General features: G+C 43.9%; 1 protein-coding gene and 1 long non-coding RNA gene across 5 annotated transcripts; both read left to right on the plus strand.

Moving 5' to 3' along the window:
* Positions 1 to 9,583: 9,583 nt before the first annotated feature.
* PPP1R3C (protein phosphatase 1 regulatory subunit 3C) lies at positions 9,584 to 14,464 on the plus strand. The gene is made up of 2 exons (XM_043476377.1): positions 9,584 to 9,741; positions 11,994 to 14,464. The coding sequence occupies exons 1-2, from the start codon at positions 9,728 to 9,730 to the stop codon at positions 12,934 to 12,936; spliced, it is 957 nt and encodes a 318-aa protein (XP_043332312.1). The 5' UTR covers positions 9,584 to 9,727; the 3' UTR covers positions 12,937 to 14,464.
* Positions 14,465 to 26,463: 11,999 nt separating this feature from the next.
* On the plus strand, positions 26,464 to 59,641 carry LOC122446593. Of its 4 annotated transcripts, XR_006270930.1 has the most exons (5): positions 26,464 to 27,118; positions 52,260 to 52,375; positions 52,635 to 52,827; positions 56,298 to 56,551; positions 59,336 to 59,641. It is a non-coding gene; the product is annotated as an uncharacterized LOC122446593 (long non-coding RNA). The 4 variants fall into 4 exon arrangements; XR_006270931.1 differs by lacking the exon at positions 52,635 to 52,827 and having other exon boundaries at positions 26,464 to 27,140; XR_006270929.1 differs by lacking the exon at positions 52,635 to 52,827.
* The last annotated feature ends 6,781 nt before the right edge of the window (positions 59,642 to 66,422 follow it).

Raw genomic sequence — 66,422 nt, forward strand, 5'->3', positions numbered from 1 at the left:
CTGCGCTGGGAGCACGGAGTCTTAGCCACTGGACCACCAGAGAAGTTCCGGAGACTGTGGCTTTTTGAAGAAGGTGAAAGCAGGCAGGACTTAGTGACTGATTAAATATGAAAGTGAGGAAGAGAGAGCAGAGTGCCCAAGTTCGGACCCTAGTTAACACCTGTGAATGAAGCAGCCATTGGCTATGATAAAGTGCTTGCACATGAAGTTAGATCTTGGCAGTGAAGCCTGATTCCATCACGTGACGGCTGTGAACACTACTGTAGTCGTTCAGCCTCCCTGAGTCTGTCTCCCCACCTGTTAGGTGGAATAATAATAGGATTGGCTTCAAAGGGTTTTAATGAGGATTCAATGAAATAAAGGGTGTGAAAGCATTTTAAAAAGTTGAGAGGACTATCACAGGCAAAATGTTATTGCTCAAATGCTGCCCCTGTATTCTTTAGAATCAAGTCTTGCATTTCTGTTTATACCTTGCAAAATAAGAACCTCTTCCAAAATCAACCATCAGTTCAGTTCAGTTCAGTTCAGTCACTCAGTCGTGTCCGACTCTTTGCGACCCCATGAATCGCAGCACGCCAGGCCTCCCTGTCCATCACCAACTCCCAGAGTTTACTCAAACTCATGCCCATCGAGTTGGTGATTCCATCCAGCCATCTCATCCTCTGTCATCCCCTTCTCCTCCTGCCCCCAATCCCTCCCAGCATCAGGGTCTTTTCCAATGAGTTAACTCTTCGCATGAGGTGGCCCAAGTATTGGAATTTCAGCTTCAGCATCAGTCCTTCCAATGAACACCCAGGACTGATCTCCTTTAGGATGGACTGGTTGGATCTCCCTGCAGTCCAACGGACTCTCCAGAGTCTTCTCCAACACCACAATTCAAAAGCATCAATTTTTCGGCGCTCAGCTTTCTTCACAGTCCAACTCTCACATCCATACACGACCACAGAAAAACCATAGCCTTGACTAGATGGACCTTTGTTGGCAAAGTAATGTCTCTGTTTTTTAATATGCTATCTAGGTTGGTCATAACTTTCCTTCCAAGGAGTAAGCATCTTTTAATTTCATGGCTGCAGTCACCATCCGCAGTGAATCAACCATAGAGAAGACTAATTCCATAAGTAGTGTCAAAACTTTGGATTTGGGGGTGGGGCAGGAGGGAAGCAATCATCTTTTGTTCTCTTTTAAGCAGTAATCATCTGTTTTTCTTTTTAATAATACTTAATTTAAAAGAGGCATTATAGAGACTTCCCTGGCTGTCCAGTGGTTAGGACCACTGCTCCCATTGCAGGGGGCATGGGTTTGATCCCTGTTAGGGAAAATAAGATCCTACAAGCTGCATGGCATGGCCAAAATAGGGTACTTATTCTTTTTTTTTTTTTTTTAAAAGATGCCTTGTATTGTAACAATATTGTAACCAGTGATTATATCATAAAATACATGGAAGGACTTAAAAGAAAGCTGAATATGCAGTTTGTTATTAATAATCTTAATTTTCTTTTTTCTGTCACTTCTTCTGAAAGAAAAAAAAATACTTCCCTTTTAATCACTAATTATTTGGGCTCCAAAGCTCTGTGACAAGAAGAGTTCAATTTTGTATATAGGAAGGCAAGACCTTTTTTGCCCAATCAGGAGGTGGTTTTTTGATAGGAGAAGTGAGGGAATTTTGAAGTGTTTTGTCCGCCTATTGGTGATCTTAAATAATTGCCAGTTTTACTAAGTGACAAAAGTTTCACAGTTGTTCCTTTAAAGAAATGTTAATACCTATTAATAGGGAGTAAACAAGGATCAGAGAAAGTTGGCTTTGAAATGTGTTTTTAAAGTGTGGTTGGCACTTGAGAGGATTTACTATTTTTCAGACAAAATATTAAAGCCCTAGTGAAATTAGTTGTCTCAGTAGGATGTTGGCAATTATTCACCTTCTCTAACTTCTCCCAGCTGGAACTTTCCACAAGTCTGAGGGGCCACTAAACAAAGAGTTCTGATAGACACTAAGCCCTGCCTTAGACTGTATCTGCTTTTTCTCTCTGTGATTCAGGGAGATAATACAGCATGGGGTCTAAAGAGTTTTGAACATCTATTGGAAAAAGTAGTTATGAATAGTTATGTCCAGAGTTGGGGGTGGGGGTGATGTGATGTGCTTGTGTCTATGCCTGGCGAGTGGACGGATAGAGAAATTTAATTTTGTCACACAAGAAAGGAAGTATTGTGGCACCTTATAAAGGAGGGATCTGTTTTCAGTTTGGATTCCTTCTGCCAAAACTCCTCTAACAGCCAGAGATGATAGTGGAGTCCAAAAACCAGTTTACAGAGTAGAAAAATACCTGTCTTTAGACAAATTGGCCTGGTGAGTAGAGTGGTTAGAGAGTAGCTGCATCTCATTGGCTTTGTGTGCTAAGTCACTTCAGTCGTGGCCGACTCTTTGTGACTCTCTGGACTGTAGCCCGCCCGCCTCCTCTGTCCATGGGATTCTCCAGGCAAGAATACTGGAGTGGGTTGCCATGTCCTCCTCCAGGGGATCTTCCCGACCCAGGGATCCAGTTTGCGTCTCTGATGTCTCCTGCACTGGCAGATGGGTTCTTTTTACCAAAGGGCCACCTGGGAAGCCCCTATAGGCTTCAAGTTTGCAACAAAGAATCAGAAGGCAAATTCGCAATGATTCTGAATGCTAAGATTTAGTAAAAATATTGGACTGAAACTGAAGGAGGGTATCTTGGCCCAGACAGAGCCACGAGAACAAGCGCAGAGCATCAGACCCACCCAGCATGACAGACCCAGTTGGCCATACCCAGGAAGGGCCTTCTCCAGAGAAGAGGGACTGGAGGTGGAGAAGGACAGAATTGTAGAGTGTTTATTATGTTATTTCTCTCCTATTCACTGATTGTCCCAATACTTTTTTTCTTTCCCATAAGTCCCAGGTTAACTCTCCAAGTAACAAAAATTACAGTGTCCAGAGCACGTTGAACCAGCAGTCCCCTTGGAGAATTCCCTATGGAGGCACCATATCATCAAGCACTTTCACCCTTCTCCACAGAGGCATGAATTGAATTCCTGTACACATCTTTCCATTGCACCTCCCACCCCTCCAGTGGACAGCCAGTTGCCTACTTATTAAATAATCCATTTTTCTTCTTCCCTTATTAGACATGCTCACTGGATCATATATTAAATTCTCATATGTAATTAGGTCTATGTTTGGACTCTGATCTCACTGATCTGCTTTCTTTATTCACACATCAATACTAACTTTTTTTAATACTCTAAATTTATAACAAATTTTAAGCTGATAGGGCTACTTACATCTTCATTATTCTTTTTCAAAATATTCCTTCTTCCCAATTTAATTTTTCCTATGTTGATATTTCCTATGAACTTTAGTACATTTGGGGTTCCAGTTTGTTCTCATTGCTCTGTCTGGGCCAAGATATCCTCCTTCAGTTTCAGTCCAATATTTTTACTAAATCTTAGCATTCTGAATCATTGTGAATTTGCATTCTGATTCTTTGTTGCAAACTCAAAGCCTATGGGGGCTTCCCAGGTGGTGTTGGTAGAAAGAACCCATCTTGTTGATCTTCCTTAATATTCATAAGGGCTTTAAGAAGGCCCTTCTGTGGTGGTTTAAAGTTTTCTTCATAGGTCCTTTCTAACTTCCTAATCCTTCAATAAATATGGAGAAACTGCAGAAACTTGAAGATGTAACTGGCAAGGGGAGAGGATGATCTCACCTCTACAGTAAGATTATTATTTCTTTGCTAATTTCATTTTGTATCACTCACATCTCTAATTTTGTTCAAGATATTCCAGGGGATTAAAAAAAAAGGTAACCTTAGGATTTTCCTGGTGGTCCAGTCCACCTGCCAATGCAGGGGACAAGGGCTCAATCTCTGGGAAGATTCCATATGTCGCTGGACAGCTAAGCCTGTGTGCCTCAACTATTGAGACTGCTCTCTGGAGCCCTTGAGCCACAACTACTGAAGCCTGTAAGGCTCAGAGCCCAAGCTCCTCAATGAAGAGTAGCCCCTGTTTGCTGCAACTACAGAAAACCTGCATGAAGCAGCAAAGACCCAAAAATAAGTAAATAAATAAGTAAAAAAATTTTTAAAAGTAACTTTAAAGGGTCTCTCTCCTTTGATTCTTCCCTGTAATCCCCCCAGCTAGAATCCTCACCTCTTACAAACTGCTCTCCTTGTTGTTACCCGGCATGTCCTGGTCGTCATTGGCCATCCTGGCCCCTGAAGGCCTCTCCTTTCTCTAAAGTCCTGAAGCACACATTGCAAAGGTTCATTACATTCACATTATCCATTTACCACTCAGACAACTTGGTATGGTTACCGGTCTTTTTACCTCTCTGTCCTTCTTCTGAAAAGATTACTGGAAAGGTCAAGTGTATCATCCTTTTCTGTTCCCCCTCCCCCCTCCTTCTTCTTCATCTCACCTGCGATACCCCACAGGTCTCAGGTAATGTCTTGCACTTTCTTTAACCACTTCCTTTTGGTCGCAGCAATTGTGCATTCACCGCAGCACCCAGATTGTTCTCCTACTGGGATGTTCTAAAAGTAGAGACTTTTTTAAACTTAAAAAAAAATCCAGGAAGTGAAAATGATGCTTGAATATCCTTTCAGTGAAAACAGAATGGCCAATAGTATAGTTTACTCACCATTTGGAGAAGAGAATGGCAACCCACTCCAGTATTCTTGCCTGGAGAATTTCATGGACAGAAGAGCCTGGTGGGTTACAGTCTATGGGGTCCCAAAGAGTTGGATATGACTGAGTGATTAACACAACTACTGCTACTATAGTCTCCTCAGCAATACTTTAGTTCTTTCTTTTATCCTCTGGGAATATGTACTTTGAGTAGAATGGTGAGCTGCTGGTACCATTTCAACTGTGATGGCATTTACTCTCTCATTGATTGAGCCACTCAGCCGGATTCTCATCTAAATGCCCTAAAGATGATACTGCAGTCTAGTTAACTTCTTCCCATTTCCCAAGCCTCACTTCCTCCTTAAAACTTCCACAGATATTCCCTAGGGAGCCGTCTTTTTTCTGAATCTCTCTGGCCTTCTACAGACCATCTTTTTGGTGTTGGTGGTTACCAGTGTGGTGCTTGTCTTTTTTCAGAGCAACTCATACTTGGAGTGCGGACTCTAGAGGGTTTTGAAACTTGGTCTTGCCATCTACTAGCTACACAATCTTGGACAAGTTACTTAAGCTCCCCAGGTCCCCTCAGTTTCCTTATCTTGAAATATGGATAATCATCATGGTTTCAACCTCATAGGATTCTTATAAATATTACATGAGTTAATATTTATTTGTAAAGTGCTTAAAACAGTCCCTGACCCAAAGTAAACTTTACATAAGTGTCTTTTTCTTTTTTAAAATTATACTCCTTCATCTAATATTGGTGTGCCCATCCAATGTGGCTAAAGAAGACAGGAGTCAGTGTAAGAGAGAGCTTACTATTTACAGAGTCATGTAAACTGGCTTCTCTCTTCTCTTCAAAATGAAAATCTCAGTTCTTTTCATGAAAATGAGCAGTTCTCAACCTCACTACCTCTACAGGGCAGGGCCTGAAGATCAGTTACGAAGTTCATCCTGTTACTACTGAGTACTAGCATCTTATTTTCCAGTGGTCATGTATGGATGTGAGAGTTGGACTGTGAAGAAAGCTGAGTGCCGAAGAATTGATGCTTTTGAACTGTGGTGTTGGAAAAGACTCTTGAGAGTCCCCTGGACTGCAAGGAGATCCAACCAGTCCATCCTAAAGGAGATCAGTCCTGGGTGTTCATTGGAAGGAGTGATGCTGAGGCTGAAACTCCAGTATTTTGGCCACCTCATGCGAAGAGTTAACTCATTGGAAAAGACCCTGATGCTGGGAGGGATTGGGGGCAGGAGGAGAAGGGGACGACAGAGAATGAGATGGCTGGATGGCATCACCGACTCGATGGACATGAGTTTGAGTAAACTCCGGGAGTTTGTGATGGACAGGGAGGCCTGGCGTGCTGCGATTCATGGGATCGCAAAGAGTTGGACATGACTGAGCGACTGAACTGAACTGAACTGAACTATCATCTTAATATTAATAACTGTAAAGTATATTCAAGAACTTTCTTCACTGGGCACTGAAAAAAAGGGCAAGTTTGGAGAAAATGAGTTGACTGGCTAGGACTCCCTGTCACTGTTTCCCATATCTGGTAATGTATTGGACAGATGGTGGAAGAGACCCAGTTGTGTATGTCACACATCATCAGCCCCTTGCCTTGGAGGACCTTAAAAGGTTCCCTGGGTATTTCATGAGTTTAAATTTGGTTTTCTATAATAAAGATTGTACCATTCTCAAGGTCAAGGGGCGGTGACTTATGAGTCCTTGTAACCCCTGGCATGGCCAGAAACACTGCACAGATCAAGAAGCCCTCATCAATAGATTCATTGTTTAGACTGGTAGGACAAAGCAATGTTTGGATGCTGTTAAACTGCAGTTGGAGAAAAATTACAAGTAACTATAAAACTTCCCACAATTCCTAATCTACTGTGTCTTTACTTGTGCAACTCATGACTAGGAATGCTGATTCCATTCCAGTCCCTCTCATCACAATGAAGTGCAATAAAACCCTGGAAGGAGGTAGAAATGAGGGACCTGATTCTGCTAGTTGAGATAAGTCAGACACAGAAAGACAAATATTCACATATGATCTCACATATATATGGACTATAAAAAAGCTAACCTTATAGAAACAGAGTCAAATGGTGGTTACCAGGGGTTGAGGGTATAAGCGAAAATGGGGAGATGGTCAAAGAGTATAAACTTCTAGGAATCTAATGTACCACGTGGTTAATAATACTGTATTATTATATACTTGAAAGTTGCTGAGAGAATGTATCTCAACTGTTCTTACCATAAAGAATAAATGGTAATTATGTGACTTGATGGAGGCTTTAGCTAGTGCTATGGTGGTAATCATTTTGCAATACATCAAATTAATACTTTGTATACTCTAAACCTACATAATGTTGTATATCAATTACATCTCAGTAAATCTGAGGTGAGGGGAGGGAATATAAGTGGGAGGCCTGGATCATCCAGTTTAGAAGTTAATTGCGTGTTGACTCTTCTTTGGAGACAGCCCGTTTTAAAAAATATAAATTTATTTATTTTAATTGGAGGCTAATTACTTTACAGTATTGTATTGGTTTTGCCATACATTGACATGGCTCAGGGCTGGTGCACTGGGATGACCCAGAGGGATGGGATGGGGAGGGAGTTGGAAGGGGGTTCAGGATGGGGAACACATGTACACCCGTGGTAGATTCATGTCAATGGAGACAGCCCTGTATCCTTGATTTTTAAGTTCAGAATAGTGGCTTTTATGGCATCAGTCAGCACCAGGGGGCAGAAGAGAAAGCAGTTTGAACAGAAAGAAGCCCAAACTCAAAAGGACTGTGAGTAAATGGTGTAAGCATGTCAAAGCCTCCAACACAGTTCTTAGCACCTAGTAGGTAAGCTATATATATTAGCTGAATCTGAAAGTCTTAAGTCATTTAATGATGATTTCTCAGTTACAGAGAAAGTCCAGGTTCACTGTAGAAAAAAATAAAAAAATACAGAGAAGCAAAATGACAAAAAAGTGAAAAGTGAAAGTTGCTCAGTTCGTTAGTATTAGTGGCTTCAGTCATGTCCAGCTCTTTGCGACCCCATGGACTGTATAGTGCATGGAATTCTCCAGGCCAGAATACTGAAGTGGGTAGCCATTCCTTTCTCCAGGGTATCTTCCCAATACAGGGATTGAACCCAGGTCTCCTGCACTGCAGGCGGCTTCTTAATCATCTGAGCCACCAGGGAAGCCCACAACATGAGAAATAAAATTTTAATTATTCATAATATCACTATTGCCCAAAATTAAGCACTGTTAACATTTTGGTCGAGTATATTCTCTTTTCCATATATGCATGTCTTACCCCTAAAATGGGATCACAATTTATTTTTCTTATTTCATGTTTCTCTGTAACTGTAATTGGTAATAGCCACTCTTTAGCTCAACATAGTGTTGTTGAACACATACCGAGCACTTTGCTGAGTTTTCTCATCTGCACAGTTTCATTTAATCCTCAGAACAATTTCACTATCTCCATTTTACTGATGAGGGAGTTGAAGCTCGAACTTGTCTAGATTTGAAAGTGTCAAACCCAAACCGTGCCTCTTCAGCTAGTTTTGGTTGTGCTGAGAAACTAGAAGATCTGCTCTTAGTTGGATGTTTCCTTTAAAAAATCAAGCCCAAGTGATAAACAACTGCCCCAGTGACACTCAGTTTCTTTTTCTTTAGCCACACCATTTTAACAGTGATTTTAAAGACACAGGGATTTGTGTACATTTTACACTGCATATTCTGTACATTTTAATGGACTACTGGATAACTAAATTGAGAACAGAGCAAGGACATGGATTTTATACAAACAATTCCTACTCGACTTAGAAATTTAATTTTATGGTTGTAACTGATGGTCTAAAAACTCCCCAAACTAAACAAAATTATGAAACCTCGCTGAGAGTAACTGGCCTGGGAGAGTCATGAAACTTACAGTGCGATAGTTTAACATTTTGGTTTTCACATCGGTGCCAGAGGACGTCAGAACCGAGTCGAGGGATTTGGGTTGACCACTGGCTCTGCGGGCTGACCCACCACATGAGCAAAAGAGGCCTTTTCATTTCTGGCTTTAGTTTTCTCTTCCAGGGAGAAAAACTGAAGAATAGTTCGAAATACAAAGTGCCTTTTAATGAAATGCTGCCTCATTGTCTTATAACAGAGCTAACACGTACTGCCGGTGGCTCAAGATGGTAAAGAATCTGCCTGCAAAGCAGGAGACCCAGGTTCAATCCCTGGATCAGGAAGATCCCCTGGAGAAGGGCATGGCAACCCACTCCAGTATCCTTGCCTGGGAAATTCCAAGGACAGAGGAGCCTGGCGGGCTAGTCCCTGGGGTCTTAAAGAGTCGGACAGGGCTGAAGCGATCTATACTGACTAACACGGTTTATTAACAATATTAGTTAGAGAAGGAATGTACTGTGTGGTGCATTTGTGGGTTCACCCTAACCCCAAAATATGCGGTCAACTTCTGATTGCTCAGGGCAAGGAAAGGGAGATGAGCCAATGCACCAAGCAATGAACAAGATAAACATTTCAAAAATGTAAATATAAGCACACACACACATCCCATTCCCCACCCCCACCCCTCCACGCCTCCGCGGAACGAGCCACAGTGTCCTGCGCTCAGATAACGTATACAGAAGCCTAGCGAGTGAAAGACACCTCCCTCCCGGCAGCCCCGCTGTGTCGGCGCCCCGCGCGGGAGGAAGATTGCTGCTTTCCCTCTTGGCCTGCAGCCGCTACTTGCTTTACGCGGTTGCCTCCGCGCCTCCTCGCCCGGGGTTCGTGTTACGCTACCCTGGCCAGCTGGCCCCGGGTCCCAGAGCGCCCCCAGCGCCCAGCGAACCCTGCACCACGGCCGTCACGTCCCGGGCAAGGGCTCGCGCCCCAGCCGAGCGCTGGTTGGTCGCGCCGTCGAGCCCGCGGCCCGGCGATTGGCCCTGGCAGTCGGCTCACGTGGTCCCGAGCAGTTAAGCGGCCTCCCGGGCCCCGCACCCGCGATCTGCCGGAGCTGCGGCCACACGGGGACTCCCGGGAGACGGGTGCGAGCTCTCGCAAACCGCGGAGAGCCGCCGCTCCTCTGCCTGATGAGCTGCACCAGGTAGGTTCCCGGCAGATTCTCCCGCCCGGAGCTCAGGGAGAGCGCAGCTGTCGGGAGGCTGGGATGCGTTTTCCTGCTGTCATCCCCGCCCTGGAGACCCCAGGGGAGGGCGGGTTGACAGGCTGCTGACTTGAATCTGGCGCCCGGGAGGCCTTGGAGGTGTGAAGATTTGCTCTGAGCATCTTAGGCAGAGCTGATTTCGGTAAACGGTATCTTAAACCAGAAACTGTTTTGACGTGAGTCAGCTTTAGTTCTGATTCCCTCGTGGATTCTAACCGTATCTCTTGGTCCTGCCCAGATGTCTCAAGGACTCGTGGGAAGAGCACTCAGATTTCTGGTTGGGTAGTTTAGCTTTGGGAAGAACTAACGATGGACGATGTTCACTTTCCTTGGTCCTCTTTCCTTCTTCTGACGGTTTGCCATAGCAAACTCAGTCTCAGAGTTTGAGCAAATGATTATTTTTAAACTCTTGGGCCAGACTTAACATTCCAGGGAAATCGCCATATCCTAAAACTGTCTTTCTATAAGTGCAAAATATGAAAATACAGAACAAAACCCCAAACAAATAAAAAAAAAACACCCACAAAACTACTTAAATAGCTTCTTTAGGCATAACTTAGCAGAAGACTTCTCTGAAATTCCTGCCTGTTAACTATTATTAGACCAATAAATATAGCTTTCTCTCTCATTTGTTTGTTCTAAGTTTGTAGGTCTCCCAGAAAAATCCTAGGGCTAATAAAATGAATTCTCAGAATGTTTTTTTATTATCCATCTTATGATTATGACCATTTGCCTATGTGCTTAGAGATGCTGGGAAGACAGTTACTAAAGCCAGAATGAGAAATGTCACATACAGTATACACACACTTCTTATCTGAAGGCTAGGATAGGGAAAAAATGTCCTTGAGTTTGGCAATGTATACACAGGGCTAAAGGCCAGAAAAAATATCCTTCTTGATGGATACTTCATGGTTTAATATTTCTGAGCATAGTTATGTTTAAATTTTAAATAGCTTTATTATCTTTCTGGTTATAAATATCCATTGCCAGAACATTAGAAAATACCAAAAAAGTACAAAGGCAAAAATAGATCACCTATCACCCAGAGATAATTGTTAACTTTTTGTTGTGCTTCCTATTACACTTTTCAACATTTATAAGTTCATATGTGTGTGTGTGTGTGTGTGTGTGTGTGTATAAAACACATATTGAAAATACCCTATTTTCAGGTTTGGCTTTCCCAATGACTCAGCGGTAAAGAATCTACCTGCAATGCAGGAGACACGGGTTCGATCCCAGGGTCGTGAAGATTCCCTGGAGAAGGAAATGGCAACCCACTCCAGTATTCTTGCCTGGAAAATCCCATGGACAGACGAGCCTGGTGGGCTATAGTCCATGGGGTCACAAAAGAGTCTGATGCAACTGAGTGACTAAATAATGACAATAATTTGCAGATCATCAGCTTTTCCCACTTAAATGTGGACTTGACATGAATGTCTTTTTGTGTAAAATACAGATTATGTAAAGTTTTTTTTTTTAATTCATAAATGGCTGCCTTGCACTTCAGTGGGTTATTTGTATAAAATGAGGAAGAACATGGTAATGAAAGTACAGAGATAATCCTCTGATTCACTCTTTCTAGTCTTTTGTTCTCAAAATCCTTTGCTGTTTTTATTCTTTCTTTTTAAATGGACTATGGTTCCAGAGAAGTGTAATTGATTCAGTAGCAAAATCATCAAAGCAGTCGAGGGAGTGCAGTCTGGAACTTTGATTCTAGAACCTGTCTGGTCATTAGCTTACCTGGGAAGCTTTAAGAACATATATAAATTCTTGATGCAATGGATTCTGCATTGAAGAGAAAGGTAGAAAATCCAACTCTCTAGGCCATGGTGGGGGCTTCCGTGGTGGCTCTGATAGTAAGGAACCTGCCTGAAAACAGACAGGTTTGAGAACTGGTGCTCCAGAATAGAGCAAATGCTTTTAGAGCTGTATTAGAGATGATCCCATCCAAATCTTTTATTTCTCAAATGGAGAAGCTGGGTCACCAAGTGTTTTAACCCAGGGCCTATAGCCGGTCAAGGGTAGAGCCAAACATAAGATGCAGCTCTTATCACTTAACCCTGCATTCCTATACCACATGTGAGAGCACTGTGCTGGCTATCATAGCCAACAAAATTAGTACAGACATACTTGGGACCAGGGGAAGTGCATTCCAGGTGCAGATGATAACCCCTCTTCTTTCTATATTCCAGAATGATCCAGGTCTTAGATCCACGGCCTCTGACAAGTTCCGTCATGCCCGTGGATGTCGCTGTGAGGCTCTGCTTGGCTCATTCCCCACCTCTGAAGAGCTTCCTGAGCCCTTATGATGACTTCCAACGAAGAAATTTTGTGAACAAATTAAAGCCCCTGAAGCCGTGTCTCAACATAAAGCAGGAAGCCAGAGCACAGGATGACTGGAAGCCTTCACACAACCAAGCCAAGAAGCGGGTGGTGTTTGCGGACTCTAAGGGCCTCTCCCTCACCGCCATCCACGTCTTCTCAGACCTTCCAGAGGAGCCCGTGTGGGATCTCCAGTTTGACCTGTTGGACCTGAATGATATCTCCTCAGGCTTAAAGCTCCATGAGGAGAAGAACCTGATTCTGGATTTCCCTCAGCCTTCAGCTGACTACTTAAGTTTTCGGAACCACTTCCAGAAGAACTCTGTCTGCCTGGAGAACTGCTCTTTGCAGGAGCGAACAGTGACGGGGACTGTGAAGGTGAAGAACATGAGCTTTGAGAAGAAGGTTCAGATCCGGATCACTTTTGACTCCTGGCAGAGCTACAACGATGTGGACTGTGCCTACATGAAAAATGTGTACGGTGGCTCGGAGAGTGACACCTTCTCGTTTGCCATTGACCTGCCCTCCGTCATCCCCACGAAGGAGAAAATTGAGTTCTGTATCGCCTACCATGCTAATGGGCAGGTCTTCTGGGACAACAACGAGGGTCAGAATTACAGAATCATCCATGCACAGTGGAAGCCTGACGGGGTGCAGACGCAGATGGCATCCCAGGACTGTGCCTTCCACCAGGCGCCACCCCCCAAGGCCGAGCTGGAGTCGACCGTCTTTGGCAGCCCAAGGCTGGCCAGTGGGCTCTTCCCAGAATGGCAGAGCTGGGGGAGGATGGAGAACTTGGCCTCTTACCGATGAATGAAGCAACCTGGTGACCGGTCTTGACCTTATTCCCCCATGTGATTCTAGGTCTGTGTTGCTCAATCTTAGGAAGGCGTTGCTACTTTCCTTCAGTAGGCTTAGGTTGGAGCTTTTGAGACCTGGCTACAAAAAATGATAGCCCCTTGAGAATTTAGTGTGGGGGTTTGTATGGATGACATTGCCCAGTGTTGCTATAGAGGATCAAGTTACAGCCTGGAACCCTGTTTTTATAAAAGTCATATTCTGTCAACACCCTTTTCTCCTTCCCTCTCAATTCACTGGCTTTCATCTTGGGCAAGGAAAGGTTGAGGATGGACAGTGGATGGTGATGGAAAGCTGTGTTAATGGTATGAGGAATGTCTGAGAAGTATACACAAAGGGCTCTGCAGCTCAGGTCAGAGTGGAAGCAGGAGGTCTGATACTTAATTGTTGGTGAGAAAATGAAGGTTATTTTGTTTTTTTAAGTTGGTTTTACAGTTTTCTCCTGGGGAAGTAATTTGTAGGGGGGAGAAAATGATCCATTGTAGGTATTCTCGTGGAGAAGAACCCAAACAAACTTTAGGGGTACTGAGTGGTTATTGGGGAAAGGTGAATTATAACTCTGGAGAATCAGATTTTACACGAAGCCTTTCTGTTCAAGCGTGACTCATCAAAAATCATGATTTGGGGAAAGCTTAAGCAAATCTGGCTTTGCAGTCCCGGTGGGATAAGTGACCTTACCTGTGGCCCAGGTATTATGCTTGGGTTCTCAGTGTAAATGCTGCTTAATCAAAAAACCCATGCCATTATCATTGGCCAGCAACTTGTAGGGACTCTATGTCATGTCAAGGATCACTCTCTGCAAGTGCCTTGATTAAACCAGAATGTTGTAGTTGCTTAACCCAAGTACCTGAAGGGTCATCTGATAACTCATGAGTGTTTGACCTCATCGGAAGGTCCCCTCTGTTTGCTGGCATTCCGCCTGCGACACTATTGTATCTTCAAGAGTGTTATAAGTGTACACAACTCGCATCCTTCATATTGAAGGTGACTCGTTTTCCTGCCATACTTTATCGATGTGATATTGGAAGTGAAGACTGACACTGATTCTCAATGCAAGAATCCAGTACCTTGCACATAAAAGTAGCCATTTCTGTTTCTTGCCTATGTTCTTCTTGTTATTTTAAGTCTTCCTACCAATTTCTTGAAAGTCAACATTTTTTTTAATGGAGGTGAATTGTTTTGGATGTGTTGTAATATACTTTGTTTTGGACTGTGCATAAATCAATTCTGTAAGATCTTAAGAACAGGAGCCTCTGAATGTTCACTTCTATCATCATGGACATCCGTTGAAAGGTGTTCTGAGAATGCAGTTAATTTTAACACATGTGATATGCCATGCTGGAAAAGTACTATTGGAATAATTCTGCTGTGACAGTATTTGAGGTTTGGCTAGCACCCACAATTTTGCTATTCTAAATATTTCACTCTCCTGTAGCTATCCTCTGTGAACTTCTCACTTTAAAAATAAAAGTGTTTGATATAAGATCTGAGAATGTTTTCTTTCTCAAAGTCCCAGTTAGTTAAATAAGAAACCATCAACTGAGATTCTCCTGTTTTGTTTAACTGAGCAAGGTTAGTTTGGACCAGGAATTGGATCTGCCTGAAGGTATTCACATGGTCCCAGTCTCATTAGTGAGAATTTCTACCTCCTGACGATTGGGGCTGGGGTCTAGGGGCAGTGACTTGGGCTGCTGGGACTGTCCCTCTGACTGTCCCCATCTGTGCTGACTGCTCCTCACACACTGTCAGTTTTATCTTGGGGGCCACTTCTCAGCTTGAAGTAGGGGAGGGGGTGGTGTGGGAAGGGCTGGAGCAGCTACTGTCTCCTGAGTTCCAGCTCCTTCCTGAAAGGGCAAAGCTTGGAGCTGCAGGGAGGTGTGTGTCGCAGGCAGCGGGCATCAGTCCCAGACTGAGGGGAGGTTCAGCTCCTGGGGGTGGGAAGCAGCGGGTACAGGAAACAAAGTCTTAGTTCTAGTTCTTGCCTAAAACTCCAGAAAGGAGTTTCTGCACAGTGTCTCTTAAGGGGGACTAACCAACCTTCTAGAAAGGCCCAATGATAAAAAACAAATTTTATCATAACATCTTCTTCATCAGAAGTTGTGAACTGTAGGCTTACAGGCTGTATCTGGCTACAGATATTTTTTCCTCTTTTAAAGAATGTTTTAAATTATGAAAGTATGATAACACATTTACAGGAGACTCGGAAACTATAGAACAAATTTACATATAGTTCCACTATATAATTATTTTTGAAGTTGATTAAGATTTTTAGTTGGAGTTTCAATATCAAACTCTCAAAAATTAATAGAATGAATATACAGAAAAGTAGAAGGATATAGTATCTCTGAAAATGGCTGCAGATTTTTTTTTTGGACACAGGTTGATTTTTTGTTTCTCTTTTTTTTTTAAAAGAGAATTTATTGCTAAGAGCAGGCCATCAGCAGGCTACATTAAAAAAAAAATCTGAATTTCCTTTTAGCTCAAAATATTGCAAGGTCTTTCCTAATGGTGACCATCACCTGGAGTTAAGTGCAGCTGCCTCCTTTAGATGGGCTTTACCTGCTTTTTTTTGTCATCCCTGCTTCATTCTCTCATGCTGTCCCCCTACCTCTGTAAGCACTGGAGTTCATCACCCATATTTTGTTTCCTCTGGCTCTCTACTGGGTTAGGTGAAGCCCACCCTCTTCCCATAGGATGGAGAAAAGTTAAATATCAGTCTGACAAGGACCTTGAAAACCGTAGGATGCAAATGTCCACCTTTATAAGAGAAACTCAGATTCAGAGAGGGGAAGTGACTTGTTTGAGGTCCTGTGGCAGGTTGAGTCGGCCTGGAACAGTGATTTCTAGGTTGGACAGTGATTTTTTTGTTTTGTTTTTTAGTATTTTTATTACTTCTCTTTTTTAAAATCAAAGTTTTTGTTATTGAGGGCAGTGACTTTTTGCCTAGTGTTTTCCTTCCCGTTTCTTTCTTGAAGTCTTCCCTGAAGACCCTCCTTTCCTCGCGACCCCCTTTCTTTTTGTGATTAAATTCTTTTTATTGGAGTGTAGTTTATTTACACTGCTGTGTTAGTTTCTGTTGTACAGCAAAGTGAATCAGTTATACATATGCATATATCCACTCTTTTTTGGGTTCTTTTTCAATACAGTTCATTATAGTGGATCAAGTAGAGTTTCCTGTGCTATACGGTAGTCCTTATTGTGTGTGTACTCAGTCACATCTGATTATTTGCGACCCTTTGGATTGTAGCCCACCAGGCTCCACTGTTCATGGAATTTTTTCAGGCAAGAATAGTGGAGTCAGTTGAGATTTCCTCTTCCAGGGGACCTTCCTGACCCAGGGATCAAACCTGAATCTCCTGCATTTGCAGGCGGATTCTTTGCCGCTAAACCACTGGGGAAGCCCCTAGGTCCTTATTAGTTATCTATAATATTTTATATACTATTGTGTGCATATGTCAATCCCAAGCTCCCAATTTATCCCTCCCCAACCCTTACCCCACTGGTAACCATGAGTTTGTTTATTACATCTGTGACTCTATTTCTGTTTTGTAAATAAGTTCATTTGAACAATTAGATGCCTCAGCACCCCTATATTGTCAAAATCCCAACTGTGTTTTTCTTGTAAGCCTTTTAGCCTCCTGCCCTTGGCAGCTTTGAAATTTGACAAATATCTTGAGTGGAAAAGGAGCTGAGGGTCAGGTTCAGTCTTCGACACACCCTCTCACCAGAATATTGACGTAGTCTGAACTCTTAAATTTTCTTTTTTTTTTTTTCCAGCTTCTTGAAGCCATCTGTCAATGTCATTGGTATTCTTCCAAGGCAAAGTTCAGATTTTCATTTTCTTGTCCAGAATCAGCAAATACATCCAGGTACAAACAGCTGCAGTGTGTCAGTTCAACTTAGCCATAAAGTCTGGTTGTTTTAGTAACTTTCCAGTGCTTTTAAACAATTTGTTGGTATTTCTCCCTAGAGTGTCTTGTTCATCTTTATGTTAGTATTTGTCTGCCTCAAGCTACTCTATCATATTCAAAAATGATAATATATCTTATCTTTGATTCTCTCTGTATAGTTTCTCCTTATTTCAAGTCCCTGGTTGTCTCAGCAATAGCTTAATGCTTTCAAACTTTTAGTTGTTGTATTTTATACAGCTTTTCTAGCTGTTCTCATCTGGAGCATTAGTCTACTGCAAGCTCTTCTCTCTTAACTTTATACAGTTCAGTGCATCATCCTATGTGAATTTCTTCTAGAAATCTAAGGATAGGGAATAATTATACTTTGTTATTGTAAAAATTGAAGAATATAACCAAGATCCTAGCCTGGATAGAAAGCTATTTCACCGTTGTCCTCCAGAAGCATTTTAGAGATTGTTCTCATACCTAAAGAAGTGCTTCATAGGAGACCCAAACTTATACCCTGTGCAACATGGCTGAGAATGGCTTTGAAAATGCGACAATTAAAATATAAAGTCTAGATTATTCCCCACCAAAACTCTCCCAGTACAAAACACTCAAAAGTGCTAGATAAAATATTTTCTAACTATGTTATCAAAGCACTGCTAAGCTGGGAAGAAAGTAAAGTGAGTTAGTCGTTCCATCATGTCCCACTCTTTGTGACCCCATGGACTGTAGCCCACCAGACTCCTCTGTCCATAGAATTCTTCAGGCAAGAATACTGGAGTGGGTAGCCATTCCCTTCTCCGGAGGATCTTCCCGACCCAAGGATCAGAACCATGGTCTCCTGCATTACAGGCAGATTCTTTACTATTTGAGCCACCAGGGAATAACTTCCTTAGTCCTCTAAAGTGAAAGTGAAAGTGAAGTCGCTCAGTCGTGTCCGCCTCTTTATGACCCCGTGGACTGTAGCCCACCAGGCTCGTCCGTCCATGGGATTCTCCAGGCAAGAATACTGGAGTGGGTTTGCCATTCTCTTCTCCAGAGGATCTTCCCCACCCAGGGATTGAACCCAGGTCTCCTGCATTGCAGGCAGACACTTAACCTCTGAGCCACCAGGGAAACAAGTCACCAGGGAATAACATCCTTAGTCCTCTAAACAAAAAGCAAAAGCAGAACTCTAGGAAGGTAAATGGCTGGCACCTGTCCTGAAGTCACTTGTTAATCCCTAGGTGACCAACATTGCTTTTTTTGACATCTACGGCTGCTTTGAGGATGGAAGATGCAGATTAAGGTGGTAATGGGGTCACAGTGAATAGCATAGCCAGAACCAAGAAAGGATAGACCCTTGGTAAGAAAAGGATAAAACTCTCTTGCAAAGAAATTCAACTAAGAAAGATGCCTTGATCTCTGGGTAGAGGGGGAAAAACCTCCTCTTAAAATTCGTAACCACAATCTGTTCCTCACATGGATTTGCAATCTGAATTCACATTCCTGTGTTCTGAAAAACCTCAAGCAGAAAGTCTATTTAAAAATGGCTTCTGGCTGCAGTACCCACAGATTCTTATTAGAAGCAAATGTAAGTGCTCTGTGTGAGTGTATCTTCAAACATAAGCCCACAGAATTTTCATCAAACATGAATTCACATCCAGTGAAATAAAAAGTGAATAAAATTTTTGATAAGATGCATGAAAATAAGAATGAGAACATTAAAAAATTTGGGATTTAAAAAATGTCATAAGCATAGGTAACAAATACATAACTAAAAATTAATATAAAAGCATTAAGAACAATTTTATACTAATAAATCTTGAAATAAACAAAACAGATGCATTTCTAGAAAAATGTGTTATTTCAAAATAATCTCAGGTAGAAATACAAGATCTGGTTAGTCCTATAAATATTTAAGATTAGTAGTTTAAAATCCATTTATAAGTAAAATACAAGGCCTAGATATCTTTTTCAGGTGGGTTGCATCAAACATTTAAGAATCAAATATTTCTAATCTTATTTAAAATATTCTGCAGTATATATAAAAAAAGAAGGAACATTCCCTGACATATGTTAAGTTACCATAACTTTGACACTGAAACTTTATAAAGACAGTGTAGGAAAGAATAACAACTTCACTTATAAATAGATGGAAAAATTTATAAACAATAAATTATTAAAAATTAATCCGAAATATATAAAAAGGTAAGGTATTGTAATCAGGTTGGGGATATTCTAAGAAGGCAAGGTTGGTTCAAGTTTAGTTCAACACTAGAACATCAACTACTATAATTTGCCACATAAACAGATTAAAGGAATAAAAACATGATCAAATCAATAGATACCAAAAGTGTTTAAAAATTTTATACCATTAATAAAAACAACAACAACAACTATTACTACTCAAACTAGGGATAAAGGGAAACTTCCCTGGGTCGCAAAGATCCCCTGGAGGAGGGAATGGCAACCCACTCCAGTGTTCTTGCCTGGAGAATTCTATGGACAGAGGAGCCTGGCAGGCTACAGTTCATGGGGTCGTCAGACACGACTGAACAACTAACACTTTCACTTCCTTTAATTTGAAAAAATGATACTGACTAAAAATAAGAACAATTAAAATCTACCACAAACTTCACACTCAGGAAAAGGCTGACACGACTTTTAAGATTCAATCCTCTATCACCACCTCTTTCAAATACCGTGCTAGAAATCTGAGCCAGTAAAGTAAAGTAAGAAAGAAGTAAAAATGGAATTGGAAGGAAAGAAAGTATATTATTTGCAGATAATATATTTGTCTGAATAGAAGAGCCAAAAAATCTACTAGTAAATTATTAGAATAAGTGGAGAATTTAGCAGTTATTGTATATGAGATTGTGATAGTTAGCCTACAAAGATAGCCCCAGAAAGCTCCACCTTCTGAGTTTCACCCTAGGGTAGTCTCCTGCCGGGGATCCAACCCAGGGCTCCACATTGTAGTCAGAGTCTTTACCGTCTGAGCCACCTGGGAAGCCCTAAACTATAGTCTGCTTCCGTATTATACTAGAGTTGCTCTGTAACCAATAGAACAGAGCAGAAATCGTGATATGGCACTTCCAGGATTAGGTTACAAAAGATACTGTGGCTTTCATCTTAGTGGTCCTCTCTCTCTCTTCCTCTCCCTCTCTCCTCCTCTTTTTCTCCCCTCTCTCTTCCTTCCTCCTCTCTCCCCTTTCCTTTCCCTCCCTCTTCCCCTCTGTCTCTCTTTTTTTAATTTTCTTTTCAAAGTCTTTTGGTGGAGGTTACTGATGATTTAGTCCCTATGTAACCCTTAAGAGTAATAAATTGGAAATATCTGGGTTTTGAAAGTGATGTTCTCCCAGTCCCTTTAGGATGTGGTTTGAATTCATGATAAAGGACCCTCTTTATTTGTTTTTTTCCTATACTTTTGAGATGCCAGATGGTGTCAAATTGAGTAGAAGTTTTCTTTGTGTCCTCATTGCTGCTGCAGAAATGAAAATAAAAACTGAATCCTTGGATGTTTTTGTCAAAGACCAGCTATTTTCTAGGTTATTTGTGCTTACACCTGGGGTTCTAGGTGACAAAAAGGCTGATCCTATTTAATTCTGGCAAACACCCTCCCTTAACGTTCTACATGGCACTCTTGCTGGTACCTACAACTATAGGCACCTACATTGCTGTGCCTTTCTGATTCCTCGGACAGTCTCTCAGTCTTTATTTATCTATATTAAGACTTTGTCAAACCCTGGCAGAGAGAGGCACCTCCCATCTTGGGATCAGTTCCGACTATAATATATCATCATCTAGTTTCAGTGTGCTTGGAAACAATGATCAGGCCAAATTTGCCATTACAGCAACAAAACATATAGGTGCATGTCATGGAAGGATACAGTCATTAAGATACCCGCGGGGACTCCTGGCTGTTTGGTTCCAACTTCTCAGAGCTCCTTTACTGGAGGCGCTGTTACTGGATCTAGGTGTTAACAGCTTCTTACTCATATGGGTCCACTGAGTCGGAGGAGCTGGTGAGTCACATGCTTATATCTGCTCCTCCAGCAGATATTTTATCCTGTCCATTTATAATGCTGACCAGATTCATAGTAACTAAAAATGGCTGTAACCGGAGACACACAAAGACTTAAATGTTCAGTATGTACACTGTTGGATGATGCAACTTTCAAAATTAATCTTTGGATATACCCTAGTTAATAGTCTATAAACTGCTTGTTCTTATGTCTGCCTGGGGATTTGTGACACACCCTCCCCTTTGGACGCGGACCATTAGGTCACATGGCATCAACCCTAGCATATAATGGGAATTGCCTCTTTGTTGCTACCAACGTCTTCGCTGGCAACCGAAAAACTGGAAATGAATTCCAAAAGTAACCATGATGTTGGTGGTGGTGCTTTAGTTGCTAAGTTGTGTTTGACTCTTGCAACCCCGTGGACTGTAGCTGGCCAGGCTCCTCTGTCCTTGGGATTTCCCAGGCAAGAATACTGGATTGGGTTGCCATTCCCTTCTCCAGGGAATCTTCCCAACCCAGGGATCGAACCTGGGTCTCCTGCATTGCAGGCAGTCTCTGAATTGACGGAGCCACCAGGGAATCCCTAACTGTGTTGATAAAAAAAGTAAATGTGTTAGTCTCTCAGTCATGTCCAACTCTGTGTGACCCCATGGACTGCAGCCTGCCAGGCTTTTCTGTCCATGGAATTCTCCAGGCAAGAATACTGGAGTGGGTAGCCATTCCCTCCTCCAGGGGATCTTTCCAACTCAGGGATTGAACCTGCGTCTCCCACATTGCAGGCAGATTCTTTACTGTCTGAACCATGTTGGTAGCAGACAACAAATGTTCTGGGTGCTTTTTGTTTTTATTTTTTGGCCAGCACGTGGCATGGGGGATCTTAGTTCTGCAACCAGGGATAGACCCTATACCCCCTTTCTTAGAAGTTTGGAGTCTTAACCACTGGACCACCAAGGAAGTCTGTCTATGCATACATTTAAACTCTTTTCATGACCACTGTCATTATCATAAATTTCTTTTTCTTCTTAGGGCCTTATATTGGAAGCAAGTTATTTAATGCCATTCGAGTTGTCATTATGCTCCTGAGGTCATTGCAGGTAGATGTGAGTACTGAATGGCTGAGATTTAAGATCTGATAGGAAGATAAAGTCTCTTATTTCTCAAAAGCTCTTTTTCTTTTTCCAATTTCCAAAGTCTTACCTCTCATCAAAAAAAAGGTTTCATTTTTACCTATATATAATAATTGTTATTAAATTTTAGTTAAGGGACCTGAGACAGAGATAAACCAAGTACTGGGGAAGGTGAAGAGGACAGAGAAGGTGATTCTGCTCTTTTAGCTTATTAGGACATGTGAAAATGATGGTACCTCTGGCTCAGTGGAGGTTTTGTGAAGTATGGGAGGAAGATTATATTTTTGCACATACTGAGTTAGAGGTGACAGTGGAGCCACCAGTATTTTATGGATAATTGGTGATGCAGATGAGTTTAGAGCTGGACACACAAATTTGTGGACAAGGGAAGAAAGTTCTCTAGGGCATACTCTTCCCTCCAATTCCTGTCCACTCGTCCCAGTTCTACTTTCTGGTGTTCCACTAATAAGTGCACTATACTGCCCTTGGCCCCTCTGCCCCTGCACTTTGGAAGATCCTTCTCTGACCCTCTGCTAACCGTAGCTCTTCCCGGAGAGTGAGCGATCCCTGAGGCCAAGGGGGTGTGCCCACCTGGAACCTCTGCTCATCTCCCTTCTAGACTATGCTCACGGTGCCCCTGGACCCTGGAATGGCGTCCCCAGCCAAGCCCACCTCCAGGGCCCTGCTCTGCTGGCCTCTGCTCTGAGTGAGTCTTCCTGAGGTTGGTGGTTGCACCCTTGGTCCTGAGAGGTGGCTGTCTGGATGGGGTGGCGGAGCTCACGTGGACAAGGCTTGTGGGCTGGTGTGTCCACTGCATAAGGATGAGGTCCCCAGTGTGGCAGGATGAAGTCAGGGTGGCTGACTGGGGCCTCCAATTGCATCCTTGTCCTGGACCCTGTGAATCTTGGAAGCCTTTAACTCCGCTTACTCTTTCACATCCCAGTTCTTGAGTTCCTTAAGAAGAATCAGAACCCTTCTTTTGACACTTATTCACTGCTCTTTTCCCATGTGCCTGCTGTGGAGAGAGAGCACTCAGGTGTGTGCTCCGTGACAGGGCAAACCCAGCCGTGTCTTTTCTACCTGTCTTTGCTCCCATGCGCTTCCCTGCTCTGGTTCTTTGTTCCATCTGCCCTCGAACTCATTTCTTAGAAGGTGGAATGGGGCAGGATGCTGTCAGACACAGGGGGGCAAAAAGAGGAGCTCACAGGGCCATGGATTGGTGTCAGTCTCTGTAGGGTTTTACAAGTTTGCCTTGAGTGGGGATCAGGGACCCTGTCCTCGGGTGATATTGCAGACAAAGTGGACAACTTTGGTCTCAGACTCTTTTGCAGACAAGCAGCATGTCCTGAAGAAGCAGGGGCTCCTTGAAGACTCCTGGCCAGACACCAGGAGAGGAAAGTGTTTCACTGCTGACTGCAATGTTAGGGCTGCTGTGACGTGGACAGAGCGCCTGCAGGGCTTTAGCTCCTGGAAGTCAGCCAAAACTTTTTTGATCTTGAGGGAATTAGCAATTTAGGATTCTGTATGTACGCATTGTATTAAAAGTCTAAGGCAACTTTTCTAGGTCTGCCATGTAATGTGATCCAAGTACAATCTGCCTACATCAGACTTTGGAGAAATTTTACTGTAGGGAGGCTTGAGTAACTATCCCATTGTTCCTCTTGCCTTCTTTTGACTTTTTTGGCTGATGGTTCCCTCATCCTTCGTGTCATGCTTAAGTGTCCCCTCCTCAGAGTGGTCTCTCTGACTATCCCCTCTCGGGTAGGTATTCCTGGATATTCTCCCACATTTGTTGTTTCATCAGCTGTTCTTGAGTGTCTATGAAGTATTTGGATCCCTCAATTCATGTCCTCACGAAATTTATATTAACTGAGCATGTATTAATGTGCCAGGTGCTGTTAACAGGGTTATTTATGTTTTCTTATCTAATCCTATGAGGTGCGTACTATTATCATCCCCATTTCACATGTGAAGAAGCTGAGGCACAGGGAAGTTAAGTAACCTGGCGAGGGCATACAGTTAAAAAGAGGCAGAGCTGGGATTTCAGCCCAAGGAGTCTGATTCCAGTACATGAACATTTCCTCTCATGGTGTGTGCTGGTATGTTCAGTCGCCTCTGACTCTTTGCAGCTCCATGGACCATCGCCTACCTGGCTCCTTTGCCCATGGGATTTCCCAGGCAAGAATACTGGGAAGGGTTGCCATGCCCTCCTCCAGGGGATCTTCCCAATCCAGGGATCAAACTTGCATCTCTTACGTGTCCTACATTGGCGGGTGGATTCTTTGCCACTAGCACCACCTGGGAAGCCCTCCTCTCGTGGTACTCTCTTCTTTTCCTTCATCATGTGTCTCACAATTATAATTTTATCTGATATTGGATGTTGAATGAGACCTTTCTGTTGTCTTGGAATGGCTGCTAAGGCTCACAGGTGACACAAAACGTCTTAAGCTCACTCTGTTTCTAAAGAGAGCTCCCAACCAATTTTCAGCAATTGAGGTGGCAGAACTGGCCCCAATACCATCTACTCTTCCCCTGTCTTGGGTCTATGAGGAAAAGGCTGAGCTCGAGGAGACGGTGGGGATCCTCAAAGTCAGCTTGAGGGAGAGCAGAGCTCCTGGTGAGAATATGCCTCCCTGGGGCAGGGACAGTATGCCTCCTCCCTCCTCTGAGTCAAGGGAGAGATGCGGGTGTGCTCTGGGAATTGCCAGCATCACATTCCCTGGCTGGACATCTGCTTGAGCAGCAGTACTGCTATCTGTCTGTGTCTGTTTTTGTCTGGGGAAGATATATTGACAAGAAAAGGCAGGGCTGAAAGGATGCCCTTGGGGCAAGGTCTCTCCCAGGGCTTGGCAGGATGTCTGACTTTCCCATGGGTCAGAAGGACATCGGGAAGGTACTGAGCCCCAAGCCAGGATGGCCACCCTTTGGGTGAGGGTGCCTCCAGCAACAACAGTCTGTGAGGTGGGCTCTAGGTGGCAAGGGGCAGAGAGTGGGGAGGAAGAACTCAAGGCTTTCTGCCCCTTCTGGCCAAGCCCCTCTGGCAGCAAGTCCTGGCCACTCAGGGAGGGCAGAGGGCTTTCAATCAGATATGAGGTGGGAGTTTACCTTGGCCCAGACTAAATTTCAATAACCAAAAGTGACAGGAATCAGTGGAATCTGCCTGAGATATTTTAAGGGGTGCAGTGATGGAGGGAGATAATTTGACACAGCTGAGAACAAATTAAAACTAGTGTTGGGAAAAAATTAAAACTAGGTCATGTTTCTTCTCTATTGATTTGGAACTTCTTGGTGAGCTGGTATACGTATTTAACTGTGTGTTGGTTTATGGGCTGTCTCCCCTAACTAGACTGTGGCCTCTGTGAGGGCAGGACTTGTCTGTCTTAATTACTGTTCTATTCACAATACCTAGCGCAGAGTCTGGCAGGATAAATGTGCATTGAAGTGAAGAGTAAAAGATGTCACTGGAGGCCTGGGGAAATTTAATCGGTTGTTGATCCTGGCATTCCAGAAGACTGACTAGACCTATCCTCCCCTCCCTCCAGTAGATGCTCTGCAATCTTGGATACTAAAGGACTGTTAGTAAGAGGACCTCAGCACAGGAGCTGGGAACATGGGTATAACAGTCATATAAATCTAGGTTCAGAACTCAGTACCCACACTCTCCACCTAGGGTCTCAGCCAAGTAACATAACATCAGAACTTCCTCATTGACAAAATGCCTGTGTCATATTGACAACTCAGGATTGTTACGGAATTTAAATGCAATCATGCATGTCAAGCACTTGTGTACATTTGCCTGCAACAGAGCAAATGTTTACTAGATTGTGGGTCTGACTATTCGGGGCATGCAAATAATGGTTTAAGATAGATGTGGCCTGAACCAGGTGACTTAGTGGTAAAGAGTCTTCCTGGCAATGCAGGAGACTTGGGTTTGATCCCTGGGTTGGGAAGATCCCCTGGAGAAGGAAATGGCAACCCACTCCAGTATTCTTGCCTGAAAAATCCCATGGACAGAGGAGTCTGGCGGGCTACAGTCCATGGCCTGGCAAAGGAGTCAGACATGACTGAGCGTACATGCACACATGAGGCCTGAACCGTAGGGGATTCTTTTGAGTAACATGACCTGAAACTGGTCATATTAAGGCTCAGAACTTGGTGAGTGGGGGGTGTGGGGTGCCCATGATTCTGTGTTTTGGACTTCCAGGACCTTCGAAAGCATGTGATGCAGGAATCAGGTGAAGATTACCTGTGGGAAAGGGCTTTGCAAAGCCTGAAGTGGGGAACAGTTTGAACACTGCAAGCGTTAATAGTGGGCAACAGGCAGGCTCAGGGGCTTATTGTTTATTTATAGAAAGGCCTTGGGGAGGCAGAGGAGAGGAGGGAAAGAAAAGAATGTGTGTCTGTGCAGGCGTGTGTGTGTGTGTGTGTGTGTGTGTGTGTGTGTGGACAGAGAGAGGGAGGGGAGAGACAGAAAGAGGAGAGAAACTTCTGGGCTTTCATTTAACATGTGCACTCTGCCTTCTCTCTTGTCCCCTCTGCAGTCCTTTTCCTCCCAGCTGTCACAGTGCCACCTCCTCTGGCCAGTCCTGTCTGGACACCCTGTCTGACCTTGAACTATCTCTCAATCCTTCCGGGTATTGCCTCAGCCAGCCAGGGAGAGCCTGGTCCTGGCAGAGGCTGTGTTGAAAATAATTCACTCTGAAAGCTAGGCTTGTTCTCTTCAAAGGGTGAAGCAAGCTAGACAGAAGGGATGAGGGAGTTCCCCCCAGCCCCCACTCCCTCACAAGCCCTCTCTTGGAACCTACCCTTCCCCCTCCCCGGGATGACCTCTGTCCTTGATGAAATGGGAGAAACAGAACAGCTAGGCTTGTTTCCTTTCCAAATGAAAAGATGGACACCCTGAAGTGCATTTTAATCACTCTCTGGCAAGTGTGGGGTGACTGGGGGAGGGGAGGAGGCTGACTTGCCCTTTCTCTGCCAGTTCTCTGGGAACCTAGCCCATCCGTATTTCTCCATAAAACTTGAAGGGCAGTGTATCATTGTGGGAGAGATACTGCAGTTTCCCCAGACAGAAACCTATCCCTTCTTAAGGGTCTTCATTTACAAGGTCAGTTGTATTCATTGAACATGTGAGTATTTAGAGAGATGGAAATTGATCAGGGGCACCAAAGAAGTTTCAGGTTAGGAGGGACCTCTGCTCTACTTCTATGTCTAGAACAGTGGGAAAAAAGAGGAAGGCTTAACATGTTGGGGATTTCATGGAGCTCAATGAAAGTTGAATGAAACCCTGGTTGGGAATGGCTTCTTGGGTAGAGAGATATGAAGTTTGACTGGAATTTGGACAGAGAGGAACAGAGATGGTGTTCCAGAAGGGCACCAAGAACAGAGGCAAGGAGTGGCCATAACCATGCAGTGGTGGGAAAGCAGAGAGATAAACGTGCCTGGCCATATGGCTGGGGGCTGCCATCAGATGAGGTGCAGTGAATGATGGAGGCTGAAGAAAGTCATCTTTTTCTATCCAGGTAAGAGGGAGATAGAGTGAAGTTTATCTTTACCTGAAGCAATGCAGTGAGAGCAGAGGGTTAGAAAATTTGATGAGGGTTGCTCAGGGGAGAGAGATGGGAGGAGGAAAGTTCAGTTGGGAAAGCCACTGTTATAGCCCAGGTGAGGAGGGACAAACACCCGGGCTGGGATGGGCGGCAAGCCTGATTGGATGTGAGGGGAGCAAGGCAATCTCAGCCCTTCTGAGAGAGATGCTTCTGGGGCCTCTGAATGCAGAGTGAGAAGAGGCTCTTGGCTGGGCTGGCTTGGCCGTCGTTGTCTAGTTAATGACAAGTGGCTATCTGCTTACACAAGTGACTCATGCTGCAGTGCTGGGCGCACAGATGCTCCTGGTACCACTAGTCAGCTTGAGGAAGGGCATAACATTTGTTTTTGCTTGTTTGTCTTGTGGTTGGCAGTAAGGTGAAGACTTGAAGGTCAGTGGGCATGCTTTCCATTTGGCTTAATGAATGGATTTTTGATTCTTCATGGGAAATCCAATTTCTCGGAATTTCCATTGCAGACTCTTCCTTTAGACAGGAGACATATTTATCAGTCTTCTTTAGAGAGCCTATAACTGAATGATGATGATTTCTGAGCAATCAAAATGAAGAATTTGCACTGAAGTTTATGTTTTATAAAGAGACATCTTCCTTAAAGACTTCCTGACAATTTAAAAAAACCTGCATATGGTTTGTCTTTGAGGATTTCCTCACATTTGAGTAGATAGGACATCCAAATTGGGGACTAAGCTGAAAAGATGCTGAGTCTTGGGGGCCAAAGCGAGAGAGATGCTAGAGAGAGTGAGAGGGAAAGGCTGAAGATGTGGGAAGAGAAAATTTGGATTTCTTAGGTCCCTGAGGTGACATTTACTGCCCATTTACTGGAGCCCCACTGTCAGACTGAACAGGAGTCTGCCAACCAGCTGACTCAACCATCACAGCGCAGAGGGGAGGAAAGTAAAGAGGAGGTTAAGAGACAGTGCAAGGCAAACACAGCTAGGTTTGTTACCCTGAGTCCACCTATGGCAAAGAGGCAAAGCTATCTGCAGCCTTGCATACTTTAGTGAGAATTATTTTCAACCAAAGACTCAGTTGTTTGTTTCTTAGCTATGTTAGGGCTTCTCTAGTGGCTCAGTGGTAAAAAATTAGTCTGCAATGTAGGAGACCTGGGTTTGATTCTTGGGTTGGGAAGATCTTCTGGAGAAGGGAATGGCAACCCACTCCAGTATTCTTGCCTGGGAAATCCCATGGACAGAGGAGCCTGGCTGGCTACAGTCCAAAGGGTTGCAAGAGTCAAACACAACTTAGCAACTAAAGCACCACCACCACCAATTTGGTTACTTTTGGAATTTGTTTCCATTTTTTCAGCTGCCAGCCAAGACGTTGGTAGCAACAAAGCGGTGATTCCAATTACGTGCTAGGGTTGATTCCATGTGACCTAATGGTCAGCGTCCAAAGGGGAGGGAGTGTATTACAAACCCCCAGGCAGACATGAGAACAAGCAGTTTATAGACTATAGACTAGGATATATCCAAAGATTAATTACAGTCCATGGGGTCGAAGAAGAGTCAGATGCAACTTAGTGACGAAGCGATGACAGCAACAACAGCTGTGTTTAGTTAAATGAGAGAATGGAATCTTGTATGGGGTAGGGGAGGTAGGTAGATGAACAAGAAGAAGTATTAATAGTAGGCAAATTGTAATGAATCGTCAGAGGAACTTTGGATATTGAGGAAACTACAGGAGGGCGGTGGTCACCTCCACTGTGTGTAAGGGGCCATTAGCATTGGAATTTGACTAACATTTATTGAGGACCTTTTGTGACCTAACAGCTTATTTATTCCTTACAACAGCCCTGTAAGTAAAATTTAAATGATTCCCATCTTGTAACTAAGGAAACTAAAGTTCAGAGAGGGTAAGTCATTTTCCCAAAGTCACACAGCTTGTCCTGTATGCAGGGTTGGGATAGCTCATCAAGTCCACTGCTCTTTTCAATGAGTCTCTGGGCAGGATCAGTCCAAAGGGGTTTCCAGGCTGGGAGGTTGTGTTTGTCATGTTTCTAAGTGCTCATTTGGGTTTTTAATACTTTAATCTAGAGCCCTTCTGTTCACCTATTTCTTTAGTAGAGAGTGGGCCTTGTTAATAAACAAAAGTCACAAGTCAGATTTTCTTTGGCCTCTCAGACAGAGCTCAGCTGGTTGGTTTGGTTTTATTTTGTCTTGTTCTTAAGGATAAAGAGAAACAAAATGCATTGAAAATAAACAGAGTAAGATGTTTAGATAGATTCCTCACTGTTTCTCCCCCACCCCCAGTTCATATTTCTTTACTTTTTCTGGGCCTTTATACAAGGCGGTGGTGGAGAAAGGATTTGCTGCTGGAGGGCAAAAGAACTACACCCTCCTTCTCCTGCTCCTGCTGTCTCCTCCCCTCTCTCTTCTCTTTTTTCCTTTCCTTTCTCTTTCCTTGGCCCTTCCTGCACAGGTGGAAATGGTCTCTCTTTGTGGGTGAGGAAAAGAGACTGTGGGTTTGGCTGAATATTTTTATCTGTGACCTGGTGATAGAATAAAAGGAGCCTTGAGTTGAGGGTATTTTGTAGATGAGATGAACAACTCCTTAGAAGAGGGGCTCTGCAGAGCTCTGTGACAACCTAGAGGGGTGGGATGGGGGGAGAGTAGCAGCAAGGCTCAAAGGAGAGGGGATGAGTGAGTGAGTGAGTGAGTGAGTGAGTGAGTGAGTGAAAGTCGCTCAGTTGTGTCCGACTCTTTGCGACCCCATGGACTATACAGTCCACAGAATTCTCCAGGCCAGAATACTGGAGTGGGTAGCCTTTCCCTTCTCCAGGAGAATCTTCCCAACCCAGGGATCAAATCCAGTTCTCCCGTGTTGCAGGTATATTCTTTCCCAGCTGAGCCACAAGGGAAGCCTGGGAGAGGGAATATATGTATCTTATGGTTGATTTACATTGTTGTATGGCAGAAACCAACACAACATTGTAAAGCAATATCCTACAGTAAAAAATAAATTAAAAAAAAAGAAGAGGGATCTGAGCTCCAGTGAGCTTCCTCGGTGGCTCAGATGGTCAAGAATCTGCCTCCAATGCAGGAGACCGGGGTTCCATCCTGGGTTGGAAAAATCCCTTGGAGAAGGAAATGACAATCCACTCCAGTACTCTTGCCTGGAGAATTCCATGGACTGAGGAGCCTGGCAGGCTACAGTCCATGGGGTTGCAAAGAGCCAGATGCGGCTGAGCAGCTGACGTTTTCTGAACCCCAATAATCATTAGTCAGGCACCAACAGTTTTCAGAGCTTTGATGTGCTGTTTAAGCCCTGGAGATAAATGGGAACCAATGGTCACAGGGCTTGTAATCTGCTCAGGGAGTCATCTCGGGCAGCCCTGAGAAAACGGGGACTGGAGGAGAAGCCTGGAGAGGCTCCCTCAGCCTGAATGGAGGAGGCAGAGGAGGAGAAGGAGAAGGAGGAGGAGGAGGAGAAGGAGGAAAGCAACTGTGGGGAAGGAAGAATTCCATGGGGGCAGACCCCAGGCACTGGCCCCAGGCCAGAAGTATACAACCCCAAGCTGAGGAGGCAAAGCAGCTGAGCATCGGAAGTCAGACAGGCTAATATTGAAGTCCAGGCCTGTCTTTACAAGCTGGGTGAAGCTGGGTAAGCTGTTTACCCTTTTGAGCCTCATTTCCTTCATCTATAAAATGAAGCTGAAATCTGTACTTGCCCTATTAGTCTGTTGTGAAAATTAATGATAAATTGCTGATCTCAGAACTTGGCCTTCAACAATCAATATTTGGCCAGATCTTGTCTAGTAGAGAAAAGTCGACCTTTCTATTTTCCTTAATGCATGAGGCTGTATAGAAAGCAGGAGACTGAGCTAAGGCATAAAGGAATCACTTCTCTTTAGAGGATTCAGCGGGGAGATTAACAATCAGCTTTGCAGAAATTCTTCTCATTTCCTAAGATTTCTGTCTTCTTAAGAAGAAACTAACAAGCAAAACTCAAATGTCTCAAAGGATGACTGTAAACATGATCATTCCTTGGTCCAGAGAAATCTTTCCTTTTGAAATTGTTTCAACCCACATGCCTGTGTTGGGCTACTGGATATGTCTGCTTGCAATTATGTGTCCTTTGGGCCATCCAGAATTACATGAGAATTGAATGTTTCTTAGCAGATTCTTTGCTTTATTTGAAGAACAAGAGAAACTTCTGCCAGTAGACCTCACGGCTACATGTATGATTTATTTTCACTGTCACTGGTCCTGAAGCCTGGGCTTCTTATTGATTTTTAAGTAAGTTTATTTTCACAAAATCAGTATGTGTGTGATGGGATCTGATAAGGCCTCCCTACAAGAAAGAACAACATTCTGAAGTCTGAGTTCCTTTTAGAAATCCTTGGCTTTAAATCAAAGTTGGAGGCATGTTTATATTTGGGGTTTAAAAGGATCAACTGAGACTTGGTAAATAAGCAAATGAACATGGAACCAGACCTAAGGAGGAGAATTGCAGCTTTGATAAATGGCAACCTGATTTGGAAGAGAGAGGTCTTTATTTCAACACCATCGAAGCCAAGTACTTTGGGCTGGAGGATTTGCAATAGGTTCCCAAGCAGACCACACAAACCAGGGTTCTGAATGGCAAAGGGTCCTTTCATTTACCACTAAATTAATCCCTTATCAAATTGGGGCCAGCTTCTGAAAGAAGGTTTTCATATTGAAAAGAGAATTTACTTGCAAGAACTTGTCAAATCCATTATGTAATTCTGAAGAATTTGCCCCTTAAAGTCAATGTTTCTGGTATTTGAGCTAATCTCACAGTGCCTTAAAGGATTCAACTTCTTTTTATTCCTTTTTGATCTGGAATTTTGGAGAAGCTCCGGTGCTGCTGGAATGTGTTTCACATTTTCAATTTAAAAACATTATTTATCTTCTCTGCTCTGGAGGTAACAGTACAATCTTGTACAAGTAATAGCCATTCATATTACAAACAGCTATTTGTGCTCATTGTGGCTCCAAAGAACGAATGAGTTGAAATGGATAAACTCAAGGTATGCAGGCCTGGCAGCCTTCTTGTTTGTCAATTATTAATCAAGGGGAGGGTGTTATCCTGTTTTGGGTTGCAGCCCATTCTCCAACTTCTGTGTAGGGTGAGGGGAGGGGTGGTGGTGATTGACAGCCACAGACAAAAACTTCCTGTGCATCTACAAGCCACTGAGTGCTGAGTGTGTAGACCCGAGGGATTCACACATATGTATAAACAGGTACAGTCTAATAGAGAGCCTAGAAATAAATCCACACATTTATAATCAACTGATCTTTTTTGTTAATTGAGGTAAAATTGATAGATTAGTCTCCAATGTGCAACATAACAATTTAATATTTGTGTATATTGTAAAGTTTAGTTACCATCTCTATGGTCAACTAGTCTTTCACATGGGAGCCAGGAATATGCAATGCGGAAAGGATAGTTTCTTCAACAAATGGTGTTAGGAAAACTGGATGTGCACATGCTAAAGAATTAAACTGAATCCTTATCTTATACCATCCACAAAAATTAACTTGAAATGGATTAAAGACTTAAAGACTTGAGACCATAAAACTCCTAGAAGAAAACATGGGAAAAAAGCTCCTTGACATTGATCTTGGAGTTTTTTTTGTTTGTTTGTTTGTTTAGATATGACACCCAAAGCACAGGCAACAAAAGCAAAAATAAACAAACAGGGCTACCTCAAGCTAAAAAGCTTCTGAAGCGCAAAGAAAACAGCAAAATGAAAAGACAACCTATGGAATGGGAGAAAATATTTGTAAGGCATATCTGATAAGAGTTTAATATCCAAAATATATAAGGAATTCATACAACTCAATAGCAACAAAACAAAACAAAACAAAACAAAACCCACAACAAACCCAATTAAAGAATGGACGAAGGATCTGAATTGACAGTTTTCCAAAGAAGACATACTAATGGCCAATAGATACATGAAAGATGCTCAGTGTTGTTAATGATCAGGGAAAGGCAAATCAAAATCACAATGGAATGTCACTTCACATCTCTCAGGATGGCTATTATTATGAAGACAAGAGACAAGTGTTAGAGAGGGTTTGGAGAAAAGGGAACCTTTGTGCACTGTTAGTGAGAATGTAAACTGGTGTACTTATATTGAAAACGTGGAGAAGGAAATGGCTTCACACTCCTGAAAAATCCCGTGGATGGAAGAACCTGGAGGGTTACTGTTCAAAGTTTCACAAAGAGTCAGACATGACTGAGTGACTAAACACACACAGACATATTGAAAACAATATGGAGGCTTCTCAAAAAATTAGAACTACTCTACAGCTCAATAATCCCACTTCTGGGTATATACACCAATGGAATGAAATCACTACCTTCATGAAAGAGCTTGTGAATCCCACTCCCTTTCTGGGGCAAAACCTTCATGGGCCTGACCCCTTTCACAATTTGAGTGATTCGAGGGGCATCACTGCAGCTGAGAGTTGTCTGTCTGTTTATTCTCTATTATACCCAGCTTGAACACAGTTGACCAACTTTTGGCATAGGAGGCTAAGTTTCTTAGTGGAAAACAAGAAAGTTCCTCCAATCCAAATAGAACTTGCCTTGGATTGCCAAGATCTGGGTTGAGAATTCAGATCCTGTTTATGAAGGGCCATACCACCAGATTGTAAACAGTGGGTAGTTCCTTCCAGGGGGTCTTGGACAGCTGCTAAGACCCTTGCTGTGTCCATGACCAATTCTGGCCACAGGGCAGGGGTGAACAAATGCTCTGCAGCCCTCAGGCAAATGCCCAGTGAGCAAACACCACGCTGGGGGACAGTGGTAGCAGGCATGTTCAAAGGTTCACATTTATCTTTGCACAGCTTTCTCAATGCACTTTCCAGACTGTGATTTTATTTCCAATATGACCTGGCAGACAGACCAGGTAGAGATTGTTGACCTGCTTTTCTGTGATGTGACGAAATGGTACCATCTCTTGGTCTGGTTAGCTTAGGTTGAATGGCAAGAAGGGAAGTGCAGTGATGTGACAGTGGGTTGATTGAGCTATAATTCTTGCTCCACCCTTAACTAGCTGAGTGACCCTTGATAAGTTACCTCAGTTCTGTGAGCCTCAGTTTCCATATCTGTGATAATAACCTTGAATGTTTGAAGTGAGGATTACGTGTAGCTCAGTGTCTGTCATCTAGTAGGTGCTTAAAAAAATGGTGGTGATTTTTGGGCATTACTGTAGTGGACATGCCTTGGTGTGCTGCCTAACCATAGAATCCTCAGGTGGTTGCTTTCACCCACAACCTTTGATGAAGTGTCTGGCAGAGGTGCTAGGTTTGTACTGTGTAAGTTAATTTGGTGAAGGAAGATTGCCTAACCCAGGATGGACCTGAAATCTGGAAATTTGGAATTGGAACAATGAGGACCTGTGTCATAGAGCTGTGAAGCACTGAGTTGAAAGACCATGTAGTCTTGGGGACAAAGGCAGCCAGAATGACTACTGTACAGGCTGAGGTAGTGGCAGAGGAAGCCTTTAGTGGAGAGAAAGGGGTGAGTGGGCAGAGGTACATGGAGAAGAGATGGGTCATACAGCCCTTGAAAGACTGAGGCACAGTTCTTAAACTCCTATCTATTTCCACAAAGGCAGGTGGATTGCATGCTGCCCGTGGATTTTAAGGGACCTGTATGAGTCAGTCTCACTTCTTTTGAGTGGGCTTGAGTGGGTATCTGATCCTTGTCATGAGAAGATAAATGTTCAGAACCAAACAGATGAACAAATGGAGACTCTGAGAGCTACAGTGAGTTGATGAGCTCATTCTACTGCTTTTTGCTGCCTTGTAAAATTCCTTATCTGGCAAGTATGGTTGTTATAGTGGTGATTCTCTTATCTCAGAAGCTACCTGGGAATCTGTTGAGGTGGGTTGAGGAGGGAGGAGGGCCCTGTCAGGGCAGACATGGTGCTAATCCAGCCTTTCCCCTTGCTGACTTCTGCTTTCCCTCCATGTTGCATGCCACTGCTCTCCAGGCTCAGTTCAGAGTCAGGAAAGTGTTTTCCTCCTTGAGCTGGTCCGTGGCTCTCAGTGGCCTCACTGTCTGTAGTTTTCTGGATCCCAGGAGGTCTGGTTGGACTTGACTTCCACTCAATGAAATCATCTAGCTTGGAAGTCAATTTCTCTGACCTTTTGATGCTGACTATGGCCCAAAGTAGGTATTCTGGGACCTGAATGTAAAGAAAACTCTGGGCCAGTGTTCCTGAGGCTGAAGTTAGAACTCACCATGGGCGTCTTGGGGGCTGGAGTGTTGAGGGTGTCTGAGTACCACTTCAGAGGCACTTGCCTGTTGCATGGACCAGAATGTTGAGCATTCCCATGTGGGGTGGCTGGAACTGTACTTCCCAAATTTAAGGGCATCAAAGGGCTGGTTACATCAGAATCACAGGGCTGCTTGTTAACATCTAGATCCCTGAGTCTTTTTTTCTGATTCATGATGTCCAGGATGCAGCTTAGGAAGCTCTAGTTTTAACAAGTATCTGATGGTTCTTATCATCAGCCAGGGAGATGGGTAGATGGCCTTGTTGTTGTCAGTCTATGAGTTCCTGAAATGTCCTGCCACAACCAAACACTATGCACGAAAACTTCTATAGTCTAATCCCCTGCCCTCATTAACAGACACTGTTCTGGGTGAATTGTGTGCCCCAATATTCATGTATTGAAGTCTTAACCCCCAGAACCTCACAATGTGACCTTATTTGGAAATAGGGTTGTTGTAGATGTATTTAGTTAAGATGAAGTCATCTTGGAGTAGGGTGGCCCTTCATCCAGTAAAGCTAGTACCCTGATTGAAAGGGGGAAATCTGGCCAGAAACAGACACGTCCAGAGGGGAGATGATATGAACACACAGAAAGAGAATACCAGTGAATTATGCTGTCACAAGTCAAGGAGCACTGGGGCTACAAGAGGCTGGAGGAGGCAGGGAAAGATTCTCCTCCTACAGATTTCTGAGGGAGCATGGCCTTGCCAACACCTTGATTTCAGACTTCCAGCCTCCGGAATTGTGGAATGATTCCACTGTTCTAAGCCCCCTAGTTTATGGCACTCTCTTATGGCAGCCCTAGGAAATTTAATACAGATGCTTTTAATTTTTTCATTTTTAATACCAGCTACTGTCCACTTCATTCCTCTGTGTTGCTCTGTCTGCTCTTTGGGTGTGAAACAAAGATTCCATAAGGCCAGGGTGGAGCCTCTGGGAGTGCCCTTGTGATGAGGGTGGAGTGTTTAGAGAGCAAGAAGTCTTCATTCCTGTGAGGAATGTGACAGAGCCCCATGAAGAAAAGAGAAGTGAAAAATCTTAGTGTAGAACATTTACTCCTTCTTATGAATCTGACCAGACATTTTCAGCAGCCAAGCATCTGTCAACAAATGCTGAGTCTCGACATTTGCAGTGGGTGATTATAGGAAGGAGAAGGCACTTTATGTCTGTGTCCAGTTATATTCATAGCACAGAGGTTAACAGCAGGGCTCTGGAGCCAGACAGCTGGAATTTGGATCCTACTGGCTGTGTGGTTTTGGGTAGGTCTAGGGTCCTCAACATTTAGCATGCATGGGAATCACTTGCTGGGCTTGTGAAGTTCATTGCTGGCCCCACCCCCAGAGTTTCTGATTCAGTAGATCTGGGATGGGGCCTGAGAATGGTCATTTCTAACAAATTCCCAGGTGATGTGAATGCAGCTGGTCCAGAGACAACACTCTGAGAAGTGCTGACCTAGTTTCTCTAAGTCTGTTTCCTCATCAACTAAAATAGAGTCCATGATATTCTTAAATGACAGAGTTTTTTTGAGGATTGGGGTGACGGATGTAAAGCACTTAGCACATGGCTATGTATAGAGCTAGGTAAATTTTAGTGATCATTTGCTGTTATCATAATGAATTGAAGCCCTCTTCTATGCTTGCTTGTGAAGTCACCTCAAGATTAAGGAGAAAACATATATTAGAAGGAAAAATATGAGGATGTTTCAGTCAGGAAGCACGCAAAGGTAATTTTAGATGGGGTGCAGGGAAATATCACCTCTTCTTGGGGTTATCAGGGAGGTACCTTTTCCTCCTGAAACTGAGGGATGCCTGTTGCCAGTCTGAGGTTGCATCTTCTAGCTGTGCCGGCATTGGGACCTAGATGAGGCCTTTGGTGCTTGCATGCCAAGTTGCTCAGTCATGGCTAGCTATGTGCAACCCCATGGACTGTAGCCCACCAGACTCCTCTGTCCATGGGGTTCTCCAGGCAAGGATACTGGAGTGGGTTGAGGCCTTTTGGGCTTGGGTCCCACCCTCTGGCTCATGAAACAGAGAGCACTGACTGCCATGCTCAGGAGTTTGGGAGCAGCGCCCTGCCCGGGCCTGCAGCTGGCAGCCTCGGCTCCTCCACGCAGGGCCCTGCCCATCCATTCAGAAAACATTCCATGTTCTGCTCCCTTTCCCACACTCCCAGCTGAAGACAATGATTGTCTTGGTGTTGGAGCATCAAGTGTTGGGGCCTTTCAGAAGCACTGTGTATGTTTGTCTTGTGTCTCCTCCAGTCTGAGCATAGAGGAGTGGACTGTAAGTGGGCTAGCCTTCCTAACTCAATATGACATCCTGGCACAGAGTCTTCTCATTAGTTCGATTCTTGGGATTTCAGCCTCAGAAGCAAGACAGTTTATGTCGATAAACAATGCTTTGTCTCTGGGATTTTGGGCCCATCAGAAGGCTGGGGGCTCTGCTTGGGAGCTGCTGGCTTGTTGCTAAGGTGTTTGGAGCTGATCCAAGTTCACATTTTTCAGGATGGTGGAGAATAGTTAATGATGACAAAGCTCTGAAAGTGTATATGCTGGCTACTTTCCAACCCCACTTAAAAACAATAACCAAGAGGAGGCTATTTCTGTTTTTTTTTTTTTTTTGGCTTTTGTGGTAGTTGAACTTTGAGGGTAAAACTGGAGTTCCTTTTTTTAAAATGTGTGAATTGGTGAAATTCAACATAGTGAATCACTTCTTGAGTACTTACTACATGCAAAGTAAAAATGTGAGAGAGCAAGAAGGAAAAGTAAGACTCTTCCAGTTTCCTTGGAAAGGGATATACCTGGGCTGAAGAAGTTGTGATGTAAACATACAGAGAGAGGAAGCTGGCATCAGAGAGAGGAGATATAAAGACTTCTTGTTTTCTGTTTCCATGTTTTAAAGTTTTCCTTTGCCCCAAACACGACTCTTTTCCCTTAACTACTACCTGTCTTTCCCTGCTATAGGACCACTTGAACATCTTGGAAAATATTTCATAACAGCTCCTAGTAGTGTCTCTTTGAAGCAAATTGTCTCTGAGTTACACACCCTCCTTGTGGCTCAGCTGATAAAGAATCCACCTGTCATGCAGGAGACCTGGGTTCGATCCCTGGGTTGGGAAGATCCCTTGGAGAAGGGAAAGGCTACCAACTCCAGTATTCTGACCTGGAGAATTCCATGGAATGTATGGGGTTGCAAAGAGTTGGACACAACTGAGCGACTTTCACTTTCACTTACCCACCCTCCTCAACCTCACCCCACTCCCCCAAATTCTAGTTTGGCTGCATGAACAGATTGACCATGTAAGTTGATAGGAAAACTCATTTTTTTTCTTGTCTGCTTAAGTGTGGTCTTTTCCTCTCCAGTACTTCCTCCCGAATGGGTTTTAGTTTCATATTTACTTACTGTCTCTCCCATTAGAATGTATAATTCCTGTGGGCAGGGTCTTTCTCAGATGAATCTGTCTGGGCACCCAAATTGAAAAGGCCAATATGAAATTATGGAGGCAATTATCTAGCACCTTATTCACTAAATATAAATTTATTAGTACTTGTGTATATACTCTGAAGCTAAATATTATTTAGTACAAATAAGAGCAGGCCTGTTTTATAGTTCTGCACTGTGGGAAGTCAACTCATAACTTACCACTGTCTCCCTGATTTTATGAGATAACCCTGGCTAGAAATAGCTTTTTAAAAATAGGCTTAACAAAGCTAAACATAATCTTTAGCATACAATCCAGCAATTGTGCTTCTAGGTATCTATACAAATGAACTGAAAACTTCTGTCCACACAGAAACCTGCAAACAAATGTTTATAGCAGCTCTATGCATTCCTGCAAAAATCAGAAGCAATCAAGATATTCTTCAATAGGTGAATACATAAATAAACTTTGATACATCCATAAAGAGGAATGTTATTCAGGGGTGAAAAGAAACGCACTATCAAGCTACAAAAAACATGGAGGAAACTTAAATGCATAATGCTAAGTGAAAGAAATTAGTCTGAAAAAGTTACACACTATATGATTTCAACTATATGTCATTCTGGAAAAGGCAAAAGTGTAGAGGCAGTAAAAAGATCAGTGGCTGCCTGAAGTTAGGAGAAAGGGAGGAGGAATTTTAGGGTGAATCACAGGGCATTTTTAGGGCAGTGAAACTATTCTGTATGATACTGTGATAGTAGATACATAACACATGTATATAACATGTATGTTATGTAACATATAACAGTATGCATTTGTCAAAACCCATAGAACCATACAACATAGAGAGTGAACCCAATTATAATCTGTGGGCTTAAATTAATAATCATGCATCAATATTATATAATGAATTATAGCACATGTACTGCACCAACACAAGATGTGAATAACAGGGAAAAGCATGTATGCAGTGGGGTAGGAGGAGGGAGTGTATGGGAACTTTGTACTTCCTATTAAAATTTTCTGTAAACTAAAACTGCTCAAAGATATAAAGCCTATTAATTAAAAAGCTCAGCTTAGTCAAATTAATCAAATAATTTATTCAGTTACTCATCTTTTATTTTCAACAAACATTTATTAAGCACCTAGTCTGTTTCAGTCATGCTGGTCGTCACTCTGAGACACATGTGAGATCGTCTTGTGACACTTATTCACAAACAGTTCCAATGACACTGTTAACAGAAACTCAGTTCTCTGAAAGGCTGAAATGGATAACAGCAAGAATTATGGCAAGAACCAATGAAACACCCGAAAGTGTTTCCCAACTTTTGAAGATGAAAGAGGTCCCAACTTTTGAAGATTAAATCGAAGGCTACAAGTCCTTTCTAGAATCCACACCCTCAAAGGATAATAATATTTAGAACTCAGAAATGTTTGCCTGTGAGAATGTAACTGGAAAAAACCTCTGCAGATGTGACTCAGATGGTAAAAAATCTGCCTGCAATGCAGGAGACTAAGGTTCGATCCCTGTGTCAGGAAGACCCTCTGTCAACCCACACCAGTATTCTTGCCTGGGAAATCCCACGGACAGAGGAGCCTGGCAGGCTGTAGTCCATAGGGTCACAAAGAGTCGGACACGACTGAGCCTCTAACACTCACTCAATAATGATATTCAGGAAGATTATGGAAAATTCAAGCTTAAGCAATAATAGGTTCATTCATTTTTCTAAATAAAAGTCAAACAACTTGAGTACCCCTCTTCCACTCATCAGGTAGAGGAGAAACCCAACATCAGTCACTAGTGGCTCCCTTATCCTGTCCATTGGCTGGTACAAGACCCCTGGTTCTGGGAAAATGTTACAGACTAACTCATGGTAGTGCTACTGCTGCATCATCACTTCTTTTGCTTCCCAGTGTGGATGTCTGGTGCTATGGTCTTCTGCCATTTGCCCAAGACTGCTTCTTGGAAGGGACTTCCAGCTGACCTGGCTGTATTCTCCCTTCCAAATCCTTTCTCTGACCATAGGAGCCCTCTTCACAGCTTAAGGCTGCTGTGTTTTGTGTCCAGCCCCCAGAGACACCTGGCAGTCACCTCCTGTCCAAGGGCAGGCCTCGTTGATACACTACATGGGAGCAGGGTGTATATCCTTGCCTCTCAGATACCCCCCACTTCTCTCTCTACCACGCTCTCCCCTCCAGGAACTTCATTTGCTTTTCCTTCAAGAGTCTGCTACCATCTTGTTTCAGCCTGGTCTATATCTCAACAGAAAACAAAGATCCCTGAACTCTCCCTCAGAGAATCTCCTAAAGGGAGATAGAAGACAGCAGTAGGGGAAAAGTGCTTTTCTTTCTTTCCTGGAGCACCTCCAAAACATTATACATTTCCCAATGGGGCTATCCTACAATTGCTATCAGTAAAGAATTAAGTTATCTTTATTTTCAAAACAAAATCACTTTTCACGAACTAAATAACAGCTCCTGTCAGACTTCAGGCTCCTGGCCCTGGGCCTTCAGAAGAGGCCTCATCACACCACACATCCATTGACAGCAGAGTCTCATCGACCTGGAGATAAATCCAAAGTCAGCAAAAAATGTTAAAAGCTGATATGGTCAAAATTCCCTATGGCTCTGCATGAGGAAACTAACCCTTTGCAGAATTTCACTTAGTCCATCACAGAGACCATGTTTTCTAGTATTTGGATGTATCATTCTTTCATTGCAAGAGTACCAGATGAATTGGTTGGTTTGCATTTAGAGGTCATGGTGCATGAAAAATACCTACCTTTAAGCACAACAATCACCCTTAATGTCATTTGATGCCCTCTCTAAGAGAGGTCTACTCTCTGAGGGACAGCTGACCTCCCACCTCTATGCACTCAGGGGCATGTGCTCAAGGGGTACAATGACTGATGGGGTCAAAGGCACCATTTTTATTGCTCACTCTCCTCTCTTTGTCCTTTTCCCTCTGTCTCCACCTCCACTCTCCCAAGTGGGTTTAGCTGTCTTTGGGTATGAAGGGACTCCACTATGCAATAAACTCTTGCTTGCTCCTTGCCAGGCCTGGATCAGGTCAGACAAGCCTCACCCTGTCAGTCAGCTTCCTGGTCTTTCTGACCCTCCTGTTGGCAGTCTCTGTAGGCTGCCATCTTGGATTGTTCTTTGGTGGCTCTTGGTGGTTCATTCCTGAACTTGACTACACACTTTTCCTTCAGTCTAGAATGGATTTGGGGATCTGTTGTGCCTTTGGGTAACCTGACTTTGGCCAGGCCTCCATTTGGGGGTCATGGCATTTCAGGGCTGGTGACAATACCTGGGAGAGCCTTGCTCTGCAGTGATGTAATAGGAGATCTATTTGTCCCAGTCTTCTGGGCCCATTCTTACCAACATTTTTAGAGATAGGAACTCTTCCATATATTTCCCACAAGTTCCTGCCTCAGCGTGAGCTCTTCTTTGAGTACAGTGTTTGAGGTGCTTTCTCAGTGATCTTCCCAGAGTCATAGGTAGTAAACAGAATGGTTAGATGCTCTTCACTTCTGTGTGTTTGTTTGTTTGTTGTTGGCTGTGCCATGCAACATGTGGAATCTTAGTTCCTGATCAGGGATCAAACCCATGCCTCCTGCAGTGAAAGCAGGAGGACCACTGGACCGCTAGGGCAGTCCCTAAATACTCGTTGCTTCTTGTAAGCTAGGAACAGTGAGAAAAAAAAAGCTTTGCCTTAAGACAGAGAGAATATTGGCTCTGCCTTTGATGTGTGACCAGGAAAAAATTCCTTAGTCTCTCTGAACATCTCTTAAGACCCTACTGTAAAACCTACCTTGCAGTTATGAAATTGTATTACCTTCCTTGGAGGTTATTGTGAGGAATAGAGTTATACAAAAGTGCACATGGATGGTTAACAACTGTTAGCTCTTCTTTTTTTTTGGTTTCTTTTGGCCATGCCATGCAGCATGTGGTATCTTCTCCACCCATGGATCAAACTAATGCCCCCTGAATTGGGGGTATATAGTCTTAACCACTGGACCACTAGGGAAGTCAACAACTGTTAGCTCTTACTAACACTTATCACTTCCTCAGATGGACTCAGTGCATTGTGGGACAGCTGAAGCACTTTCTTCTCTTTCTTTGTATGGCTAAATCTGTTTTGCTTTAGACTGAGGTAAAGTACACACCTGGGCTTAGGTCCCCACTTGGTGTGAGACTTGGGTGGGCCTTTTGTCTCTCTCGGCTGCAGTTGTCTTACTTCTAAAGTGAGGGTAATGATATCTGTGCTGTGCTGTGCGAAGTCGCTTCCGTCGCGTCCGACTCTGCGACACTATGGAATGAATGCCAGGCTCCTCTGTCCGTGTGATCCTCCAGGCAAGAATACTGGAGTCAGCTCCATGCCCTCCTCCAGGGGATCGTCCCTTCCCAGGGACTGAATTCGTGTCTCTTACGTCTCATGCAGTGGCAGGTGGGTTCTTACCACTAGCGCCACCTGGCAAGCCCAATGATATCGACTCCTTACAGTTGGAGAGTCAGAAGGGAAGTAGGTTGAATGGTCAACACAGTGCTTGGGTCAAATCTTCTTCCCTGATACTGAGTACACACTTCTCTCCTCTCAAATCATAGGTTCTTTGTGGGCAGGGACACAGTTGAGTGACTCCCAGCCCAGTGCCAGCACAAAGAGGGGCCTCAGCAGCCAGCAATGGAAAAAACAAACAAGTATTCTTTCCTTGGTTCTCAGGAGACTTGAAGTCTGTAACATTAAGGTCCCATAGCAATTGAAAAGATAAACAACCCCAGAATAGGTTCCTACACGTTAAATAGGGCAACATTCAAATGGATCATGATAGAAAAAACAAAAATTTCAACTATGTCCTATAAAGGAAGGCTCATAGGACATAGTTCAAGGAAGGAAAACACTCTGGAAAGTTGTGCCAGGTATTTCAGACTGAGGGCAAATACATTCATTGTAAAAATATTACATTGTGTGTGTGCTCAGTCATGTCTGACTCTTTGCAACCCCAGGGACTGTAGCCTGCCAGGCTTCTCTTCATGGGATTTTTCAGAGAAGAATACTGGAGTGGGTTGCCATTTCCTCCTCTGGGGAGGGGGGTGTCTTCCCAACACAGAGATCGAACCCACGCCTCCTATGTCTCCAGCTTTGCAGGCAGAGTCTTTTACCACCAAGTCACTGGGGAAACCTAAAATATGTGTGTGTGTGTGTGTGTGTGTGTGTGCACTAAGTCACTTCAGTCATGTCTGACTCTGTGATCCTGTGGACTGTAGCCCGCCAGGCTCCTTTGTCCATGGGGATTCTCCAGGCAAGAAAACTGAAGTGGGTTGCCATGCCCTCCACTAGGGGATCTTCCCAGTTGAATCCATATCTCCTGCAGCTCCTGCATTGCAGGTGGATTCTTTACTGCTGAACCACCAGGGAAGCCCCAAATATTATATATGGCCTGCTAAAAGATGTTTTTGAACCAAAGACAGTGTCTTAAATAAAAACACTGTGATCACAGCACCCCTGTAAATGTTATTCAGGGACTCAGTTTCCCTTTTTCCAAGGGTTGGATTAGTCCATGAGGCCTCATGCACTTTGACAAGATGTCTGTCTATCTGGCCTGCTCCTACTTAAAATACTAGTGTCTTTTCCCTGTCTTTAAGGGAAACTGAGTCCCTGAATAACATTTACAGGGGTGCTGTGATCACAGTGTTTTATGTAGCAGGCCAGGATCTGATTTATGCTTTTTACAGCCCAGACTTTTTCTCATTTTACTCCTGCCACCATCTGTTCTTCCTCCTGCCTTTTGTGCTTTTTCTCCTCTTGGTTTTTCTTTCTATAGGATCCCCTCTTTCTCTGGCCTGCATCAATTGCTCCCTTCTCTGAGCTCACTGGGTTTGCTGGGATCTTCATTTGCACTCTGCCCTGGGACATGTATACTATAATTACCTAGTTAATTAATTCATTCAGCAAGCATGTATTGGACAGTTGCTGGGTGTTAAGTGCTAGAAACACGGAGATGGTAGGACAGACCTCTGTTCCCCAGTAGCCTGTAGTCTGGAGGGCTGAGGCAGCTACATAAACAAATCCCTGGAGACTGGGGTAAGCCCTTGATAAGCATTGCAGTGTTTCATGGGATCCAAGATAAGGGGTTCCTATCCATGGGGGAAGGGGGACTGGGTAGGGTGGGGTGAGCTAGGGGAGACTTCCTCGTGAGAGGAGGTTGGACTGGGAATGAGGGTAGTGGGATGGTGTGCAGAGGGCTGGGGTAATCAAAGGATGGGGCAGAAATCGGATGGTGAGGACTTGCAAGGAACATGTAATGGAAGGCTGAGAAGAACAGCCAGGAAGGAAACATGGTGGGAAACAAACAACACGACACCCAGGAGGCCTGTCTCCTGTTGGTGAGGCGGGCGGGACAAACACTTGTTGTTGAGCTGGTGACGGCTCCTGTGTGGGCTTCATTGATTTCTTCACTGAAATGCCACACTGCGGGGAGCAGAACTGACCAGGTCTCTGCCTTCAGAGCCTGCAGAAGCCTAGCTGGTGGCCAGGTTAATAATACAGGGTGATGAGTATTGACTGCTATGGGAGTCACTAGGAAAGAGCCTGACCCAGCCCTCAGGGCCCAGGGAAGGCTTCCTGGAAGTGGTGTTCCCTGGTCAGCTCCCCTGAGTTGGGCTCTGTGGGTTTGAACAGGTAGAGGGTGAGCAAGGTGTGTGCATAGAGAGATCATGATGGCCCACCTTTCCTCTGAGCCCAGCAGGCCCGGGAAGCCAAGTCCCAGGCCCAGGCTGGAGCAAGAGGATAGGAAGTAGGCTGGTACAGGGCTGCAGAGCTCTGCTGGCTGCTCTGTGGTCTTCCCGGCAGTCCCCCTGGAGCAGGGGCTGATCTGCAAACACAGCAAGTTAGGTTAAATATGTGCGGTTAGGTCCTGGCTCCGCCAACCCAGCTCACTAAGCAAATAGCAAAATATTTTTTTTCTCTTTTCTTCCTAAATGAAATCTTCTCTGGGTGCATAATTTATAGAACTCCAGCGAACTGCAGTTTGGCTTTCTTCCCAAGAAAGGAAAACATCTCCTCAGATTTTCCGCACACCCACCCCATCCTGCTGGCTGCCTGCCAAGACTTCCCAGCAGGGCGGGGGCAGGGCTGCCGCAGCTCTGGAGAAAGGGAGGGAGGTCCTGCAGCTCAGGGGCAGCGTGGGCAGCAATTTCAGGGGTGGATGCCGCACTGGTGCGCGGGGTGGGGGTGGGGGTTCGTTCATACAGGTGTGAGAAGGTGGAAATTGGTGTGTGATGGGGGTTGGGGTGGGCAGGAAACCGTGCAGACAGCAAGGCTGCTAGGAGCCACCCTGGGACCAGCAGACCCAGGAATAGGGCATCAGTGTTTACAAAGCACCATCTCAACTCATGTGAGTCTCCCAGCAACTATATGAGGTGGGTGGGACACATATAATTACAATTCCCATATAACTGATGAATTGCTAACAGAGTGAGCAGGTAACTTGAAATTAGCCTGATCCACGTTAGAATCCCACCTCTGCCAGTGAGTGATGGTGGGCAAGTTGCGAATCCTGCAGCTTCACCTGTCTGGTAGGGACAATGGAAGTACTTCCCCTAAGGGGCTGTGTGAGGGTTAAATGAGATACTGCCTCTGAGGAGTTCACCCCAGCCCCGGCCCCCAACAGATGCTCTGTTGTTTCAGTAATGGCTAAGAGGTTTCCTGACTCCTGTAGGCATTGCTGGGATGGTGACCCAGGGGTTCTGCCTCCTCAGCCCTTTATGGTGCCTGCCACTTGTGTGCCCGCACCCCCCCTGCCGCCCCCACCGCTAGCTCATTTCAGAGCTGCGGTAGCAAGCTCTCCTGGCTCAGAGATCTCGGCTGAGAGCTGAGGAGTCCTTAAGTCCAGTAGGTCAGTCCTTAAATCCAAATGCTGGCCATGTTCTGTGGGAGCAAATAGCTTGAGAAACTGCATAGCTCGTGAAACTTAAGCTGCAGAACATGAGCCCCAGTTCACGATCGGCCTGTTTCCTCTTATAGTCAAGGGCGAGCGTCCAAATCCCTCTTCATTTATCACTGTCATTGCTGCTCAGAAAGGTCAGCCTGCATTCCTCTCGCTTCTAGCCACTTGGCTCTGAGCAGTGCTTCTGACTTAAGAGGCGCTGGGCCTTGCACGTAGTAGGCATTCTCAGACCTTTGCAGAGAGGTGGTCAGGCTGTGCCCTCTGTCATTGGCTGGAGGTCTGTATTATTACAGCATGTGTGAAAAACAGCATGTCCTCATCTGGGCCAACTCAGTGCCTGTGAGTTATAGACCCAGATTGTTTCCCCATGGAAAATTCTACAATTTTTATAACTGTTCTCTCAGGCTGGCACCCTCTTCCCCTGCAGCTGGTTCTTCCTGTTCAGTTCTCAGCCTAAATGTGGCTTCCATACGAGCCTGTCTGACTGTCCCGCTGAAAGGGGCTCTCCTTGACCCACCCAAACCACTGTCTATCTCATCATTGTTCTGAATCCTTTACATGGTCCTCACTGCCTGGAGCGATTTGTTTATTGTCTTCCTGACTAGAATGTAAGCTACAAGAGAGCAGGACCGTGTCTGTCTTGGTCATCATGGTGGTTCCAGCATCTGGCATACAGTTGAGCTCAGTAGTTATGTGTTTAACAGGGAGATGTTCAAGATCGTGGGGTCCAACGCCTTCATTTTGCAGACAAATGTGAGGCTCAGAAGGGTTAAGATGACTGACGTTAGTTTGCTTGTGCCAGGCACCCCTGCCATGAGCTTTCCCCGAAGTAACGTCTTCCTTAATTCTCAGGAGTCTCTGGAAACAATACATGGTAATGATTTGCCTTTCTATCTAGAAAGAAGGACTATTTCCTGTTTCTGAATAGCTACAGCACCAAAAATATCTGGTGTGCGCTCCAATAAGCCAGAGGACAGTTTGCTCACTTGGCTGAAAATGGAAAACACACAGATGCACAGGCGAACACCCTGACAAGATATTCAAATAGGCTAACATGGGAGTAAGGAATGATCATATGGTATGATGTCATCCTTTTGGGTGTCAGCTAGCTGGGGAAACCCCACAACTGCCCGCGTCACATTTGGTGTAGGAGGAGACACTTTTCCCTTTAGAACCTGAAGGAAGAACAGAGGGCTCACGAAGACTCAGTGTGGACTTGTGGGCTGGCAGCTTCCTCAGAGAGTGTGATTTGAGGGTGAACTCTGAAGAGGGGTGTGAAGGGTCCAGCCAACACCAGCTTAGTCAGGGCTGGTTGTGTTATCATCCTCAACGATGGATTATTCTAGCTGAGGACTCACTTGCTTCCATGTTTCACAGACTCCCACTGGCTTTCTCATATTTATTCCAGGGAAGATGACAGGAAATGACTCACACCACGTAGCAGAATGAGCCAGTGTGCTAGCTCTGGTAAAAGGTTATGCAGAGCTGTAAGAAGTTAATAATAATGATTATTATAACAGCCACTACTTCATTTATGTTATACTGTCTGTGACCCAGGCATTGTGCTAAGGTCTTAGGTATATTAACTCATTCAGTTGTATAAGGCTGGAACTATTTTTGTCCTGCTTAACACATAGGAAACAACCACTCGATCCTATGAAGAAGGAGCTATTTTTATTCCTATTTTACGAATGAAAAAGAAATTTGATGAAGTCAAGTGGCTTGCCCATGGTTACTCAACTGGGCAGAGACACAGTCAGAATTCTAACTGTGGCATATGGTGTGAGTGCAAAAGTGATATAAGGCCCAAAAAGTGATATAGTGGGGGAGGAGTAACATGAGGTAGAGGTTTAAGAGGTACAAACTACTATGTATAAAATAAACAAACTACAAAGGTATATTGTAAAACACAGGGAATATCACCAATATTTTATAAGAACTTTAAATGGACTATAACCTTTACTAATTGTGAATCACTATGTCATACACCTGAAACTTGTATATTATACATTAGTTAAGAAAAAATGATTTAATGACCTAGGAGCATGAAGGTGATGGTTAAGGTAAATTAGAGGGGTAGTGTTTTGGTAACTGGCAGTTGCCCACATTGTCTCTAGCCTCTTGCTTTTGGTAATTGACTATAACACATATCTACCAAGAATTCACAGGTGCATTTTTAGAAATGAAAGGAAGTGAGTTTTAAGAGAAGGCACTGCCACAGTTATAATGCCATTACTGTCCTAGTCATGAGGATGCCAGGCAGACCCAGGATTTGGACTTGAACCTGTAATCAGTATGATTAGGCTTGGCTTCAAGAGATAGAAAACACAAAATAATGTTTCCAACCCCCAAGGCTTTATTCTCTCACGTAATACTGGTTGTGGCAGTTACACGAAGTCTTCAGGCACTCAGACTCCTTCCACATCTCTGGTCTATCATTCCTAGGGTGTAGTCCTCACCCCAAAGTCCAAGAAGGGTGCTGGAGAGCCACCATCACATCTGTGTCCCAGACAGCCAAATAGAAACAGCAGGAGAAAGTGTTCCCTCTCCCCTTTAAAGGGTAAAATGGGATTTTAATATTCTTTGTACTACTCTCTCCCCTTTTCTTTCTCTCTCTTCCCAAATACCCAGCACAGTTGCTCAAAGTATATGAGAGACTACTCTATTTCAAATTTAGTCTTCGGACATAAGTGCTCAATAAATGTTTGTTTCTGATGATGGGAACACATGATCCACTTTGTATTCTAGCTTCTCGGTCAGGCACCACAACTACCAATGCCCTACAGGGCTAGACGGGAAATGGTGGAATGGATAAAGTAGTTTGGTGTAAGGAAAATGAGTGGTGACAATTGTTATAAACTAGAGAACACAACCCCTGTGAAAGCAACCATTGTTATTCAGCTCTGGCAAATTATGGTCAGGTGGGAATATAGATTCTATGTTGCCAGCTCTCCCATAATTTGATAGAAGCTGGAAAAAAATCTGTATTTTAATGTTAAATATGATTTTTAAATATTAGGCCAATATTATGTGTTTGTTGGATTGGAAACATATGTACATGTGTGCTCAGTTGTGTCCCACTCTTTTTGACCCCATGGATCATAGCCTGCCAGGCTCCTCTGTCCATGGGATTTTCTAGGCAAGAATACTAGAGGAAGTTGCCATTTCCTCCTCCAGAGGATCTTCCCAACCCAGGGAGAGAACTATCTCTTGCATTTCCTGTACAGGCAGGCAAACTGTTTACCACTAATGATCTTGAGCTCAAATTTTGTATCTGATTAATTCAGCAGAATCTGCAATATAATGGGTCTCGATGTTTGTGAAATAAGTTTTTCCAATTGCTTTCTTCTTCCCAGAAGACTGAGCAAAACATCCAGAAGAACTATTAGAAGACTAAGGCATATATGTCTTTGTCATTTACATGTTTGTTGTTCCAGAGTTTTATTTCTCTCTCTCTGCCTTGAAGGCAGAGATTGTGTTATCCATCACATCTGCCTCTTCCTTTTTAAGGAGAGTTCAAAGTTCCACATGATACTGCCACTTTTGTCTCATTGGATAAAACACAGTTATATTACTGGGAACCTGGGAAATTAAGTCTTTTAGCTTGGTGGCAATGGCTCAGCTAAAAGCCTGGGTTCTCGTTCTAAAGAGGAAATGGGGAAAGGATACCTGCAGTCTCTTCCTCATGCCCCTGAAGACAGAATTTTGCAGCACTGGAGCTGCCAGTCATCAAATTCTATTCTATAGTAAATATCATGAATTATAGGATGTCAGAGATAGTAGTGGTCTTAAAGGCTTCTGGTCTAACTCATTCATTTTATACATAAGACATTTGAGGACTGGAGTAGCAAATGGATTTACCCAGGGTCACGTGATAAAAGAAGCTGTCCTTCTAATTCTGTCTTGTACCCAGTGTCTTTGCCAGCGTGTGTTGATGTCCAGATCCCTGCCTTCAGCCTCAGTGATTCCTCCCTGCCATTGTGATGCACCCAGACTCTCTCATCCTACCCCCACTGTCTGAACTCAGCAGTCTCTCACCCTCATTCCTGATCAAATCTCCACTGCTGTCTTTCTCAGTCCCTTCAGCCCGGGTTCAATTCCCGGGTTGGGAAGATCCACTGGAGAGGTGATAGGCTACCCACTCCTGTATTCTTGGGCTTCCTTTGTGGTTCAGCTAGTAAAGAATCTGCCTGCAAAAACACCAATACAGTATACTAACGCATATATATGGAATTTAGAAAGATGGTAACGATGACCCTATATGCGAGACAGCAGAAGAGACACAGATGTAAAGAACAGTCTTTTGGACTCTGTGGGAGAAGGTGAGGGCGGGATGAGAGGGTAGCGTTGAAACTTGTATATTATCATATGTGAAGCGGATTGCCAGTCCAGGTTCGATGCATGAGACAGGGTCTCAGGGTTGGTGCACTGGGATGACCCTGGGTGATGGGATGGGGAGGGAGGTGGAAGGAGGGTTCTGGATGGGGAACACATGTGTGCCCGTGGCTGATTCATGTCGATGTTTGGCAAAAACCACTACAATATTGTAATTAGCTTCCAATTAAAATAAACTAATTAATTAAAAAAATAAAAACAACAACAAAAAAAGAAAACTGGAAAAAAATAAAAAAAAGAATCTGCCTGCAATGTGGGAGATCTGGGTTGTATCCCTGGGTTGGGAAGATACCCTGGAGAAGAGAACGGCTACCAACTCCAGTATTCTGGCCTGGAGAATTCCATGGACTGTATAGTCTATTGTGTAACGAAGAGTCGGACACGACAGAGCCACTTTCACTTCCAGCCCAAGGATGGCTCATGGTTTTTATTGTAAGGAGGAACTGGTGTTGATTGGTAGAGGTGTTCAGGGATGGTCTCCCATGGACATTTTGAGGGCTCAAAAGTGGGAAAGTTCACTGGGTTTGACTAACAAGGTCTGCTGCAATTGTTGCTCAAGCAACGGAGACTTTTGGAATAAGATTTTTTTTTTTTTAACCTTGGCCCTGGTTTCTTTTGCTTTAGGAGTGAGGAAGAAACCTTCTTCATGGGCATTTTCACCAGGTGTCTGACACACAAGAGTGACAGGCCTGTTCCTAAAGTTGGCTGAAACTCCTGCCACTGCAGCCCTCAGGAAGGGGGTAGGTGATGGTGTGACTTCTCATGTATCAGAAGCTCAAGGCCATTCATCACCTGGTGCATAGACTCCAACTGGCCAATGGGGCAGGCCCATCTGATTCTGTCTTGCATCAGAAAGATAAATCTTATCATCGCTCCACAAACTGATCTTACAAAAATAGACGGGATTGGGCTGTGACCAGTGCCCTGGAGTTACCAAAGCAGTGAGGTTCTAGTGACAGGGCTGGCACAGGCCACATGCTAAATATATCTTGCCCACAGGGACAAGGATAGCGGCAGGGAGCACATCGGCCACATGATCCTTCCCAGTCACAAGGGGAGAAACCCCAAACACTCTGCTCTCCGAGTCCATTCCTGAACCTGGCTCAGGCCCCAACTCAGAATAGACTCCCTGGCTCCTGGCCAACTGTCCTGCTGTGGTCTCCAGATAAGGCATCACATGTTGCACACCCTGGTGAGCATGTGGGCATCCAGGGGAGGAGGTGTCAGGGCTTCTGGGCTCATCTTGAGAGAATTGTTTGGATCAGGGAGGGCACACCTAGCTGCCTCATGGACTGTGGGGAAGCAGGGAAGGCCTTGAGCTGGAGGGGCCTGGAAGTGGGGCTGGGAGTGGCCCCCCTCCCCTGTAAATCCATAGAAGGTGCCCATCTGAATCATTCCTAAGCAGAACCATGGGCTGCTGACTTGCACTTGGTCAAAGACGCCGATGCTTCTCCTAGTACTTCATTTCTCTGAACAGCATACATCTGTTAGCCAGCTCAGTTTAAGTTTTAATTATACCAATATTTCATTATAACATTTTTATTGTAAAAAACTTCAGACAATACAGAAGTTGGTTGAGAAAAAAATGAGAATTTCCCTTTTCCCTTCTCTTTTTAATTCTACCTTTATCTCCAGGAGTAACTGTGGTCAATAGTTTGATATGTATCCTCCCTAGTTTTCCTTATGCACACTGTACAATACACCCAGACACCTGAAACACAGCACACACACACAATACAGTGTAGTGTGAAAGTTTACAAGTAGTCACTCTAAGATTGCCTGGGTTCAGAGACCTGTATATCACTGGGCAAATTACTTCATTTTTCTGTGCCTTGCATTCTTCCTCTGTTTAAAAAAAAAAAGGATAACATTGGTCTCTATAGAGTTGCTGTGAGCATTAAATGTTGATGCTTTTAAAATGGTGACTAACACAGAATAAGGACTTGCTTTATTAATCCTTATGCAAATGGGGGAGATCATATTAGTTATCTATCACTGAATAACAAAGTACAACAAAATTTAGTGGCTTATGACAACAAACACTTATCGTCTCCCAGTTTGAATCTGACTGTGACAGGCAGTTTTAAGTCAGCTACCTGCCACCCCTCCCCTCTCTTCACATGCTATGGTTTTGTTTAGTTCTTCTCACAACCCTAGTTTTGTTTAGGATACAATGGCCTACTCTGAGAGGTTGAATCATGATTAATCAAAGTCCTTCACTGTCATCCCATTCACCAGATGCTCACATTTCCAGCCTCCCTGACAGCTAGGGCTGGTTCATGTAATCATTTTGGCCAATGGAATCCAAGTAAAGATCAGTCAAGGGACTTCTTGGAAAGCCTTTGCATTCTGAATGAAATAATCAGATGTGGTTGACTCTATACTCTTCCTTTGTCTTAAAAATAGATGTAATATCTAGAGCTGTGATTGCTGTCTTGAAACATGGTGATAAATGAAAAGCCACCATGCTAAAGGTTTTGGATGGAAGGAAGGAAGCACGCAGGGACTTTGATGATATTGTTGAGCTGCTGAAAACTTTTTGTTATGGAGAAAAATTACTTTTTAAAAATGTACTGCTTGCTGGATTTTCTGTTCCTTGTAGTTGAGAACATTTCTGATGCATTCCTTTCTCTCTAAGTTCTGTAAATACAGAGACTCTGTCTAATATACTTTCCATCTAATTACTAGTGCCAAGAACCATGCCTGGAACACAGAAGGCACCTAATGGATGAATATGCTGAATTAATAAGTACCTTTTTAGATACTGGAAGTTTCTCTATAGGGACTTTAGCCTTTGGGAGACACCTCTCTTCTAACCCCCAGACAATTCTCACATTTCTGGCTCAGTTCAGGGGTTCCCGGACATGCACTTTTGTTCATATTACCTAGGCCCCTGAAGAAATGTTTTTGCTATATAGTATCTTTCAACTTGCTTAGTCACAGTTTCATCACTGGGAAAAACAAGACATCAAATCACTCTATAAAACCTGAGAAATAAAATTTCATCCTTTTCTAACTCAAGGCTCTTGGATAGAATCAGAGTGGACCAGTCTTACATCAAATTCTGTCCATCAACAAATAGTGTTTTAGCAGAGAAGAGACCAGGAAAAATCTCCCACTTGGTGATAGCCAAATTAGGGAATGCTGGCTGGTACATTATTCAGGCAGAAGAATGATATCTCCTGGAAACTGAAGTGGTTCTTTAGTGAAGTGGCAAGAAAATATTTTAAGAGTCTCATTAACTATTGACGTAAGAAGAGATTGAATTTTTAAAAAAGCATCCTGAGTTTGTTGAGTGTAATTGGACTATTGTAGACAACTCTAGAACCAACTTAGATATAACTGGGATTGGCAGCACTTTGATTTTCTAGTTGTGCAATGGTAGAAAGAAGGGTACTTGGGGCTTACAAACCTAGTTGGAATCCAGCTTCCAGCCTTTCCTCACTAGGTACCTCTGGGCCAGTTGCTTGCCCTGAGCCCTGGTTTCTTACTTTGTAATACTACCACGCTCACAGGGTTGTTTTGAAGATTTAAATAAGATCATGCAAGTAAAATACCTGGCACTAAGTATTGGTATTACTGCTACAACTACTGCTGCTACTGTCTCTACCGCCAGCACTTCCACTGTTATTTACAACAGAAAAGCAAAGTCAGCTGCCAACACTATTCTGTTCCAAGTGGAGAGATTTTAAATGAGAAAGATGAAAGTATCTTTCAATGAACTAGAAGGGAAGAAGCATAGAATCAAAGTCCTCTTCCCTCTTAAAAATGGATTATCTTCCTTTGGGTTTTGGAAGGAGTATCTGGCAGGCGAATTGGCCTCCCTGCTTCTGGCTGAAGGAGACAAGACAGCTGCTGACCGCACTCCCCTGGCCTGGCTTTAGAGCAGATCTTTGCACTGCTGACTCTGCAGGAGGCGCACCGTCTTCCTCCCATGCCTTCTTTTTGCAGGGGTGCGAGCTTCCGTTTCTGTCCTCCAGGAAGAATTTCTCATTTCCTTGCCAGTCCCCCCTCTCCTCTGAGTTCCTGAATGCAAGGGGTAGCTCTTCTCACCCTCCGCAGATGCTTTGGGGTGTCAGCTGAAGTCTGCTCACATGGTGGGTGTGAGGATAGCAATGGGGCTGACGGGGAACCCTGCCCTTTGTATCTCTCTCCTCATATCCCAGGAGGCTTTCCACTCAGGAGTACAATGATGGTAACAGCAGTCCTTCTAATTTGTGAGAAAGGCTCTGCCTATCTTTCTAAAGAAACACTTTGTGTTTGAAAATTGTAATGCACCTTCAGTATGGAAAATACAGATAAGCAAAATGAGGAACCCAAACCCACCCATAATCAGAGTGTACTGGCATTCACAAACAACTGTGTGGTTGCAGGATTTTTCCTATGCCTTTACATACTGTATTTTTAAACCTTAAATGTAGTCATACTCCATATTATAGCCTCCAGTATATTTTCATTCGTGAGTGGGAAATGACCAATAGCTTTCCATATCTTTCGGTACTTATCTTTAGCATTGTTTTTAATGGCTCAAAGAATTTTGTTATGGGTGTGTATACCACCATTTACTAGTTTAACTAGTTGCCTTTTGTTGGGCATCTGGGTTCTGTACAATTTTTCATTATTACTCACAATGATATGTGATTAATAGCCTTTTTTCCCCAGGGTCAACGCCTAGCAGATGATGTGCTGGGAACCATATGAGTGTTTTAAAGTTTCAGAAAAATTCACGTTGCAAAAGGCTTTCTCAGAAAGGCTCTGTCCACTTGTAGTGGGTATGGCAGCCTGTCATACTTTTCAAGGTGTTTCTCAGCCAAGCTTCACTACAGCCCAATAGGATCAGTGGGGCCGATATGATGATTCATATTTTGGAAGCTGGAAGAACTGAAGCGCAAAGAGGTTACAAAAGGGACCTCCAGGTAACTGAATGAAATGAGTTGCCACAGAGAACCATGCATGAAATGAACCATGAAACAAAGGGCAGTTAACAAAACAAATAGACAGTGGTAGCTGCTCTAAAGCTCTTCTTTCTGGTAATTATTATATCGTAGGAACAATGTTCTGTTAAGTGTTTGGCAAAAAAACCCCGTCTTCAGCATCTAGGAGAGAGCTCGCCTTTCAGTTTTCTGTTCTCAGAGTAGGTGCTTGGGGAGTCAGAATCCCAGCTCGTCCAAAACCCCAGGGTGGAGAAGCAGCTTGGCCAAGGTCTCTTGGCGAGGAAATGGCCAGGTCAGAACTGGAGGCCAGGTCTCCGGGCTCCCACACCCCTGCTTCCTGTGACACAGGAGGTGTCTCTCTGAGACAGCTGGGATTGTACCATTGGCCAAATTGCTCGCACTTCTACAGTTACCCAGATGAGGTTAGTGACGTGGAGCTCTTGTTAAAATGAGAATTCTGGTCTAGTAGGTCTAGGGTAGGGCCTGAGATTCTGAATGTCTAGTAAGTTCCCAGGTAATGCCTACAGGTCTAGACCACTCTTTGAGAGGCAAGTAGCTAGACAACTGTTCAGCTCAAGACAAAGGAAGTGACCTAGATGAAGATAGGGCCTACTGGCAAATAGTACAGTATTTGCAGACTGATGACTGGGAAAGGGTGTTCTGGTTGTTACGAGAGTCTCACAGTGAATCTCGTCCTTTATTCATCAGAAACACCCAAAAGGGAGACCAACAAGCTGATCAAGGGAAGGTCTGTGGCCATGGCGGCCAAGGGATGTTCAGACACACCCACCCACGCCACAACCAGCCCTTCTTTGTTCAGCCTGGCAGCCAGGACAAAGCCATTTGGTTTAACATTCCAAAGGCGTTTCCACTGTCTCCCGGAGTCTTTTTAATGACCTGGAGAACTACCAAGGGGTTCTCGGTGGCATGACAGGCTCCTTCCACTACAGTTCGCCAACCCTTGTGACACCAGGATGATGAAAGCGCCATACTTGATGAGGAGAGAAGAGGAAATGGAGCCCAGACACAGAGGCAGAGGGTGTGGGCTTGGGAGGTTTCTCAATCACAGGCACGGCTCGCCCTCTCCCGAGCAGAGGCAGGAGATGTCAGCGTTGTTGGCAATTCTGGGCACGGAGCTGTGGGCTTGCAATAATAATGGTGTTCAGGGCCTGGGGAGGGGTCAGGGAGGGCCACTTGGAGCATGAGGATGAGGGGCTGGGCCAGGCTGGCCCAAGCACAGGGTCAGGGAAGGAGGCTGTGAGTGTTGGCATCAAAGCTAGAACAACAGACTCACAGAATCTCAGAGGTTATATAATTGTGGCATTTAAAATGCTTCATCATTTACTTATTTATTTGCCTGTGCCAGGCCTTAGTTGCAGCATGCAGGCTCTTTAGTGTAGCAAGCGGGATCTAGTTCCTTGACCGGGGGCCCCCTGCATTGGAAGCGTGGAGTGTTAGGCACTGGTGCACCAGGGAAGTCCCAGTCATGGCATTTTAATGTCATGTTCCCTGGAGCACTAAAAGTCTTTTTTATGTGGAAGTATTTCAGAGACTGCTGTTTGCTGGCAGGTCTAAGGGGATGTGGGACTGTTCACCCCTACTTTAGCACCGTTTTGTATCTATTTTATACATTGAGATTCTATGACATTTCTAGAAAGAGATTGTACTAAAAAATGTTTCCTAGCCTCCTTATTTTGCTGTTGTTCAGTCGCCAAGTCGTATCCGACTCTTTGCGACCCCATGGACTGCAGCACACCGGGCTTCCTTGTCCATCACCATCTCCCAGAGTTGCCTCAGAAAAGAAAGGTGATTTTTTGAGCCTTGGAGCCAGTTCATGACATAACACTGCTGATTCACCTCTCCCAGGTGTGGGCGTACCCACGGTGCTATAGGTGGAATAAGACCCATAGGCCCATTTATCTCGCTCCATTTCCCCATTCCCAACCACACCAAAACCCAAACCAGTGGCCACATTTACAACATTCCACTTACGCCAGGATCTGGAAAGAGGGCCTGCGGTTTGATGGGTAAGGGTGCCTGTGTGATGTGACACATGTGGACCTCAGTCAGCCCCCCAACAGCTTCCCGGCTAACTGCAGGCCCCACCATGGTTTAGGCCAGCAGTTTTTCAATAAACTGGGCTGCCAGTGCACCCTCAGAACCCTATGAATTATTGACTTAATTCTGTCACACAAATGAGAAGCAACTTCACCAGCAGAAGAGCTAGCTGTATTATCAATATAAACACACAGTGTAAGATATAGAGAATAGACTAGTGGTTACCAGTGAGGAGGAGCAATAAAGGGCTGGGGAGTGGGAGATGCAAACCATGGGGCATAAGATAGGCTCAAGGATATATTGTGCAATGAGGGGAATCTAGCCAATATTTTATAATAACTGTAAATATAACCTTTAAAACTGTATACAATTAAAAAAAATATTTTTAAAGAAAGAATAAATCCTGAGTTCTCATCTCAAGGAAAAAAAAATTTGTTTTTATTTTGTACCTATATGAGATGATGGATATTCACTAAACTTACTGTGATATTCATTTTATGACATATGTAAGTCATATCATGATGTCATACGCCTCAAACTTATACAGTGCTGTATGTCAGTTATCTCTCAATAAACCTAGAAGAAAAAAAAGACACAGTGTAACAATGTTCTCTCACACATTGTGTTAGTTGTAAGGCCTAGTTGCATGTATTCTGATTCTCTTTCCAGGCACGTGGTAAGCTTTGATTTCTCCATTTCTCTTCATAGTCATGGCCATGGACCACGTGCTATCCAGATGAATGTGAATGAAGCGTTTGAAATTAGTGTGTAACTCTCCTCATCCCCTTCCTCGTGGTGTAGTCTTTGTGGAAGCCTAGGCTGAGATGGAGCCTCTGTTCAGGGCTCCTCTGATGAGGGGTATGCCTCTGCCAACCTATGGCGAAGGTGGTGTGAACAGGAGCTAGATCTTAATTTGTTTAACCCATTAATAGGTCAGAGTTTTGTTATCATAGCAAAACCTAGCTTATCCTAACCTTAGACATTTATAAAAATAAATCAATATTTTAAGTGGAATATTGTTGATTTCCTCATAACTTTCCTTTTAATTCAATAGCTCATCTCCAGCTCTGGAGCTCTAGTACCAAATACCCATGTGACTGGAGAATTCATATTTGAAGGATATAGAACTGTATAGGAAAATTATATACTAAATGGACAATGATTGTAGATTAGCTGATGAAAGTTTATGAATCACTTTAGGTTCATTAAAATAGATCATGAAGTCATCACAAAAAACTATAATGATATTTACTGATATCAAATAACATAATTAATGACATTTAATACATATTAATTTAACATCAGTGGGATCTGAAACACTAATTTCCATTTATCATCCCTTATTCAAGAGGACCTTTTCAGGATTACCCTTCATAGCATGCTAAGAGATTTTTTCCTGAGTCTGGTTTTCTATTTTAGGCTCCATGCCTTTCTAATTTAATGACAAAAATTGGTTGACATCTGTCTCCTTTAATCCTGTCATGGTACCAGGGAGCTAAAATAAACTGGATTTTTGTTGTTGAAATTATTTTGTGCACCAATATTTAATTTCCCTCTCAAGCTCTCTTGTTGGTATAATCTCCAAAATTCTGCTCATGCTAGTGTCACGGCAGCTTTTATGTGGCTTGCAAGTAACTTGGTGCCAATTCTGGTTTCAATTTCACATAACTGTATTGTTCCAAATAACTGACTCATCCTTTAAGTCTTAATTCCTAATTCCTGAAAGAGAGAGTCTGACTGGCCCAGTTGGAGTCGGGAGTATACGCTTGGTGCAGTCACTTGGAGTTGGGAGAGGATCATGTGGTACACAGGCTTTCAAGGTGGTGCTAGTGATAAATAATCTGCCTGCTAATGCAGGAGTTGTCAGAGATGTGGGTTTGATCCCTGGGTCAAGAAGATCCCCTGGAGTAGGAAACGGTGACCCGCTCAGCAAGTGACCCATTCTTGCCTGGATAATCCCATGGACAGAGGAGCCTGGCAGGCTATCATCCATAGGGTCACAAAGAGTTGGACACGATGCAACCATGTGGTACATGGGGCTGCCTTTTCCTCTGAAGAAAATGGAATTCCAAAGAGAAGGTTGAAGGACATTAAGGATTCTTTAACACAGAGAAATTTGTATACTTGGCAGAAAATGATTGTGGTTACCAAAAAAAGATTCAAGTTACATACAGAATTCCATGTTAGGGATTGGAAGAGGCTATTGTTTTCATTTCTCACTTGTTTATTTTGTTGATTGTTAGCATCACTAGTGGGAAGCAGCATTGGGTACCAAACAGGGGAAAAAAGAAAAATTTACTGAAAAACTTAAATTTGGTGGATAAAGGCTTATCCACCAATTTGTGTTTTGTACAAATTAGGCCTACCATTTTAGGTTGGTCTGTAGAATATCATAGAAGCACTGGGTTAGAATAAAAGCCCTATGTGGTCATGAGGGTAGGGTTGAAACAGGGGTTCTAATCCTTCTCTGTGCATTAGAATGATTGGGGGAACTTAATGTAATACTCTCACATACACAGCAGGAATGGCCACACAATACAGTTGATGATACCAAGTATGGATGAAGATGTAGGACAACTCATGCAATTTAGGGAGGGGTTACATATTGGTAATCACTTTAGATAATTATCTCACAGAAACTAAGCTGGACATAGGCATATCCAATAATCCAGCAATTCTATTCTAAATTATATACTCAAAAGAAATGCATATATATGTTCACCAAAAATATGTGCTAGAATGCATACTGTTTATACTTTTAACCTTCTTTTTTTGCATCGGGGAATAGCTGACTAACAATGTGATAGTTTCAGGTTAACACTGAAGGGACTCAGCCATACATATACATGTATCCATTCTTCCCCAAACTCCCCTCCGATTCAGGCCGCCACTTAACATTCAGCAAAATTCCATGTGCCATACAGTAGGTCCCTGATGGGCATTCATTTTAAATATAACAGTGTGAATGTACCCTACTTATAATAGCCCCAAACTGTAAACTACCTAAATGTCCATTAACAGTAAACTGGATCACCAACTGAAGTATATTCACACAATGTAGTAATATACTGCACGAGGATGAAAAAACTACGGCCATAACAAACAATGTGGATGAATCTTATAAGCATAATTCTGAGTAAAAGAAATCACACATACAATAGAACATTCTGTATATTTCATTTAGATAAAATACAAAAGCTGGCAAAGGTCATCTATGTATTGGAAATAGGATAGCAATTATCTTTGGTGGGAGTTTCAGGTGCTAGAGAACTTTGATTCTTGGTCTGGGTTCATGGGTATTTGTGAAAATTCATTAACACATACACTTATAATTAATTCACTTTTCTGTATGTATGTTATATTTTGATAAAAATCTTAAAAAAAATTAGTGCTTCCTGGACTTCACACCAGATAAATGAAATCCAACTCCCTGGGGGTGGGTCCTGAGTACGGCCTTTTACAGAGCCCTTCAGGCGATCATCATGTACAGTCAGTGGTGAGAACTGGCTAGTGGGATGAGTCCTGGCCTGGAAACTGGGAAAGCTGGGTTTAGAGTCTGGTCTGGGGCAAATCATCCTCATGCTCTTGGCCTTGGTTACCAAAGAGCTTAGCAGGTGTCTCTGTGGTCCCTTGCAGCCTGTTGATCCTAAGGCATTAGCATAGCCGTGTTAATCCAACAGATAAGTTGACACTATAGTCTCAGAGGGGGATGTGATGAAAAAACAGATTTGGTGGGAGACGTGTGCCAGGATTGTGTGCTACAGTTGTTCACTGGCTTAGCACAATAGGGTGTCCAAGGGCAATCACGTCAGAATGGGGCTATACTGAGGACATCTGGGAACTACCTTAGTCTCTCTCCCAATTTTATCTGGAGGTGGAACTAAGAGGACATTGAATTCACCTTTTTCAGTTTGACTTCATCATCCCTTTGAAGGAGGCTGTGAATAATCCAGGAAACTAAGTTTCAAAAAATATCAGCGCTTGCTAGATCATCTGACTTGGTAGTTTGCACCCATTTAAAAATAAAATCTACCTCATCTTTTTTCAAATAAACATATGAAGAATCCAAATGTGAAAGTGTTAGTTGTTCAGTCATGTCCGACTCTTGGCGACCCCATGGACTGTAGCCCATCAGGCCCCTCTGTCGGTGGAATTTCCCAGGCAGGAATACAGGAGTGGGTTTCCATTTCCTTCTCCAGGAGTTCTTCCTGACCCAGGGATCAAATCCAGGTCTTCTGCATTGCAGGCAGATTCTTTACTGTCTGAGCCACCAGGGAAATCTAAATGTATATCCAAGTTTAAAAAGTGAACGAATTCCTAAGGAGTTAAGACGTTCATTTTTTAGTGAACAACATTTCCTTCCTTCAAGAAACTCTCAGTACATAGAACAACTTCTGTGGTCCAACGTTCTCACTTTATAATTGGGCAAGTGAGGTCCGACAAGAAGAAATGATTTGTCCTAAGTCACACATTCACCAGTGACAGAGCCAGAGCAAATCCTGGTCTTCTGACTCGGGGATTTTCACTCGTTCACTATCTACATGTCCTAAGTTTGAGCCAGGCTTGGGAGAGCTGATGCTGAGCCAGCCACAGGGAGTATGAGGTTCCTGGTCCTTCATCTGGTTCCTGTCCTCTGGGGTCTGGCCTGGTGCCTGTCACCTTTGTTGCTGATCATTCTGTGAGCAGAGCCTGGCTCTCCATTCACTCTGGGCATGGCATCTATGGCACCTGGCATCATGGGCTCTGAAGAGGCTCTCCTCTCTGAACGTGCTTTGGGGGTTGGTGCAAGATGAGCTTGGCTGGGAAGCTGATAATGGTGGTAGTGGTGCTGCTTTAATTTGCCCATCACTGCCGGATGTTACACAGTCTGGGAGCCAATGCCAAGAAATGTGACACTGGCATCAACTAACCCTCGTGGACATGTTCATACGTACATGATCAAGTGGCCTGAGAGGGACACACAGGAGCCTTCTGACCCATTACTCTAGCTGGGCCAGTGATCTCAGCCAAAGATGGGGGCTCTCTCTTCTATTCTAGGGATGGTTGTGGTTCAGAAACCTGAACAAAGATAATAATAATAATAGCAACAACTGATTCTCACTGGTCATCAGGAAAGGTATTGGGTAGGACAATGGTTGTCAAGCATTTTCAGTCACAGAAATCCTTATTAGAATAAAAGATTATGCAGAACCTCAATATTTAGGCTAGAGATAGAAGATTCATAAGAAAGAAGGGACTTCAGATCTTTTTCACCAGACCATATCTCCTACCCTAGCAGTTTTTAAACTGTATGTTACAAAGTCCTTGGTATTCCTAGGAGACCCCTCAGGACCCCCATAGTCGGGGGAGGGTGTTCAATGGAGGGTCTTGTATTCAAGGTTCAGTGGCTCTAGGTGCTGGTTCCCTCCAAACTACTCATCTATTTCTAGTCTAAATATTGAGGTTCTGCATAAGCTTTTATTCTAATAGGGATTTCTGTGACCGAAAATGTTTGACAACCACTATCCTACCCAATACCTTTCCTGATGACCAATGAGAATCAGTTATTATTATATCTTTGTGGAATGCAGTCTTACAACCTTTCTAGATAATCTGTGTTAGGAGAGTCTGCTTTGTGTAAAAATTAAGTTCCTTGTGTGGTAGTTTAGGTCTGTCGTGGCTCCCAGCCTGCTTTCACACTCCTTCCTGTTGTCCTGACACTGTCTCCCACCTGCCAGTTCCCACCTGATGCAGCCTTTGTGGGGTGACCATTCTCTCAGGCCCCTCTGTCTTCCCCGTATTGCATCTCACCAGCCACTGCTAGCGAGGTCACTGGGGGATGTCTTTACTCATTCCTGGAAAACTGTAACTGCATCACATCTTAACCTCTTTTTTTTTTTCTTTTTTCTAGCTAGTTGTTCTAGCTTCTCTGCTCTTTTTTAAAAAAATAAATTTATTTATTTTTAATTGAAGGATAATTGCTTTACAGTATTGTGTTGTTTTCTGCCAAACATCAACATCAATCAGCCGTAGATATACCCATGTCCCCTCTGTCTTAAACCTCCCTTTCATCTCCCTTACCATCCCACCCCTTTAGGTTGTTACAGAGCCTGGGTTTGAGTTTCCTAAGTCATACAGAAAATTCCCATTGGCTGGGCTTCCCTGGTGGCCCAGGTGGTAAAGAATCTGCCTGCAATGCAGAAGACCTGGGTTCAGGAAGATCCCCTGGAGAAGGGCATGGCAACCCACTCCAGTATCCTTGCCTGGAGAATCTCACGGACAGAGGAGTCTGATGGGCTGCTGTCCATAGAATCTCAGAGTCTTCCTGGGTCAGGAAGATCCCCTGGAGAAGGGCATGGCAACCCACTCCAGTATCCTTGCCTGGAGAATCTCATGGACAGAGGAGTCTGATGGGCTGCTGTCCATAGAATCTCAGAGTCAGACATGACTGAATGACTAACACACACATCTATTTAATATATGGTAGTGTACGTTTCCATGTTACTCTCTCCAGACATCCCACCCTCTCTTAGTAGAAGAAAGTCTGATACCTTCCTTTGAAGCTTATTTCCTTCAAAATTAGCCCCAAATCACAAGTGACTATCAATACTGTTTCTAAATCTGGGCAGAGAGAGGCCTGGGATGCTCTGTCGTGCCCTTAAAGTGCCATCCTCACTGTCCAATGCTGCCCAGAGCTCTGATGGCAGCAGGGCAGTGCTCTAGACCCAAGGCCACAGTCCTCAGTTCTCTCAAGTGCTCTGTGGATGCTTCCAAAGCTTAATTCTGGTCAGGATGGCTGGGGCCCAAGGGACTCTGTTTCCTGTGTCCTCATCTGTGCCACACCAACTGCTTTAACTTTGTGTTAAACTCAGAACCCTCTGCCCAGGGCCCTCTTTACCTTGTGGCAAGTCCCTTCTGCGGCCACCAGTGCCCTTCCCTACTCTCTGGCCCACGGTCAGGGCTATTTATTTCTGGCCTCTGTTCTGGGAACAGGGCTGTGGTTGTGGTCCCTTCTCCTCGCCCTCGGAAGGGCTCCTTTGGGAATTGCCTCTCATCCTTTCCTGGCCCCAGGGCCCCAGGGCTTGAAGGACAAAGAGGTGGAGAGGTGGAGCAGCCTCGGCTAGAGCACTGGACAAACTCCCTGTTCTTCCCTTTCCGCAGATAAGGGCTCACTCCAGTGATCCCTATAAACACGAAGTTGGCTCCAAGGTGATGTGCCGTCCCCACGTCTGGACGCAGAGGAAGCTGGCATTGCATAGGCCTGCCGCACCGGCCACCGCCCATCCAAATCCACATTCGGTCCAGCAGTGACTGGGCCAGCATGACTCATGGGTCACATTCTGTGGCATTCCTGTCCTAGTCGGACAACTTGCTGTTTTCTTAAACACGTTCAGAACTTTCCTGTTTTCAGGCCTGTACGCTACACTTCCTTCATTCTTTCGCTGCCAGAAATGCTCTCTTTTCAGTTTCCAACCACCCATCTCACCCATCCTTCAGAGGTCAGCTCAGAAACCCCGCCTCCCGTGGGTACCTAGATAGAAGGTCTCAAAACAACCAGTCCTCCCTCTTCCTCGAGTGCCCATCACCCTTTGCTTGTCCCTCTCTCACTGCACTTATGGTTTGAATCCTGGCTCACTCTTTCTTGTCTGTGTGGCCTTAGGAAATGTACTTAACCTTCCTGGCTCTGGTCTATAAAACGAGGATGGGGATGATTCTTGCCACATGGAGTGACTGTGAAGCTTAACTGGGATCAGTGCTGACTAGCACATGGGAAGTTAGCTATTCGTTCATTAAATATTTCTTGCAGGCCTACCAT

This window comes from Cervus canadensis, chromosome 8 (genome assembly GCF_019320065.1).
Source record: "Cervus canadensis isolate Bull #8, Minnesota chromosome 8, ASM1932006v1, whole genome shotgun sequence".
Classification (NCBI taxonomy): domain Eukaryota; kingdom Metazoa; phylum Chordata; class Mammalia; order Artiodactyla; family Cervidae; genus Cervus; species Cervus canadensis.